The following is a 72089-nucleotide window of genomic DNA, read 5'->3' as shown; positions in this document are numbered from 1 at the left end:
TCTGCCACGCCAGCCGTGATGAAGCGCACGAGAATGAATCGGAGCAGGTCCGGCATAAGATAGCGGCTGGCTTTGATATCCACCCCCACACATACAGCAGTAACATGTTACACTTGGCTTTTTTTTCCTCAGCAGTTCAGGGTACATGGAAAAAACTTTGAAGGTCTTCAAGAAAGAGCCCTCATGGCCCAAGGTTTCTCAATGATCGGATTGTTTGGGATATGATACACTCCAGTCTCTCTCATGTCATTGGTCTGACTCTAGATGCAGGCGTCTCTAATCTCAGTGAGCATCGATGTCCAAGTCCCTGCCGTGCCACTGCTGTGCAGAAAGAAGGGTAGAAGATACAAACATGGATGACTGCTGTTACTTTAGTGCTGATCTCCCTTCCAAATCCAGATGATATGCAGGCATATCGTCTGCAATTGAGAGATTTTCAGAATCGTTTGTCAACATGCAAACATTGTTTTGCTTAAATAAGTGGACAAAATCAAAAGCAGTGTTGTGGTAGACCAAAGACCAACATTCTTCTGAAATCCTTTTCTAGTGATCAGGAAGCACGCAGCTTTGCGTATCTGGCAATCACCAAAGTCTTATTCTTGTTAATTTCGTGGTCTTCTTATGTGGAGAACTGGAATTTTGTACTGTGCTGGTTTTAAACTCGCACAAAAACTGTCTGAAACCGCTTGTCCTGAGAAGGAACCTAACTTGGCAGCACAGGATGCAAGGCTGAGGGGGGAGGGGACACATGCAGGATGGGTTGCCAGTCTGTCGCAAGGCATCCCAAGCAGGACTCGAAGCCCAGACCTACCAGAGAACGGGACCTGGCCAAGCCCGCAGCGCCACCGCACCCCCCGCGCCCCCCCTTGGGACAAGCAGTTTGTGAAAATGAATGAATGAATGAATGAATGAATGATCATTCATTCTCATGGACCTTCAACTTGTCAGCTGCATTCCATTGACAATGTGCTTTTCATTCAGGCAGTCTAACCCTAACAGAAAACCCAACCCTGATGCAGGGTTTAGGGAAGGTGAGGATGGAAGGATGGAAGAGTGCCTTATCAGACACCACAGGTGGTTCCCAGACTGTAAAAGTGGAAGGTAGGAGAAAAAGGCTTAACCGTTTCATCCAATGTCAAGGGTCACTAAGAGTGAGGAAGAGATCTTTGGCGGTTCATATTTCTTCAGGAAGCGCACAACCCAAAGCCTGAGGTTTATTCATAGCCCAAACGTAAGCTGACAGTGGTAGGGCTGTGCCAGCAGGGATGAAGTCAGAGAAGAAGCACTTGAGACTGACAAATCGATTCTCTCGTTTTTGAGGATGGCATGCCTGAGATGTGTTCAGAAAAAGGTGTGCTGGTCTAAACCAATGGCCCTCCTCAGATTTAAAACTACACCCCTGACTGTGTTGAAATATGGCTGCATATTAAAGCAAAACAGAGGCACAGTTCAAATTCCAGGTGGAGCCTCAACCAATTTTACAAATGTCTTCAGAGACTCTGAAGCATCACATTAATTGTAGGCTAGAGCAAACCTTAAACCTTTGATTTTGATATAATTTTTTGATAGGCGGGAGGATCAAAGCTGTAAGTTGCTTTAAAATCAAAGTCAGAGGAAGCTGAAAGGAAAACAGCTGTATAGCACATCAGTAAATTCAGAAGTTATTTTTCCTGGACAACTGTATGTATGTGTTTATTAGAAAGGTTGAGGTTGGGGTGGGACTGGAAAGTACAGCACTTGTGTTTTTCCTTGGATTCAGATGAAACAAGTGCATCCACAACTGCATGAGGTTGCTGACCTGTTGTTATAGGTCACTTCATGCACGGATGCAGGTTGTATAGTGCTAAAGCTGCTGCCTCTGGGCTCAGAGTGTTAGATATTAAAATCCAGCTTCCTGCTGCAATAACTGTGATCAAGGTATTTCTCCTGGTTAGCTCCAGTAAAGTGTGCATGGCCGCGTACACATGATTTGTTGTAGGTTAGTCTGGCTGATGACAGGTAGGCTTAAAAATCCATTTCTCGCAAGCTTTCTTCTAGTATTATGGCTCTTTTGCTTCCTGCCTTCGTATAGATTTCTGTGTAGTTTTCTGATTTCTTCCTGTGGTCCACAGAGATGCTTTAGGAGATTGTATGCAGTGTCTGTTAGTGTCAGAGACTGGTTCATTTCTGTGGGATCCTGACTGAATGAGCAGGCCCTGTTAATGGGTTGATAGAGAAGAAAGAAGGACTTAGGTAAATCACCTTGTCTTTTTGCAGCACTTAGCCTGGATTGAAATCCACAGCTTGGATCCAGAATCCAGAGTTACCTCTGACCATATGGCCCCTTTTCCCCAGACTCACAAATTTTGCAAGAGCCAGTACTGGAAAAAAGAGCTGACACTCATGGCCCTCTGCAATTGCTGAGATGAAGCGAAATGCTTTAATTCGACATACCTCAGATGTCGATTTAGCTTCATCCAGAAACTAAGCATAGTTCCATCCATCAGAGAAATTTCACTGCGGGAAGACAATATCCTGCTTTCTGCGGGCTGCTAGACCTTTGGCAAGAATAATGCTGTTCAACCCATAATTCTCCACCTTTCATCAGGATTTGAAGCTGTGCCCTGATTGCATCTTTATGTTTGATTGTAGCCACAAAGCAATCCATAAGGGCTACTTACCTGTGGGCTAGAGATCCATAATCTTTCATGTGACAATTGCGTGATGACCTTACTGATCCTGTCGGTGGGGTGAATTCTACTGTAATTAATTATGTGATACATAAGAAGGTTTCAGACTTTTAAATGTCCATTTAGAACAACCTATTTTAGGGTGTTTTGTACAGCTGAGTATTTTTTCCTTAAACGTGAGAACTTTATTCCATTTACCCAATGCACTTTCACATTACACTCCAACTCAAATTTCTGTTCTCACTCTATTCTATTCCTCTTCTATCCTCCTTTGCCACCTAATGTGCAAGAGGAGCAGTATTAATACACACACACACACTGGCCAAAACCGCTTTTCCTGAGTGGGGTTGCGGCTCAAACCCCAGACCCACCACACAGCGGGCACCAGCTGAACCCTCCGCACCACCACACCCGCCTCCCAACAGGCTCATAAGGGCAAATTTAAATGTCCTTCCCGTGCATCATCAGTCCGCATCAAGTGACACTGAAAAAGAATGAAATAATCACTGGAAAAGTAGAGAGCAGACTGTCTCTTTTGTTTGCCTCTACCTTGGTTTGATACTGATGATCCAACGGGTGAGGTCTGGCAAGGGAGCTGTGAGAGCAGAAAACTTGAGAAGAAACCAGCAGTAATAATTCTCCAATTCCAAGAAGGTCCTCATTTGTTTTTTCACGTTGGTGGTCGGACAGGCTGTGATGGCAGAGGTTTGGTTAGTCTGGGACCAGAATTTGCTTGTTTCCCAAGAGGAACCCCGGATACTGTTCCTCACATATCCCAATGGCAGACTTCACTGGACTTTCAGTGAGGCCCCCTTGCCAGAGGGGCTGCAGGACTGCCTGAAGGTGGGTCAGGTCCAGTCCATGTTTTGTCTGCTTTTTGCATTCCTGGAGTACTCATAGGACTAGTTTAATCCAATTCACAATAATTCAGAACAGATCTTTGCTGTAATAATCACTCTCATACTGAACTGGAGACTGAGGCATTGGGTGAGAGACAGTGCAACACTATGAACACATATTGCATTGCGCACACCACGCACTTATGCCACATACGAGTTCCCTTCTCATGACAACGATATAGCTGATGGGAGCCTAACCAAATCCAAAAATCCTGACATGGTGTCCTCTTTTAAAGAGAACCAGACAACTGCCACAGAGATGTCTGCAAATAGTTTTGGGCACAGGTGCAACTCAACTTTCTCAGGAGTATTTGACATTCAGTTTTTTGCAATAATGCCTAGTGGCTCAACGCTAATACAAATTAAATCTGCTTTGAGGACTAAAAATGGAAAACTATTAGTGTCCCCCAGTGGATGGACAGTGATCAGTTGCAACATGTGTCCTCTGTGGACCAGTACCATTCATCTTTGGCTGGTAAACTCTTTAGATGTGGTAAATGATCCTTTTCACTTTCTTATGTATGTGTTGTTCATATTTTTTAATGAATATTGGAGGCCACATTGCTATTAATAAGTGAACACTCCATTGCTAATCCATTGTGTTCTCTTTGAAAATATAGAGCTTTAATAGTTTCAGCCAAGTTAAAGCAAGTATTTGTACCTCTTATAACAGAGCATTGCTCATATTAAATGCTGTTAGTTGTTGACTGGGGCCATTGAGTGTGAAGGTTAGTCTATAACCACTGGGAGCGACAGTGAAAAATTAGTTTGAACACCATAAGTGTTAAAAGAAATCCCAGAGTCTTAGACAGATCTCAATTTTTGTGCTCTCCAGGCATTACTTTAGTGTGTCGTTATTCTCGCCATGGACACAGGACGGATTGAGAGTAGTGCAAAATTGTAAGAAATTATAAGAATTTCAGAGGAAACCGATATCTCTGTGAGAGTATCCCTGTGGGAACATGTGAATGAAACTCATGTAAGATTGAAGGCCGTCAGCAGAATGTAACATATAATTTAACCATTCCGGCTGACAAGCCCAGGCCTGTTGTCACCAACAGGTGTTGTGTTGGTGGGACATGTCACAATGATAAATGTGATTTATTTTTGCAAGACCATTTTAACCAAGCATATATAATGTGCCAGTTAGCAAAAGTTAATGTTCTGTTCCCCATCTGGCTCTGCAGTGCAAGTAAAATAAAATGATGATTCGCTGTATATCTGTTGAGTGATATTATAATTGGGAAGATGGAGGCAAGAGCCCTTCGTGTATGAGGAACTGAAAGATATGGTCTGAACAAGAGAAATTAAAATCATTAAGGAGTCATGTAAGCTCATCAGCATGGCTAATTCGTAGTTTTCTACTTATACCTTCTCATTTTCCCTGTTAGCATATTGACTGTCCTTCCCGATCTCCTGCATTTCTGCTTACCCCCCATTTGCTCTGTTTTTCATTCCTTATTTTTACTTCTGCAGTGGCTATGAGGTATAATTTACATTTCCCACAATTCCCGTCATTCACAACTATTTACAATAAACATCTGTTCCCACTCAAACCGGATGCTCTTCATTAACACGGGGTCGTTACGATATCAGTTAGTTCAACTCAAAGCAGAGGTCATCCAAGCATACTCTGCATGGAGACTGGAAACAGTCAAAATTTTCAAGTAAAAAAACAGTCCAATTGATTTTAAAGGCTGCACAGACTGGGTATGGGTTTTAAGCAGCTTTAATAAGTGTTTGGCGTTCCGGAGTGTCCCCAGGGTCTGTCTGCCATCTGTTTTAGAGTTAGTGTGCCCCACACACCTGGATGGAGTAAAGCAGTTGATGTATGTTGTAGGGGGGTGGTCATTCCTAAGCCAAGCATTGATGGTGCAATATTCACTGTGCCAAATCTCGTCGGCATGCCCACTCAGCACTTAGGCCATTCCCTGGCCAGTGCACACTCAGGACTGCAAAATGTGGGGGTGGTCCCATCTTTCACAGGCAGCGGTCTAGGACCAGACATGTAATACAGATGTGGTGGCCTGCATCTGTGTGCATGTGGAAAGTTGCAAGGATTAAACGTTAAAGGGATAAGAATGTGTTTCATTGTAGTTACATTAAAACAGGAACATTTTTAAGAAAACAACAGTATCCTTCATGTGGGATATTTTAGGCAACTGCACACCCCTATCCAGTCTTTTAATACACCGGCCTGTATATTACTGACCATGACTGTTATTTCGCTGTTACACTTTGCCATCACATTTTAGATTGTTGTGTTTTGTGTATTAGTGTGGATCCTTCAGCATCATGTATATTACCTTTTACATTTCATACAACTTGAAAGTGCATGAAATGTTCACTTTTCAAGTTCATTTTCATCACATTTAAACTAAACCTATACATTAAAAAAGCCTTGCATTTCTCACCAGATTTGTAAATGGAGGTGACTTTTTAAGGAAGCTACTTACACTAGCTCACCAGGTGTGTCCGTTTAAAGCTTGGAGGTGGCAGGAGTGAATTGTGATGTGATAAAATGGCCCTGTCTGCAGGGGCTGCTTTTAGAGGGGATATAAGCCCAGATTGTTTCCAGACAGCAGATCCCACCTTGGCTTGTGGAAGGGACTGTGGGAAGTAGGGTATTTAATTTGCCCCTTGACCGGAGTGGCAGGTGAAGCAGTGAGCTGAGATAGGTTAGTTCTATATATGCTACTGTGTATAGGATACTGTTGGTCCTCATTTCCAGCCCCAGGTGGTAGCAGATGCTTCCACAGATGTATAACATGGGCACTATAGTATCATTATACTGGAGCTTGGCACTCTTGTATATTATCTCCCCATAACAAAGACAGAAGAGTTGCTCTTAAAAGATAAACCAGGTTTGAGTTAAAATTTAGTTATGTCTTTTTTTTAACACTAGCAAAACTGGGTCACATCACCATAAGAGCAGCATAAAAACGCCAAACTTGTATTCATAAATGTGTAGCTGGTTTAAGTAAGTGGTTTAAAATCTGAATTTTAACTATTTGTTGAAAATGACTCTGTGCTATGAGCGCCTAAGAAAAAAGATCTGTCAGCTCTAAACTCAAACTTATCACCCTGGATCATTGCCATTGTCACCCTTGAAAAAAATGTACTTTTTTCACTTTAAGAAAGAAGACCTGCATGGCAAGCATAAACTAAGATATGAGTGACAGAGTGGAAATCTCAGCAAGTTTGTGGCTCATGTATATTGTTTCTAATTGCTTTTTGTGACCACAAAGGCGGAGAATGTAATATTTCACCTTTCCCACTGTAACGTATACATAGGATAGTGCTCACAGTTGTGGCTGTGTTTATTAGATTATAGCATGCGGACTCATAAAATTTAAACATGACTTTTAGTTGTGGTTTTGGTTTAAGTTTAGTTATATTACCTGTTTTAGAAGTTTATTGATGAAACTATTAAGCCAGTCAGAATCATTGTCATTATTACATTTTCCAGAGACATCTTTTCACATGGAAAAATGGGAAACATGATAATAATGTCTTTCCAGGCCTTCCAAAAACCGCAAACATCAAACACTGTAAAACACCTATACAACATCCAAGCCTTGATTTCGGCAGGACATAAAATACATTTACCTGATGCTTTCTCCAAAGCAACTTACAATGTTAAAGTTACAATTATTTACCCATTTATACAACTAGGTAATTTTACTAGAGCAATTGAGGGTACCTTGCTCAAGGGGCCTACAGCCAAAAGTGTGGCTTAAACCTGCAACCTTTGGGCCTAAATGCACTTGTTCTAACCACTACACTGTAGGCCACCTGTTAGGTTTATGTTTTTAATTTAGTAGACTTTTTTCTCCAAAGCAACATGTATCTCAGAATATGATACAGAAGTGCATGGAGAGATCTGATGTAAATATTTGAATCACTTCATGATTATTAAGTACTTAATGAGGTCGTGGCCAGGAGGGGTGGGCAGCCACTCCTACTTGGACCCTCTGAGGTTTTTCTCAGTTGCCTTTCAGTAGGGTTTTTTTTGTTCTTTACTTTGGTAGTCAGTATGCTTACTTACAGCTTTACTAATTCCATGGGTATTGTAGTAATTTAATATATGACCAACTATCTATTTGTCTTGTGCCTTTGTTCAGCACTCTGTGTCACTGCATGTGAAGAGTGCTTCATAAAAAAAATGAACTGAACTGAATTGAACTGAAATGAATTTAATTCAATTGAATGGTATGTTTCTAGGTAGTACAATTCAGAAATTGTGTTATTCTTATATCCAGTAGATATTAGCAAACATTCAATAATGAATTTTATGTTAAAAAAACAAATCCAGACAACAGTTAAATATAAATCACGATTTACTGTAATGAGCTGTTACTGTTCTCAGTGAATGAATAGAACAACAGTGAGTCGTGGCATATGGAGGAAGGAGGTGACTTGGCAGTCATTCTTGCAGTAATTCTTGCACTGTCACTGTACCATCAAACATGATATAGGAAACCAACAGGAAACTTTCATATCCACGCCTGCATCTCAGTCAACAGCACCTGACAATCATCAAGCACCTGACTCACCACACACCCTTTAAAAGACCCTCCTCAGCTCCCATTCCTTAGCGGAATCTCGTCAGAGACAACCGTTCTCCTTCGCGGCGTCTCGTTCACAGACAACCCTTGTTTCTCGTGTCCATCCTCCTGTTTTCAACCTCTTGCTTCGTCCCCTGACCACGTCCACGGATCCTCGTTCCAACTCCAACCGCCGATCAACTGACCTTTCGCCTGCCCCTGACACCGAGAACTGGCCCGAGCCCTTGAGTTCAGACGAACGACTCTGCACTTGGGTCCAGCCGTTCCGGCTCCTCCGGTTCTGCATGACAGAAACAGCCGATTGTAAACTAGCACCAACTACAATACATTTTTGTCCCTCTGCTTCACTTGTACAACATGCGACTTTGAAATATTTTTATGGACACACTTCAGATGAATTTTATTATACTGATTTTTTGTCTGAAATTTTGTCTGGGGGCACGGTGGTGCAGCAGGTTTGGCCAAGTTGAAAATTGGATTTTAAAAGGCAAGACATATTATACCAAAATTTTGCATAAAGACATAATGTTGCTTCGATTAACCTCAGAAATGTTCCTTGCATAATATGCTGGTGCATTACGTTATCTGTTCTGTCGACTGAAGACCATTCGGTCTGTCCGAGAAGCAATGCATACATTCTATGAAGTACTATGAGATGCCCAGATTTTACGACACATCTTTGGTATGACCCTGACTGAGCCTCCTGGTGCAATGAAATACCCCACTGTAAAATCAGGCTGATGCTATGGAAGCCAGCAGCATTTTTGAGCTACCAGTGATGCTTTTGCTGTTTTAATCAAGTGGCCTGAGAACAGTTGTTGTCTGTGGCACTCGGACACAGAGCTGAAAGGGAGAAGAGCAGCCATGACCCATGTGTCTGGCAAGTATGAATCAGATGACATCACTGCAGTTGTAACTCTGTGCCTCATTGCTAATTAAGACCAGAGCGGGGCAGAAGAGTCTTATTATAGCCTCAGCTTGTTAGCATCAGGGCACTGTCCCCTGCTGGAGGCCTCCGCCGACATGTGCCTGGATGGACCAAAAAGATGTTTATGTCCTTCACAGGTTTTTTTTTCGTTTTTAACTGTAGAGGAATGTCTACTGTAACAAACACAGTGACAGGAAACTACAGACTGTTAGCAACTTGATTGTATGCAAGGTACCATCCATTGATATACTGGTGAACTCCGACTGTGACACTTTCAAATGTACATGAGCTGATTTGTAAATGCACCGTAACGAACATCTTTGTCTTTCTCTTCACCTCATTCATGGCAATAGAACTGTGATCCTGTTACTGGAACTTCTAAAGCCTTGAATACCTACGGTCAAAACCCTCTGATTGGCTTATTGGAAATTATATTCAAAAAAGGAAATAACTTTGACCTAACCATGTAAAATCATGAATGCAGCACTCTAAGGCATAGCATTTTGTTTTTATGGTACTCATGCAATTGTAGAAGCAAAACACCTTTATCAGTGCAATTGACTTAAGGGAAGCAAAACTGCATGTTTGAAATGATCCTCCAAATTCGCATGGGAATAAAGGAATGTGTTTCATTTTTAGAAAGCCTCACGCAAAAGCTGACTGAAAGTTCTACATCATGCTTGGAACATTAATTGAAGTAGATTACTGACATTTACATTTATTCATTTTGCTGATGTTTTTCTCCAAAGTGACGTGCATCTCCAAGAAAATATATAAAGAGTGAATTACATCAACAGAAGGAAACATTTCTGACGTTGTTTCTGACGTTCAAATTCACGTGCTTTTTGGAATTTTGCAGGGGAGTGAGAGTGTTTTGGAAAAAAAGGCATTCCAGCATGGCTACATTACTGCTATTTCCCAACAGTCTGTTACATGAAGGAACTAGGTACTTTGAAGGGGGAGGCTGGTGGGTTAGAGGGTGGATTGGGGTTCTAACATGGAATAATCACATGTTGGGCATTTTTAAGGTTTTGTCTATGGCTATCTCCATTAAAGTTCTTGATGTCCTAATAATGATTTACATTAAGATTGAAAAGACTGAACAAATGTCAGTAGATACACTACTTTATACTTACTCATGCTTTGGAGTTGAATGATTAACGGTACTGCAGCAAGTAACACTGCTGCCTCACAGCATGTGGGTGGTGCGAGGGAATGTCGGTTAGAGCCCCGATCATTCTGTATAGAGTTGGCATGTTCTACTTGTGTCTGTGTGGATTTCCTCACATTGTTCAAAGCCATGCAGTTCAGGTGGATTGCTGATGCTAAATTGCTCTTTGTGTTAGTGTGGGACTGCGCTGCAATAGACTTGCATCCCATCCATGGTGTACCCTCTCAGCAGTGTCCAATGCTTCCAGGTTAGACTCTGAAGTCATTGAAGGTGGGTGGATATTGCCCTTTGTCAGAAATAACAGAGGCCATCAGCTGCATAAGAAGCTCTCCTCATGCCCATAAATCTTGAGTAAAGAAGCATTAAAATCAGGTGTGTATTTTGCATGACCATGGTATCTTGCAGTGTTTCTCTTCTTCATATAAAAAACTCTCTGCACATGTAAACTACTTACCACTACTTATTAATATTTTTCAGGGTTTATTGTTTTTGGAGTTTGTTAACATGAAATGTTCTCCCATCCAAAACCTACATGCTTTAATTATGAACAACTCACGGAAGGGTTGTGATCACATTAGTTGTTTGTTTTTTGCAGTATTGTTAGTCTACCTCAAATTGCAGAGCTATCATACACCTAACGGCATTTTCATGGAATCATCGAGGAGAGCTGGGCTGATTTCAGTTCATGGCCCAAAGTGGAAAAATTCTGCAAAAGATTAGTGTGAAATGAACGCTAATGCTGAATTTTCAGAGAACCACCTCAATGCATCTGCAAAACCAAATGAACATCTAGACCACTGTGGAGTTCATTGAGTTGGGCTATGTAAAGTTTAAAATTGCAGCTTATTTGCAGCTCTTTTCCCTTTGCTTTTGTCTTTTTAAAGGCTCACCTGCCTTCTGGTTTGGGTTTATCAGACTGCTTAATGTCAGTATAAAGAACCCATCCCATGCGTGGCAGCACACCAAGGGCAAGGCCCATTGTTTGACGTATGATAAGTGAACCAGAACTTGTGCAGGTCTGGAGGGATTCAATAGCGTGAGAGGGTTCTTTCTTGGGAAACTTGCCCCCAGACAGTGACATTGCACACATGCTGGGTGCTTCAGCCTTCTGACTGCTGCCACATGTGCATTGCAAGGTTACAGGCTGGTGGCATCAGAGTCTTGCTTATTTAATTGTTTAACAAGGGAGGCTCCCAACACAACAAACCAAAACAAATGGGGATTTCATCTTTAATAACTGTTTTCATTTTTTCTATCTTGACCTCAGAAAACTAATGGCATTCTGAACTGATGAAAGCTGGAATTACAAGAAACATTTGGAACCACCCACTAGTCATGAACTGTAAAGGGTGGATTATACTCTATTCTAAAATCACTCAAAGTGTTAGCATGTTGTTCAAAGTTTTTTAAATCTTAGTCCAAAATCTAACACCTTCCAATCATTAAAGTGCAATGAGGGGTTCAACTTGAAATATTTAGCTACTTTTTAAGGACTAAGTAAGAAAACATCCAGTGTATATTTAAAATATAGGTAGTGTAGCTGGCATTTGCAACTTTATAGCCTAATTTTTATGCATGGTCTGATTCTGCAATATTTTACTGAACTTGGGTCAAGAGGTTTAAGCTACAGTTTGTCTCTTAACAAGTTCTTCTCAGGTTTGCCCCCACATTTGATTCTCAGACAGGCACAAGTGTAGGCAGCTATTCCTCAGATTTCTCAGAGAAAATCCAGAACTGGAGTCACACTGACTTTGTATATTCTTATGGAATGCACAGCTGGGAGGCTCATAGCCATGCCCTGCAATACAGGCCAAAATTAGGGCTGTAGCGATGAAAGCCTGTCATAGAAAATAGTTGTGCTCAGTGTATTATCCACCCCAGCACCACACCTGCCCCACCAAAAAGGAATGCTGGGCAGACATTAAGGGTGATGTCATCTGACGTCAGATTTATGGAACTGGGCCGGTTGTAGTTCAACACTCACAAGGACTGTTTTCGAAAGTGGTCACAGAAATCAACCCATAGTTGTGTACACTGTAATCAAACTGAAAGCCTCTCAATCCAGAGCTTTGGACTCTTCTGGCTTTTCATAACTATGCATTCCCAAATCCTGAGATCTAAAGTGAGGTGCAGTCACTTCCATTGACTGTTACAGAGACTGTGCCCTCACTATGGAGACTCAGTCACTTGCAGCTCTTTAACTGAGGCTGCTGCCAGATGATAGTAAGAAAATTGCAGTAGATGGAAAGCACAGTTGTGGGCAGTGTCCCATGACATAAATACAAAAAAATGATAAAACGTAGGGGGAAAAAAGGCTGCTGTGGATTGGCGTTGCATCCTGGGTGTACCTCACGTCACACCCTTTACTGCCTGGGACTCATTCTAGTGTACTTTGTCCTTGACTGAAAAACGAGATGGATTTAAGGAAGTAGTTTAAAACATGTTCCATCAAGAAAACTGTGAAAAAAAGCAAGTTGTGTGTTGATTTTTCACAGTTAATGCGGTGTTCAGATCTCAGCCAGGTTCAGTCTGTGTGGAATTTGGATGTCCTCCCCATGTTCTGTTGTCCGCTGGGTGCTCTTCTTCTATTCCTTCTATTCCTTCCTTGCTTCCTGGGATTGGTTCTGAATTTCTAGAATGAAATGAAAGAATACATTTCTTATGTGGTGTGTGACCCTTGAACTACCAACACAGACAGGCTGTTACCCTGAAACTGATATAAGCCTCCACATGTTTGAAAAACAACTAAAGCCTCCTCCGTAAATTCAACTGTTACTGTGTTGAATTTAAAGCATGAACAGACTTGTTGAACAATTCCAGTGTAATCTGTGGAACCTAGTTTCCCATTTTTATTCAGAGCAGAAGTGGAACATCCTCCTCGATGAGCAATGATAGGTGTGACAAATAACAAAGTAGCATGGTACTGCAATATTTTTACTTTTTCACTAGGAATATCTAATTTTTTCTTGAGCTGGTAATAATATAAAAGATATTTTTCACATGTTTTCCATCTCACATGTAACATATTTGTAGGATGAGCTTTGAATATGTGCCATGGCACCATGTCTCAACCAAAGGTTGATTCCATGTAAATTATCTATTAAATAATGATGCATAAAAAGAAAACAAGAAAACAAATTAACATTAATGAAAAATTTACTCATTGCCCATTTTAATTTCTGATATCCTTAACCATAAAATACAAGGAGAATCTTAGTTCTTTTTCTCATTTTCTCTAGAAAATTTGGACCAAATTTTGAGCACTGGGTTCTGTCACCTTGTCAACCCGTCATTTTTCAAGGACATAAGAGCCTTTTTGCTTTTGACATGAGCATGAATCCATTCGGAACTATCAAAACTGAGTGTCTCTCAATGTAATTAACACCCTTTCTCCAAACAGATAATTCAATGTTCACTATTTTATGTCAGGGAATCTTCACTGCTGTGCATCATATTGACCTTTGCTGTCATCATCATCGTCATTGACAATGGTTGGAAGACCTTTGATGTCTGTTATTTATTTGTATGTTTTACTAATGTTAAGACACCTGTACTGATAAGATACTGAAATGTATGGGGCACTAGGTAAGACTGTCCATCTGTTTTTTTAGCAAACAAAATAATATTCTATAAAACAGAGCACTGAAACAGTAGTATGGATGTGCAGTGGTGTAGCAGGCTTGGCTGTAGCCGCCTGTGTGGTAGGTCTGGGGTTCAAGTCCTGCTTGGGGTGTCTTGCAGCAGACTGGCATCCTGTCCGGGGTGTGTCCCCTCCCCCACAGTCTTGCATCCTGTGCTGCTGGGTTAGGCTCTGGTTTGTCATGACCCTGTTTGAGATTGTAGGTTGTAGACATTGTGTGTGTGAAGTAGTATTCATGTCAGGCATCAAGTACAGCACTGATTACAGACTGGTGCCCTGCTGGATCACCATCCAGCAGTACAGGCTCTACAAAAATAATAACTTTTTTTTTCTCAATTTCAGATGGTAAAACACTTGTTTCAATCAAATTGTTTTATTAGTTGAAGAAATTTCAATTACTGTGGTGCTGTTTTCTAAAAACCTCAAAGAGGTGGTCGAAAGGACCTACTGGACATTTTTTTGCATTTTTTCATTTAGCTGACACTCCAAAACAACTTATAATGTTACGTGACCCACAATTATTCACCCATTTATACAATGAGGTGATTTTTTTTTTTTTTTTTTAAACTGAAGCAATCTAGAGTAAGTACCTTGCTCAAGAGTACTACATCTAGAGGTGGGATTGAAGCAGTGACTTTTGGGTCTGAAGACCACAGCATTAATCATTGCACTATCAGCTCCAAATGCTGATACCAGGCTTTCACACTTGAGGTATCACAAATAATACTACCAAAAGTCAAAAAGCACCCAGAGTGGAGGGAGAATAAAACATTTAATTTCCCATCTTCCTGCCATTCAGTGATCCAGGCTGGTGCACACAAAAAGCCTCTATATATCAAGGTTTACGCACCAGAGGAGGTAACCAAGGCGGCCCAGTCGTGAAGCTGCTTTGAAGAAACCTAGCAAAGCACTTGATCTGTAAACAATGCATCACTATATCACGTTCCTCAGTACAGCCAGTGCTTTCAAGGGAGAATGCTGGTTGCTTTCAGTTTGTGTGTGTTGGTGTAAGTTTTTTCCCTTTGTAACTCGACATAATGTGACAGTTTAGAAGTGTATATATAGGGCGTGTCTGTTCCATAATTCCTCTCTGATCAAAGGGAGCAGTAGAGATTTATGGTAATGGAAGCCAGTGGCTGTATCATTACAGTTGTCTTCCTTGCCTACCCCCACATGGAAACACTCTTGGGAAACGGGAGAAACCTTTCAGAATCCTGAGACATTCCAGAAGTTTGTCATCTTTTTAAAAAGGGGTTCTAACACAGTGCACATTTCAGCACATGTCCTGAGTGCAGAAGTATAGCGGAAAAATGGTGATCACTTTTAAGCATGGCTTATAGGTCACAATCTCTGAAATCCTTTTGCTGTGCCATGTTTTACAGAGGTGATTCAAGTGCAGTTCTCTCCCAGTGGACAAAGACATCTCAGAACAAAGATCCATGACCTATTCCGATACACTCAAATGCTGTCGATCAAATAAATATGATTAATGCCATGTACTGTTTCGTATTTTAGAACTTCCGCTAAAAAAACAGTAAAGCTCTCCAGGTGTGTTAAAGAACTGAAGTGGGTTTTTTTGGCACAGCACTCTGATTGAGAGTGAATCCTGATCTCGAGAGCATACGTGCACTCCACAGGGAAGGGAGTTTCCAGATGCAGAAATAGAGCAACAGGTTTGTGGCCAGGAAGGTTCCATGAGATGATTGCTTTATATTTATTTTGCATAATTTTAAAACTTCTTCCTTAAATGTAATCCAAGGCCACATGTAGAAAAGTCAAATCTAGCAACATCACTTGCTCTTTTCTTAGAGAGAAAGTGCAGTCATTATACTGAATTAGTTCTTTGACAAAGGGCAGGCAGCATAAACATTATGGAGCCCATAACTTAATAGTTGTTGGTTCCAGTCCCACACTGAGCCCTGCTCTTTTACTATTGAGAAAGATTACCAAATTGCTTCTTGTATATCAGAGGACACACTCATCTCCGGGATTATCATTCTGCACCTGGCTGATGAGTGTCCGGTGCAGTGATGCTATTTTAATGAAGACTGGAGTGTTTGCACTGTGCTGTTTGTATTTGTGTAAATATAGATACTGCCTAACACTCCTGTTTTGTATTTAATTTCTATTCTTGTTGCACTGTTTATTTTATGTTTCTGAATAAAAACTCCGTAATTCCACCTTATATCGATTCATGCCTGATCACTCTCTGAACTGGACATGCATGTCCAGCCACACTCCCCAAAAATATCCAGTTATTATTATTAGTGATAGATAGATAGATAGATAGATAGATAGAAACTGTACAAACCCCAAAAGAAATTGCTAAAAGCATATACAGTTATATATTGTGTTTAATTAAAGTTAAAAAAAACCAGCAGTTTAGACATTGCATCTTTTTTAAGCAAACTTCAGGATTGGCTTGTTCTGTCTCCCACATACCTTCAGTATGCCCAAAAAATTGCAAGTTTAACATCTATTCCACATTGCCCCATTAACTTCATCTTTCAGTCATCCTTATCAAAATATTTTGTTTCAACTTTCATCAAAATATTTCAGTAACCTTGGAATCCATCAAAACATTTGGATGACTGGAATTTGCTTAATGGCAGTTTATTCCCTTTTAACTGGTTAGACTTGAACTTTCAGTGCCGAATTCCAAAAAAATTGGACTGCAGCAAAGCCTTTTACTCAGCCCTTGAGTTATACAAGGTCACGTGTGTTCTGATGACATCAGTGATGTAACCTGGTATCATTTGGGGTTTCTTTTAACATCAGAATGTGCTCTCCACACCCCCAGCAACAACGTTCATAGCCTTTCTCCACTGATTGCTTTTGATACACAATATACTATAGGCCTTATACAAAGACTTCCATACAGACCCCCTGTAGGTTACTTTCATTAGCACACACCTTGTCTGCCTCCGATGTTGCACTTTTTCCAACATAATTTGCATGATGGAGAATCCAATGTTCAGTAGGTCAGATGTTCTAGGCAGCACATCATAAACATTATAAATTGCCAGGATGTCGATAGTACATGTGATAAATAAAATTTCAGTAAGAAGCCTTTAGCTATAGAGAACTAAAACTTTGGAGCAGTTCACCAGATGTTGTAAGGAGCACGCCGGTCGGTCTGAGCTTTTAAATCCAGGCTTAAAACTCATCGTTTTGCCTTGGTGTATCCATCATAACTGATGGGCAGAGATGTTTGCTGCATCTCTATGTGTTGTCTTTTAGTGTAAAACACTGCACTGTCATCAGTTACTAACCCTTTCTTACATTTACTGATGCTTTTCTGTAAAGCAACTTAGAGTGTTAAGGTTCTGACAATTATTTCCGTATTTACACAGCTGGATAATTTTTTACTACAGCAATTTGAGGGTAAGGACCTTGCTCAAAGGTACAACAGCTATAGGTGAGGCTCAACCCTGCAACCTTTGGGTCCAAAGGCATCAACTCTAACTCCTACACTACACTTTCCCTATCAGACAACCTTTCTTGGTTTGTTGAGCATTGCTTACCCCTCTGACAATAAGGAAGAAGACCAGCTGCACCACTCCTTTCCAACACATTTTTAACAGTGTACCTAGACACTGACCCCATTGACTTCAAAGAAGGCTTTTCTGGGGTTGTGCATGTCAGCTGTCTGGAAGTATTCTGATGAATTTGATTAGATCTCTCCTGGAATATAACCATCACCAAAAGAGCTAGCATGGCCTTCTGAAAAATCTGATCATAGGACACTTTAACTCATTTGAAGCTTACTTCATCATGGACATCTCCTTGTCTCTTCATCTTATTGCACTAGGATTCTTTTGGGACTGAATAAACACTGGTGCATTTGCATTTTGACAGCAATGAAAACATCTCTGTGCTGTAAAAACATTACATCACAGATTTTAAGCTTTCCCTGGCATTATTCCACATATTTTAGTAACTCTCCTGTATACAGGGAGCATTGAGGTAAGTCTTACCTTTCTTCACATACACTGAGCTTTGATCCTAAAAAGCTGAGACCCCAAGGAGTGAAAGGAAATCACACAGTCCATGAAGCATGATAAGTCATTGTTTCTAGTGGTTTTGTGCTCATGTGGCACTTTTAACTTACAGACCACAGTTCTGTGTGCATGCTGAAATAAATGTTTTATGGCTCATGGTTTGCCTGGTTAAGGGTAGAAAGATAGCATACGTTTCAATAATTTCTACAACTAACAGCAAGTCTTTCCTTTTTCCTGTGATTTTCAGTATCCAACCTCTGGCCATCCTCAAACCAGTGGCATGGGAACAGTTGTCAACCTAGGTGGTTGGGACAGCAGATGAGTTGTTGCACTAGATGGCCCATGTGAGGCATTGAACTTTCTCTTAGACAGTGGGAATGTATGTTAAATGCTTCAAACATGATTGGTCCAGTTCACACTGTCATAATATTATACGCTCAGAAAAGTTCTAAAAGGACCAATAGTATAAAAAAAACTTTTGGGCTTCAGGTTATTGTTCGTTTACTGCTAGGTTTTTATTGCTGTCTATCTCATCATCAGGTCATCCATCAATGAAATGAAGAACGAAAGCTGAGTGAATGGAACAAAGTAGCATTTGTGTGCGGCATACACATGTACACAGTAGTTTTTGTGTCTGACACACCATCTTTGCGTCTTGTCTAGGTGTAAGAGACGTGATAATGTTCTTTTGAAGTCTGGTTTTCCAGAAGCTCAACAAGATTCTTTCAGTCTGGCAGGTAAAGACCTGTGCAGGTCATCCTTTGTCTTCGAACAGAAAAAAGATTTGAAAAGATTGTTGCACGTTCATTATGCATTGTTATACTGGTTACATAAGCAGCTGTACCTCTGAAACACTACAAAAAGCTCAACTATTAAACGGAATATGATCGAAACATACTGGCCATAATTTTGACCTCTCCTAACAAAGGGCAAAGCACCAGAGACAACGCAACTAATTTTCCTTCACATAAAATGAAGAGGCTCAAAGGAAGAGTGCACTGCTGAAGTCAGAAAGCTAGGTTACTGAAGTAAAAGGGTGAATGAATATGGTCACCGAGGCAGTAGTCACAGATGTTCCAGAGCCTACCCTGGAAACAGAAGGCATGAGGCACAGAACACCCTAAAGGGGATGTCAGTCCACTTCTTTTTTTAATGAAATTCACAGTGATATCAATGATACCCCTTTGATTTTGAAATAAGAAAAATCTTATTTTTTTAACTTCAAAGTACAATAATATGAAATTAAAATGCATTAGAAATTAACAAAAATTAAATTTATGGTATCTCCATATCCTACTATTCAGTTTGAATTGCAGAACAAAAAAGCATATAAATATGTGTACCCTTTGCCAGCTTCTGGCCATTTCCAATTTTAATATCTACACTAATAAAAGGTTAATCATACATTTACCTTAAACTTTTCTCCAGAGCAGCTTACAGTGTTAAACTACTTACAATTACTTACCCATTTATAGAGTTGTGTAATTTTTTTTTTTCACTGGAGTGTTTTCAGGGTAAGTACCTTGCTCGAGGGTTTTACAGCTGGAGATGCGACTTAAACCAGCAATCTTTGGTGCTAAGGCAGCAGCTCTAAACACTAGGCTACCAGCTGCCTACTCACAATGTGTCATCAGCCCTTTAATAAGGCTGAGAATTGGTTAGCTGGTCAATGGAGTTCAGGTGTCTTAGCGTTTGCATTTATTCATTTTGCCCGGTTAACACAGCTATCACAGTTACGGGGTCTAGAGTGGCACCTCTGGTGTACATTCGTGATTTCACCCCCTGGGGTTGTAATAGTAATCAAAGCATTAGCAATTTCAATAACAATCCAAATAAAAATATTTAAAAACATTGCATTTATAACGAATAAAGTCATACATAAATATAGGATATAACCTTTGACAAAAGGGAGCATAGCTTGAACATAAGGCTAACTATTTTATGCCAGTTACCCAAATGATATCACATTTCATTTTGTTCGAAACACTTTATAACATCATGCTGTTAAAGCTTTTCTTTTGCACTCACCACCTGAAAATTCATTACCAGCGTGTTTCTTGGGCATACTTTTGCAACTTTGCTTACTCATCTTTAATAAGAAAAAAAGGTTTTGTGAAAATAGCAGGGTCTAATGAAAATAAAATAAACTTAAACAAAACAACTATTTCTTAAAGTAAATTTACCCTGGCGGGGGCCCTAGGGCACGGTGGTGCAGTGGGTTGGACCAGGTCCTGCTCTCTAGTGGGTCTGGGGTTCGAGTCCTGCTTGGGGTACCTTGCAATGGACTGGCGTCCCATCCTGGGTGTGTCCCCTCCCCCTCCGGCCTTACGCCCTGAGTTGCCAGGTAGGCTCCAGTTCCCTCCGACCCTGTATGGGACATGCAGTTTGCAAAATGTGTGTGTGTAAATTTACCCTGACAGTGATACGGGGTCCACGTAAGTACTCAAGCAAAATTTTAGAATGCAAGAACCCAGCTACATGGTACCCACAATGCAGTGCATCTCATAGTGTTTCTCACAAAGCACGTTGGTCCAATATTCAAATGCAGTCTCAGTTATGTTGGTCTGAATGTCACAAGCCCAGACCAGATTTGACAAATCTGAAAAATACAAATCTAGAGAGATTAATAATAAATGGTATTAATAATCTCAGACTAAACTTGTGAAAAGCTATATATTGAGATGCTGCATAACAAAGGATGAATGGCTTTCGTATTATTATGATGAAAAAAAATTTATTAGAACAATCTTTCAGCATGTAGGCAGATTAACTAAACGCACAATGTTTCAAACACATCAGCTAAACAAAATTTAACCCTAACAGATATTATGGTTATTTTTTGAATATTTCCCCAGATTTCTACAACAATGAACAAAAACGCACTCTTACCAACATGTAGAGAATGTGTATTCATTGCTACACTAACTAATCTTATAGAATATGACATAGCCACATCTGCAATAAAGTACTGACCTGCTAAACTGTGAAAATCTTGCTTTAGGGAAGACAATTAATCACACAGATATGACATCAGGTGATTGCTGACTGTCTGATTAATGACTGGGGTGAGGTTGGAAAGTCCCTACCAGTAGTTTAAGGAAATACATCACCCAGGACCCTCACATTTCCAAATCATCCCTAAAGATTCTCTTATTACTACAATAACTAAAGGTGTCGAATGTGCCACATGTTTATAGTTATATGTTCACAGTTATTGAAAAGGTTATGAGACTGATATGTTATGTTTCTTAGCAGTACAAGTATTACAATGGCTAAATGAAGTGTTTCAGGGAATTGCCATTTTACACTTGGGTACTTAGCCCAATGTACCTTTTCAAGTACCTAACTGAATATATTTAATAAGGTTTTGTAATAATGATCTGCTAAATAATTTCCACTGCCAGTCAGAAGAAAACAACCAACCAAGCTACATCCTAAACCGTTTGTCCTGAGCTGGGTTGCAGCAAACCGGAGCCTACCCTGCAACAAAGGGCGCAAGGCTGAAGGGGGAGGGGGTACACCCCAGATGGGACGCCAGTCCGCAACAGGGCACCCCAAGCAGGCCTCAAATCCCTGATCTGCCGCACAACGTGCATGGGCCAACCCCACTGTGCCCCCCAGGAGAAAACATCAGAACTGTATTACTATTGTTAAAGAGTGTGCGTTGAGTTTACACCATCTTACTCTTAAAACTCTTTCAACATCTTAGGATCTGCCATGAAACAAAAACACTGTATTCTTAAAATGTTGATGTACACCTCTGTTGTCCTCACTTTCAACAGAACCAGCGAAGCTCCTTTCAGGTGGTCATTTCCCCAACAGTAAATCCCTTCCAAAAAGTCAATGTTGGTTTAACCAGAAATATGTAATATTGTACTGCAGGTAATGGACACACTTGCATATGTCTTCAATCTTAATCATCTCTTCAAACTTCCTACCCACTGAAGGAAGGCACATCCAAATAGCCAAGAATTGAGTACATGTTACTATCAGCATGAAAATATAGCTGATTTTTGTTAAAACAGTTATTGCTATGCTGATATCCCACACTATTCACCCGTTTTTTTCTAAATAACACAACAAAAGCACATCTTTTACACATACCATTCGGCTGGAAAGAACCTCTCGCTTCAAAAAGATTTTTCAAGATGGCATGTTGATTTGCAGCTGAAGGCCATCGGGGATTTAAAAAGCCAGGGACTGAAAAGTCTTGCATTTGGATGTGATTAGAGAAAAATGGTTTTTCTACCATATCACACTGTCAAGCTGTGACCCCACTAAAAATCACAGAAGTGAGAAGACAAACCATGAAAGACTAAATGTCAGTAGCAGGTAAAGGTGAGGAGGACAGGAGCACGTAGACACCTTTGAATCTATCTGCACGCCTCCTTACAGCGGCTGCAAACAGAGAAAGGACTGTTAATGGTACTCAAACACGAAACTAAATATTCCAAGAAATATGTAGCCTACTGCTGCAAACAAAACACCCTCTGTAGAGGCACATGTACCTGTCTGTGTTGTATAGACCTGCATTTTGATGGGTTCCTGTAAAACTTTGACATTAAATCATGGGGAAGAACTGGTGGTGTTCCAGCTAAGTGTACTTATTTATCAAAAGTCATTAGATACCTCATAATGGACTTTTGATGGCTCTTTAACTACACACACACATTGACTGAAACCACTTGTCCCAAGTGTGGTCATGGTGAGCCAGAACCTAACCCAGCAGCACAGGGCACAAGGCTGGAGAGGGAGGGGACACACCCCATGCAGGACTCAAACCCCAGACCCACCAACTTGCAGGTACAGGGCAAACCTGCTGCACCACCACACCCCCCATTGCTCTTTAGCTAGTAAAGTTAAATTTTGGCTGGCACATTGCACAAATTCAGCCAGATTCCAATCAGAGTTGTGTCATTCCAAGCTTGTGACCATCACTCCCAGCAGCAAAACAAATACTGTTCCATTGGGGAGGGTAGCATGAATGAGCAGCTAACCCTAACTCAGGTTTATCACAATTGCTGGTGCTGATGAACTCATCGCTCCTCTACTTGGTTCGTAGCTATTAACCATGATGTCACTTGGCTGGAAAGAAGAGGTAGAAATAAATGCCCTTAGCTTCTTGGTCATGGAATGTGGGTGAGAAACCAGCGTGTGAGAAACGTAAAATGCAGGTATGTGTGGATTGTTTTTAACACTCAGTGGCTGCATTTGCTAGCTATTTTGTCAACTCACAATCTATGTACAACTCACAATGCATGTTCATTTCAACTGGAGGGACATTAAATTGCAGCAGATAACTGCTGGCAGTAGGCTTTTTGTTCTTCTCAAGTTTACAGTCGGTAAAGACAATGTATGTTGAAAAGTCAACACTCAGACTTTAGATGTTATCAAGGTAAATTTTATACACCTCTTTCCAGAAAGTAAAAATAATCTCAGAGGCATTTTCATTTTCAGGTCAGTAGTGATCTCTGAATCCATTAAAAACTTTGTATGTATTCAATCAATTTTCTTTTTTCCATTCTGCATTTCAAGTGCACCTTGTCGTTGTAAATACAGACTATACCACTGTTTTTTCTTCAATCTGTCAAAGCATTTGTGTCACACTAACATATTAAGGAAAACGTAAAGACCAAAATGTCCCAGTATAAAAATATTTGGTTTGATCAGACCTTTTTTTTTGACTGAGAGAAACCTCTCGGCATGAAAACGGAGATTATTTTGTATGCAAACGTGTCAAGACAATTTCTTTTTTTAAAAAATCATTTAAAGTTGCCCAGAAAACGGTAATTGAATAAACATGAGAAAGACAGAAGTTGTTGTCTACGTGTGGTGACTTCAGTGTGCTTCCATCAGGGCACAGCTTCCCAGAATTAAAGCAGGTGTCAAAAAGTAACCTGCTTCAAAAAGAGAGAACTTTCCTGTCACTTCACTGTCTATAATAGGATTCTATATGAGACCCTTGTGCCGAAACCCTACCCTCTGATACCTCATTTGTTGGGTCTTGCTAGTGACTGCAGAGCTTTCTAAGACACGGAAAGCGTAAAGTCGGGAACATTGTTGTATTTTCTGGCCAGCTGAGAGGGATTTCCCCCGAGCACGTGAAAGGCACGTCTTCGAATAGTACGCCCTTGGACCCTCGGGAGAACAAAGTGCAGATTCTGAAAGTTTGCGAGAGCACTTTCTTGATCATTCTGTTTTGGCAGGCTCTGAGGGTGAGCCGCAGATGTGGTGATGCTGCAAGGAGTCGGGGGGAAGGACTGCCAATTGCCCAAGAGCTAGGAAATTCCCCGGTGGAAATTAAGGACATGGGCTGAGTTACAGTGAAGGTTATGTATGTCTGAGCCATAGAATTAAACAGGAGGATCAGGATATTCAGCATTAGCAGTATTAAAACTCTCCTATTTATTTGCATAGCACTTTGTAATTACCCGAATTTTGTATCTTTTGTAAAATATTATTTTTTAACTATAGTCTATATTATTTTGAAGAATAAAAATAAAGTGTAGGTAAATGCTTTCAAAAAGCAGACAGGTAAATATTAACGGTGTTGCTCAAAAACCATTGAATTGGTGAAACTGAGAGACTGGGACAGAGGTCATATTTTGCCTTCATGTGAAGCATTTGTGATGATTGCAGCTGTAGGCCATTCTGAGAGATTTTCATAAATCAAAGTAAAAAAAAAAAATCCAGGACTGTTTGATGTCACTGTGTACAATTTTACTGCATCGAATTTCATCACATTTACAATGGCAGTTAGGCAGTTAGAGACATGAGCATTGTGCTGCTTTTGATAAACACAATATTACAGAAGATGGATTTATAACTGACATAATTTTTCTATGTGGGTGTCACATAAAAAAGACTCAGATGACTGCTTCTATATGGCCTGGACTTGCTTTATTTCATAATGTCACATAGGAATACACTGCCTCCACTACATTAGGAGACCCACTGAACATCATCTGTTGGCTTGATATGGGGCATCAAAAGGAAGAACCCTAGACAAAATACACCACTTTTGCCCAGCTGTCTAACATAAGCATGCATGTACTAATGTGATTTATTTTAATGTCACTTTTGCCATTCATTTTGTCTTTGTGCACTTTGAGACATCCTGTTTGACAAGGGGGGTGCGCAGGGGTGCGGTGGTGCAGCGGGTTTGGCTGGGGCCTGCTGTGTGACGGGTCTGGAACTCAAGTCCTGCTTGGGGTGCCTTGTGATGGACTGGTGTCCCGTCCTGGGTGTGTCCCCTCTCCCTCCAGCCTTGCGCCCTGTGTTGCCGGGTTAGGCTCCAGCTGGCCGCGACCCTGCTCGGGACAAGTGACTGTTGGCGATGGATGGATGAATTGAATTGACAAAACTCATGATTTTGTCAGAGTGTCAGCCGGCAGCACCTTTTACAAGCAACCACTTACACGTTGACACCCTCTAGCTCCCACAATAACGGATCCAAGCAAATTCCTGCAGCACAAATAAAACATCCTTGTCACAGTGCCAACCTCATACATCTTCATTCACAGCAGGTCGTGACGGGCGTTGTCGAATTTACCACACACTTTCTTAAAGTGGACATGTTTGCTTTAATGATTATTGACTGTGAGACATCAGTCAGGAACAATATTTTGCAGCCTAAGCCATTTTGTAAAGGATTCTCATAACCCATTAAGGTTACTGTCAGTCTAGAGAAATGGTCCTTTCCTCCCCAGTCAAAGGGTTCTGGTTTGACCATGGAGACAAGGCATGCCGAGGGCTCACTGTTTCCCCCTAATGGTGACTGTCTGAGGAATTCCTTGGGAGATTCTCTGAAATGTGCTCAAGCGTTTTGTTGTTTGCTACTTTCTCTAGGGTTTTTACATTTTTTTTTTAACATGGTGTTGAAAAATTAGTGGTCTGAACTCATATAATGAAGGAAATCGATGACTTTTAACCTGAAAACCTCCCATTCTTAATCTTTTACTCTAGGGAGAATTCATTCAGAATGTTTACATTTATTTACTTAGCAGACGCTTTTCTCCAAAGCGACCTCCAACGAACTCTATGTAGTGTTATCAGCCCACACACCTTATTCACCATGTTAACTTACACTGCTAGATACACTACTTACAATGGGTCACTCATCCATACATCAGTGGAGCACACTCTCTCTGTTACTCACACAATATGAGGGAACCTGAACAGCATATCTTTGGAGTGTGGGAGGAAACCAGAGCACCAGGAGGAAACCAACACAGACATGGGGAGAACATGCAAACGCCACACAGACTGATCAGGGATGGAACCCACGTCCTCTCGCACCACCCAGGAGCTGTGAGACAGCAGCGCTACTCAACAGCGGACTACCTACCAGCGTGCGGAGGGCTACTCAACATTTAGAATGTTGACTTTGATGTCCTTTCCTTGTTCCTCATCTAAATCACTACCAGAAAGGAAGATGACTTTATTTCCATATTTCATTTATGGGAACATTCATATTAGTATGCAAACATTAAGATTAGAAAAAAGAGAGTATTTTTGGTGAGGAATGACTGACTGACTGAAACCGCTTGTCCCGAGCGGGGTCGCGAGGAGCCGGAGCCTAACCCGGAAACACAGGGCGTAAGGTTGGAGGGGGAGGGGACACACCCAGGATGGGATGCCAGTCCATGGCAGGGCACCCCAAGTGGGACTTGAACCCCAGATCCTTGGTGAGGAATGGAGTGCTTTTATAATGCATTTCTGCAAATCTTAGAGGAATGCTTTATTGTTTAACATATTGTACTTAACAGTTATTGTACTTACAGGATAGGTAGACATAGTTAAGCCAGCAGGGAACATAGCCTTTAGGTCTATTGCCTTACTGTTTCATAATCTGAAGGTCCTTGGTCCGAGTCCATGTGTCTGCTGTAGAATCACTGAGTGGGGTACTTACCCTGAATTACCGATGTAAGGAAACCCTGCTGTACAAATGGGCAAATAATGAAGAAGTTATTCATCTATGTAGCGCTTAGGATAAGTATATGAACGAAAAGTAAGATTGTAATTTTTTCATTGTATTTGGCCATGTTATGTACTGAAATATTGATTATAATGCCTAAGGAAAAAAGTCATTATTACTCAAATCTGGACTTTGCATCTTGCTATCATTGCTCTACAGTACTGACTGATTTTGATTTAGAATGTTTATTGGGTTCACTTTCCTTATTTGCCAGGAAAGACATTGTGTATAATTTACTGTGTATATACGTTGTGTGAGTATTTTACTGTGTATAGGTATGCCCAGTTTTGGATTAGAGGTTGTTTTACTGATGTCTTCCTGATTTGCCATATCTGAGTTCTTCTTCAACAATCAAACTTTGTACCATGCAGCCACACATGTCTATTTTGCTGCTCCCTCTGCCTGCAGGTAAAAAGGAAAATAAACTGGAATGCAAACAGGAAGCAAAAGATCTACAGGATTAAACAATACTGCAGCTTTGAACTTGTTCTGTGGCAAAATCTGATGTTAAATAAACTTTATCAATTGATTTCTTAATAAATTCATTAATTGATTAAACAAATCAAACATTGCAAAATCATAATTGGCAGCAGGTCATGTAAGGATGAAGACACATAAATACTGGGTCTGTTTTCATTAGCGACTTTTACTGATTGTCTTTGCCCTGTTATATAGTACGTGTGCATTTGAATGTCAGGATTTATATTAATCCAGTTAAGGATTACAGCCTTAATTTAATCAGAGGTGTGTTTCAGTTTCTTTTCAAATCTGAAATTTTTCAGGTCCTGACCACAGTCAGGCAGCAAATATAATTTCTGATATCGAAGTCTGCCCTACGATGAGTTTAGGCAATACAACCAATGGGTTGCATTTGTTTTAATAAAATTGTTTCCATTTCTTAAATACCATTCCAGGGATGATGCAAGAGGGTGGTAGCTGCCAGTTCTGCTGAAACAGATAGTTCACTAGTACTGCTTCATAAACTGTGTGTAATACTTGTCTGTGAAATGGCATCGCTATGTAGACCCGGCAATTGTTCTCTCTCCATCCAAAGCACACACAACAAGGCACTTTGACACCTTCAACGTTGTACAGCTTCACTGTTAAATAAGGTCACAACTTTATTAGGAAAGATAAAAATTTCAACAGGTTTTATTTACAAACAAGACAATAAATATTTTAGGAGAGCAATAAAAATATTTTCGGATAGAATTTTCAACAAATAATGGTTTGTAGTATCAAATATATTTATACAAGTGTCTCTGGGTAAATATATATTTAACCATCTATCTACATAGCATGAGGGGGTGCGGTGGTGCGGCGGGCTTGGCTGGGTCCCGCTCTCTGCTGGGTCTTGGGTTTGAGTCCTGCTTGGGGTGCCTTGCGATAGGATGGTGTCCCATCCTGTGTGTGTCCCCTCCCCCTTTGGCCTTGCACCCTGTGTTGCCAGATTAGGCTCGGGACAAGCGGTTTCAGACAGTGTGTGTGTGTGTGTGTGTGTGTGTGTGTGTCTCTACCTAGGCAAGTAATGGCCATTGATAGTGGGCAGAAGCTGCGCAGACTTGTCTTTAACAGGCCCTTGTTCAAATTGGCAGAATGTACTTGCCACATCAGCACAGCACAGCGTGGGGAGGAATGTAAAATTGTAAATTCAGGTCTTCATTGCTCAGGAACAACTCTCAGGCCTAAGATGTTGTTAAACTAATCAAGAGTGCCAGCAGAGACACAAAAAGTATTACAGACTTTGTTCCGGTAAAATATCTATCAGTTAATCACTGCCACACGGAGCAATTGTGCATAGTGTATAACAGGGTACAATTACACAGCGCTCTACCCAGCTCTTTGTCCAAGCAATGGTGATGTCTCACCGGAGGGACTGCAATGCCCTCCTATCTGCTCTTTTGGCCTCTGCCATCAGGTCTCTTCAGCTGTTACAGAACACTTCAATACGAGTTCGGTTTGATGCACCAAAGTGTTCCTGTGCATCTCCCCTTACCATCTCTCTATTGGCTTACTGTAGCTGCCTAAATCAAGTTCAAGATACCTACAGAACCTGATCCATCCCTAAACCCCAGCAAGAATGCTCTCCTCCTCCATCCCTGGCCACTTGGTGGTCCCACTCTCGTGAAGCCCAAAATCTAAAGCCCTGTCAGAGTTCAGTCTTGGCCTTCATGTAGTAAAATTAATTCCCTCTGTCCCCAGAACTGCTAAATCTCTTCCATTGTTCAAGAAGCATCTCAAAACAAATTTTTCAGATCCATTTCCCTCTCGGGCTGCTGAGCCCTTTGTAAGTTATTCCTTCACCCCCTGCTCCTGCTTATAGCTACTGCTGGAAGGTAGCTCCTGTAATACGTGTACTATGAAAATGGTTGTATTTAGCAAGCAGCATTTCTATCATTGCGTGTATGTATTTTTTAGCTGAACTACCACTTGAACCTGTGTTATACGGTAACAGTTTTCTGGTTAAAGGTTGGGTTTCCCTTTTCTTGAATAAAGCAATGATAATTCTGGGTGAAAATGAAAAGTGTATAAAACGGAGGTACAAAACTACCACATACCTAAAATAAATTATTTTTACTTCATGATTAAATTACGAGGGATGCGATCATTTCGGCGATTAAGCTTTCCTGATTAAGGCACACAGTCCTTGGTGGCTGGTTAGTGTAAGAAATGCATGTGTACTTGCGAGCAGCATCAAGTGTTCCAGTCTCAGGAGCAAAGTGGGCTTTTCAGTCTGTTTAACTACATTGTGTTTACATGAAAGGTACCATCGGGCCAGTCAAAGCACGTTGTGTCAGGCTGGATCATAGGGCGCACAAAAATTCCAATAAAAAAAATAATAATCATGCAGTCCTTGGAGAGTGCAGCACATTCCTCCAGTTATTTTGCAGGTTAAGAGTCCTCTGAAAGAACGTGGCACAGAGCTCATAAACCTTACATATATTGCACTTGAACATTAAGGAGATACCCAGAGTCCGAATATAATAGCACTACAGCACTGTCCGCATTTGTCTTGCTTGCATTGAAACCCAGTGCAATATATGACACATCAGATCGTATTAACAAATGGGGATTTCCAACAGAGCAAACTCCCCTTCTCTTCGCCAAGGGATTGGAATTTGACTGTCATATTGCCTCTCTTATAAATTCGTACTACCAGCAGAAAGACATTGACATGTTTGTTTACTTTGAAAGTCGAGACAAAATAAATAACATGATAGAATTTTTTAAAAAAAAAAAAAAAAGACAAAGATCCAGCAGTACAAAAATAGAACATATCTGGAGTTTTAAATGTTTTCAGTTGGAAATTTCCATAGAAGGACCCTATCCTGTCTGTCAGCCCGCGTGGGGGCTGGCCTTCAGGCGCCGTGCTCTGCGCAGTCGCTTGGTCACAGGGGTAAAGCGGAAATCCTCAGACCATTCTGCCGCACCCTTGGGACTGCGCTTCATGAAGTGCACCTCCTGCTGTGTCTGGGCAGTCCGAGAGCCTTTCTTTGGCCGCCCCTTCCTGCTGAAACCCAGGTACCAGCCCTTGTACTTGGCCGACACCAGGGCTGTGTAATTGTTCTCCAAGAACTCCTCAATGAAAATACACTCCTCGCTCTTCCCACTGGGCTGTCAATGACAGGAGAAAAGCCTTGTCAGGTGGCCACCGCCAAAATCGAGGTAATCAGGAAGGCTGAAACACCAGGAGTCTGGCACTTACTGCCGAGAAACACTCGGACAACTGCAGATAGCATGCATGGAGCTGCAAGCTAACTTACGCAAGGGTCCTACAGCTCACTTCTTCAACAAGCACTTAGAAAAAAACCCAGAAAAAAATTATGCAGTTGGCACAGGATAAATGTCAAACCATTTCCCACAAAACCAGAGAAATGAGGGGTTAACCTTATGAGAAGACAAATTTTAATATGATTGCTTTTATGTGAAGTTACCTTTTTTCTTTTTTTTAATCACAAGTGAGTTAGCTTGCAAAATTTGATATTTTATCAGTCTATACAGTGGTTTCACAGTTGCAAAAAAAAGTTTATGAACCCTCTGGAATGACTAGAATTTCTGCATTAATTACTCATAAAATATGGTCCGATCTTCCAAAAAAAAAAAAAAAAAGTATGGAAAAGGAAAGTATGGAAAAAGTATGTTAACCTATAAGCTAAAGACTTCTACAGATATTACAGAGGACCTTAGAAGAAGAACTGTAGAGATGCATGAAGCTAGAAAAGGCTACAAAAGCATTTCGAAAGGCCCGGGTGTTCAGCAATCTATAGTAAGACGAAATGTCTCCAAAAGTACTGCTGTTACTCTCTCGAGGAGTGGGTGCCCTGCAAAGATCGCTGCAAGAGTGCGACATGCAGTGCTGAAGGAGGTGAAAAAGAACCCTAGGATAACAGCAAAAGACCTGCAGAAATCTCTTGAACTTTCCATACGAAGAACGCTGAACAGGAAAGTTGGTCATGGAAGGACACCACAGGAGGAACCACCGCTCTTAAAAAAGACTAAAACATTGCTAGACACGTCAAGTTTACAAAAGACCACCTGGATGTTCCACAGCACTTCTGGGACAATGTTCTGTGCGCGGATGCGACAAAAGTTTAACAGTTCGCCAGAAAAAACACAGAAACACCGTGTTTGGAAGAAGAAACAGTGCACACCAACATAAGAAAAAAAAAAAAAAAACTTATCCCAGCTGTCCAGCATACGAATTCAATATTCAATACTGCGAGGCCTGGATGGCTTGATACTGGAACAATGAATTCAAAATTGTTATGGAATTTTATCTTTAAAATTTTCACTCTATCACCAGAAGCTTTAGAAAAGTTGGGCATCGCAATGGAAATGAAACAATGACCCAAAACACAGGAGCAAATCCACAGAAATGCTTAAACATAAGAAAATTTGCGATGTGGAACAGCCAAGTCAGAGTCCAGACCTCAATCCGAAGGAGATGCTGGAGCATGACCTGAGGAGAGCTATTTACTAAAGGAATCCAAGAAATATCAATGACCTGAAACAGTTTTGTAAAGAAGAATGGTCTAAGATTCCTCCTCACCGCTATGAAAGTCTGATCGGCAGTCAGAGGAAATGTTTGGTGGAGGGTACTGCTGCTAAAGGAGGTTCTACTGGTCATTAAACAAAAGGATTCACATCCTTTTTCTAGCCTGGATCATCAATGTTTAAATGATGTATTCAGCATTCAAAAGACGTACAACTGCTTGTGTGTTAGTTCAAGTCGGCTGTGTTTGCCTATTATTATGACAGCTGAAGATCAGACCACATTTTAACAATAATTTTATGCAGAAATCCAGGGAATTCCATAGGATTGATTTTTATTTCTTGGAACTGTAAGTAATTCAAATTAAGCACGTTGCTGAAAGAGAACAATAAGACCCAGTTACAGTGCAAGTTCTTCACCAATAAAGTAGTTTTTTACATAAAAGATATGTTTCCTTTGAATGCAAACTTGTTTCTCCTTTTCAAGAGGCTTTCAAATATAGATGCCTCTAAAACTAGCATTAAGCTAGTTAAAAATTAAGTAAATGAGCTTTCCCCCCAAAAAATGCTGGGTAACTTTCAAAAGTTAAAAAGGCATATTTTCCACTTGTTTTAAGGAATATCTTTTCAAACACAATCACTCTCAAAAGGTCTCCTCTCCATTTTATTTCAGCTGCTTAAATTTAATTCCTTTGAGTCAACATATTCGTGTCGATTTTTTACATTGAAACAGGCCCAAGATGAGAAAACTACCTTCCCAATGACCTTCCCACTCTTGTTCATGCAGATGTAGTGATTGCTTTCCTTCCCTCTGATCCGGATACGGCTTCCAAACGTCTCAGTCTCCACCACCAACAGAGCTGAAAAGGTAGAGAAATACTACACTTAATCCTCTCAGTGCCCTTGGACAAAAAATCAAAACTGCATGTTCCTACATTAATTAATTTAGCTGACAATTTTGTCCAAAGCAACTTGCAACGTTAAGGTACCTACAGTTATTTACCCATTTATACAGTTGGGTAATTTTACTGGAGGACTTTATTGTGAGTACCTTGGTCAAGGGTGCTACAGCTGGAGATGGTCCATAGGCAGCAGCTCTAATAACTACGCTATCAGCTGTCCTACAAAACTTCCTCTAACAGCACATAAAAGAACGTATTATCATTATTGCAAAATAATGACAATACAAATGTCCAGGAGTATGAACAGCAATAGTGCCAATAGCAGTGGTAATAATAGAAACAGCAGCAAAGAGTAAATGTAAATTCTACAGATTGTCTATAGGTATACATTGTGTCAAACTGCATTCAGGAGCAAACCTACTAATTTTTAATATACAAACTGGCTGGTTTAGAAGAGACTATAAGGAAAACACCAAACAAGTATACATAATAGAAATTTCACACATCTCTTCTACATCAAGAAAAACACATACTACTAAGTTTTCATAAACCATACCTAATTGTAAAAATCAAAATCTTTCAGACTGTGACTGTATCAGCATTTTGAATATTTGCAAACTGGTTATCTGGTGCCCACATCTAATGCATTTGCTTTAAGTGTGACTGGAAAATTGACTAGTTACTGGGCTCAGAAACAAAGGAACTTTCTCCTTCGAATTATGACTTGATCAACACTACGGTATTTTAAAAGTATAGATTTTAAAGACAAACAAATTTCAATGAAGCTGTTTTACTCCACACACATTCAAGCACTTGGCACACACAAAACTATTCGAGGAAACTTTATTTAAACACAAGAAAAAAAATCCAACTTGCATAATTTAACTGAGAAAGTGGCGGAAAGAGGAAGAAAAAACATGGTCAGGACGTGAACCAACAACATGCTTTCATACTAATCCAGAAAGGTGATGTAAAAATCATGCCATGAAAAGCTCCGGTTCCAAACTAATACCAAGCTAGTAACAGCTGCTTGCCAAGCTCTGTTCTGTGGTTTTTTGCGGGAATTCTGCCCTTGCTCTTGACGGAATTCGGACATTACCGTACCATACTTGCCCCCATCCTCCCCGTTGGCGTTGATCTTCTTCCCCAAGATCTGCACGTGCCTGCCTGTTGTGCGGCTATACAGCTGATAGATGCGGACCTGCTTCCGGCTCAGGTCCTCCGAGTTCCGGGTGTGGTTTTCGATGTAGCGCCGGAAATCTGCCACGGTCTGCTGAGACTCCTGGAGCAAAACGAATATATTTCTTTTTTAGCTTGTTTCTGACAGTTTAACTCAGAATCAAATTAAAATCGCTTAATAAAAACAACATACATTTTCCTGGCATCCCAAATATAAATTGAAATCCCTCTGTACCAAATCAATTCATAAATGACAAAAGGTTGAAAAGCAAATCCCTTGCAAGCAAAGCCACAAATACGTCGACAAGACAGATTTTGGTGTCAGCTCCGTTATTTTCACTTCCGTGCTCGCAGAAGTCGAAAAGTTGAACGTTTGTAAAACTTCTCAACGGACGTAAGCAGTCTCAAGCATGATACTTCTTACTTCTTGCTTTGTGCAGGTGTAATTTACAGGAAAGGGCACAGTAACAGAGTTCCCCCACAGCACATCTACCACGATGCCTCAGCGAAGCCTTGAATACAGTGCTTCTATTTTGCGGAATGAATTCCTGCCGAATTCCTTAAGGCCAGCTGCTGAACTTGGCATTTTTCTAAGGCAGTAATGATAACATACAGCAACATGCAGAAATTACCACAGGTTTGCTGCTTTTCCTCCATTATTTTTATTACAGTCACACGAAGTCAATGTGCCTCAAGCCAGGTAGAGACAGCGGGCTGAGTTGAGACAAATACACGTGTGAAACCTGGCTTATGGCACTATCGCTAAACACACAGCAGCTGGAGGTTCCGCTCAAACACAATACACATGTCAGTATGTAACCAATACAAGAGCACAGAGCTGTGAACACATCACTGTGCAGAAGAACACAGTCGGAAAGAAAATATCCTAGATTAACAGGATCCTTGCATATACTTTTGTGCCTTTTATGCCCTTTTCACCCATTAGTTGTTCTTTTTGGTTCGGAATCAGGCCAAAAAAGAGTCTGCCATCTCACTGAGTGGTGCATGACAGGGTGGCCATGATGACAGAGCGAGTAGTGTTGCTGTCTCACAGTGCTTGGGTGGTGTGAGAGGACATGGGTTCAATCCCCACTCAGCCTGTGTGGTGTTTGCATGTTCTCTCCATGTCTGTGTGGGTTTCCACTGGGTGCTCTGGTTTCCTCCCACAGTCCAAAGACAAGCTTTTCAGGTTCCCCCATAATGTGTGAGGGAGAGAGTGTGTGTGTGTTCCACTGATTTATGGATGAGTGACCCAGTGTAAGTAGTGTATCTAGCACTGTAAGTGACTATGGTGAATAAGGTGTGTGGGCTGATAACACTACATAGAGTTCACTGGAAGTTGCTTTGGAGAAAAGCGGCTGCTAAATAAATGTAATGTAAACACGAAGTGGGAAAAGTGTGGTTTTCACCCTGCAGACTCTGGGCCATACCCAGACCTGATCTGTGCCACTTTCAAGAGGACATTTATATATCTCTCATGCAGGGGCAGCAAGTAGCACTGTGGCTGGACCAATCACCTTGAGCTGAAAGAACTCAGGTTCAAATCTCACCTCTGTTATAGCACCTAGCACCCTTCAGTAAGTTCCTTACCCTGACTTGCTCAAATAAAAATCACCAAGCAGCACGAAAAGGCATCTACAGTTAACAGTAATATGGTTTAACAGCTGGTCATTCTTGCCACAGCAACTGAAATAAACAATATTAAAAAAAAAACCTTATTACACTGTGTTGCTGCAGAAATACCTGATCACATATTCATTTGACCACACGATCATAAAACAGCTGAAGTGAGCAATATCAGTATAATGATACGGATATTTTCTAAAAGATAACGGAAAACAATTCAGAAAAGAGAATAGGAAAAATGCCTTGTCTCCATTAACTTTAAGTTGGCTATAGGCACCAGGAACAAAATATTTGTAAAATACTCATTTTTATAGTAGTTTAGACCTGGAAATATTGCTTTTTAAAGTGGTTTTTTTTTGTGGAATGGGTCCTGTATTTTGCCCTGTATTTCCATGAGTATAAACAAACATGAATGGAGATAAACACGTATAGTCTTAAAAATTGTGCGTAAAACACAAATCTGTGATAAGACATCTTTCTAGCATATGCTCATTACAGGATGAAAAACAGCACTACCATCAGGGCAGTACATACTGATTAATACATTTTCTTGGAGCACATTAGCATGCAAGTCATCTTCTCTTCACCAGACTGAAAATCTACAAAGTTTGGTGGAGAATTCTCACATAAAATGTGCCTTAGAACACTGTCCATTACAACTGCATAAAATCTTTGCTCATGATATATCTTGATCTCACTCTATTAATCTGTTTGTGGTAAAATATAAGTAAAATATATAAGTGCGGAACACAAATAAACTTGGGAGCTCCGCAGATAAAAACTGCAATTGATTATCGCAACTTACCAAATTTAATTATTAATTAATGTATAAGATTCTTTGAGCAGGCCATCAGTAACCCTGAAGCCAAGTGAATGTCTTCTATAACTTTTGCCACTAACAAACAAAAAATAAAGATGAAGCATTTTACTGGAGAGACTTGTCAGGTTAATTACCGCTATGCAGAATGTATGAAGAAACTTATTAGAGGGAACAATTGGACAGTTACTAGTTTTAAAGCCCTTTAAACACCAGATTTGACTATTGAGACTTTCAAGGTGGTTCTTTGGGTGTGATGAACTAAAATAAGAGGATTTCTCTCTGACATGAGTAACACCAAGCTCCAAGATGCAAAGACAGTGGATGGGATCAGTACAATAACAAACACTTCATTTTTGAAATACTAAAACAATGTAGTTTCTCTATCTAGGAAAGAGCTGAAAATGATTATGGAACCAGTGTTTTATCCATTGACCCAATACATTTACATTTATTCATTTAGCAGACACTTTTCTCCAAAGTGATGTACGTCTCAGCGACATACATCTACATCTCAATACACCATTAAGTTCCCAACAATTATTTACCCATTTGTACATCTGGGCAATCTGCTGGAGCACAGCCTACAGTACATTATCTGTCTATAATAAAAATTTACTCATTTAACTGAAGCTTTTCTCCAAAGCAACTTACACCTGTTTACCCATTCATACAGCTGAGTGATTTTAGTGGAACAATTCATGGTAATTACCTTGTTCAAGTGTACTACAGCTGGAGGTGGGAATCGAGCCTATGACCTTTGGGTCGAAAGGCAGCAGCTTTCACCAATACACCATCCTTTACAGGATATATATACACACATTAAATGAAATGTATACCTATACAAACATCTACATCTAGAATTGTATAGGCCTTTGAGCTAAAAAAGGGATCTGAGCTACACACTGTCTTACTTCGGTTTAGCAGGATACCCAATTATTGAATGGATCATTGTCATGAGCACTGCAAATCCCTGTAATTCACTCATTTCCGGATAAACAGAACAACTTACATCAGATCACTATGCCAAACCGATATTGAATAACACTTGAAATTAAATGCACTCCAGAACAACTTTAAAACAACCTGACAAATATGAAAATGGGCACAAACTGAATGAAAAAATATCCGCATTACTTGCAAAGCATCGAGGTGGAAAAAGTAAAATCCTCGTAATACGTGTGGTAAGCCTAAGGGGGTGTGTGTGTGTGTGTGTGTGTGTGTGTGTGAGGGGGGGTAATGACAGTAAATGACAACTGTAGCAAAAATCCTACCTGTAGCTGGAAATAGAGAACTAGGACATGTAAACATCTGGGGGAAAGAAAAAGAAGAAGAAAATAAATCAAGGATAATTACTAAATTACACAAAATACATACGTGGGGCGCAAATAAAATGTAGTTTTTAGCGACTTCTATTGGCAAGAATGCACGCGCTTCAGAAGCAGGCATATAAAGATGGAAGCCTTACACGCAGATGGAGCGCGGAGGGAGAAGAGACATGGTGGGTCGCTCGGGTACACCTGTACACCTGCACGCGTGCACACCTGTCTCTCCCGCGTGCGAACCGTGTCCTCAGAGCGAGCGGCCCGGACGAGGCGCGCGGCGCCGGCGCGCGGACCAGTGGGCGACGGAGCGGCGCGCCACTGGCACCGCGTGCAACATTGGCTGCTCCCCTTCTTCCTTCTCCTTTTTTGAGTTCTTTCAAACGGAGCAGAGTTGGAGTTCGGCGGCGCTCTTCCCTTCGACGGGCAGTCGGAGTCGCCTAAATCCCCAGCCCGAGGTGCCGGCGGCGAGGAGGAAGGAGCAGCGCGCGCCGACCCGCCGGACTCCGAGCGCTCCCTACTGCGCAGCTTTGGTGGAGGAATCCAGCGCACCTTTTCCGCTCCCCCTCGTACCTCTGAAAAGGACGTGACTGTGATTCATGTGTGCCTCCGTGACAACCGCTCGCAAACGAAAAGATAACACGCTTGCTGTAATTACCCAGTAAAGAGAACGTGCTGGCTGTCCCAGAACATGTGTCAGTGTGACACGTTGAGTAAATGCGCTCCCGGCGGCTCCGGCGCTACATGTGAGTCCTGCCAGTGAAGTTTCTGCGCCTTTCCATTCGGCTGCAGCAGCTTTTTTCTTTTTTTTTCTGCCCTGTTGTCAGTGGGTGGAAACCAGTCCACGATTTGCACCTGATAGGGCAACATGATGATGTGGAAAGCCCGTTGGTTTTGTACAATTTGAGTGATGAAAGTATGGGAAAAGCTTAAGCACAGGACGCGCCTCCTATAATATAATAATAATGAGCCCACCCCCCTTAATATAATTACTTACTCATTTATAGAGCTGAGTAACTTCTAGTGAAGTAACTTAGGGTAAGTATCTCGGTACCGTAAAGCCGGGTGCCGTACCAGTTTGGGATCCGGAAAGCGGCGGATAAGAACGCAGTAGGCCTAAGCGCTACAACATCAGTTGCCCGTTGGGGAAAAGACACGACCCCCACATTCCTTCTTTGGACGTGCATATGAAAAAGGAAAGAAATGGAACTAAAACGTCTAGTTTTTATATTTAATGTTATTTTTTTTACCTTTTTGGGATTTATTTTTGATTGATTTCACATTAACTCCAAAGAAAGTGGTCTCAGAGTTTGTGCTGGTTATCGAGGAGATTACATGTTGTTCTCCTCGTGTCGGCAAACTTTTCCTCCAGGTGCTCTGGTTTCCTCCCACAGTCCACATACATGCAGTTCAGGTAAATTAGCCACTGTAAATTGCCCTTAGTCTCTGTGTGTGTGTGTGGAGGGGGGGGTACCCTGTGATGTACTAGCCTGCAGTCCAGGTTGTAACCCCCCAGCCTTGAACCTGCTGGGATAGGCTCTAGACTCCCATGACCCTCACCTGGAAAAGCAGTTAAAGTGATAATCCAGACACATCCTGGTGATAATTTATTTAACATAAATCAATGCCTGTGACCCAGAAAAGCAGAATATGGATGTACCATTCTCCTTGCAGACCTTGGGAGACTTTCATAAAGAAATGTAAAACAATCTATCCTAAAGGAAAAAACTAAGTTAATTTACTGATATCCAAAAATGCTGAGCTGTTTTCTGTTTTCTACTAAAGAAATGACTCGGTTTGCTAGCCTTAATCCACTGGCTGTTATTGTTTTATATAATGTGTATAATAATTTCTATGGCAGGTTTAATTTTACAGAACAAGCCACATTGCATTACAATTCACCCGTTTATACAATATTTACTGCACTGTTAAGTGACATTTTACTTACCACAATTTTATTTTACCACAATGCCCACATTCTAAGCTGGAAAAGTTTAGTTTGTAACTAGTGCTTTTCATGTTAACAATAATGAATTATTTTTAAGAAAATGTCCTCACCAGATGTTTCGGGAATATCTTGCCTGTGCTTTAAATGCAAAGCCTCTGTGGGAACTTTGATAAATTTATTCTAGGAATGCGGTAAGATACAAGTTTACTAGACTGAGGTACATTCAATGCTCCAAGAAACCTTTAAGAAAAGAAATCGATTTTTCCCCAGTTACACTCTTGTTAAATCACAACCCAAGATGACGATGTTATGGTACACAGACTGTCTGCTCTGATACAATATATATTTTTTTAAAGAAATGCATATTAATGCTGTGGTCTACATCCAAAATTACCTCCATGAACATGTGGTTGGCTGAGGTGCTGAAATTTCTCCCCATTGAGAAATAGACAATTGATTTACATGACAATCCTAATGAATTGTGGAATATGTGGACACCCTTCTGGACATTATTGGAAAGTGCTACATGATTGTACTTGTGATAAACTGTAGCCTTTTGACACTGAAACCCTCGCTCTTTGTATGTGGACATATTTACTTTTTCCTCGATGTACTATCTATCTGTATGCAGTCTTGACCCTGTACTGTGCAAAAAATCCATTTAAAAAAAATGCTGAGTCATGAAGGAAGAGATGGGCTTGCTGAAACAAAGGCATCATTTCTGCAACCATATGCTGAACATATTACATTTAAAATTCCTTTAAACTAAAACGTAAAATAATCATGTTTCAGGTACCTATTTTACATTTACATGTGATGTAAATGACAGTGTCATTCAGCAGACATTTTTCTCCAAAGCAACATACAGCCATAGTAAGGATAGGACATGACAGGACAGGACAGAACAGGATAATACTTTATTTATCCCTGCAGGGAAATTTACACACAGCAGCTCAACATGACACATAAAAACAGACAAGACATATAACTAAGTGCAGTTATACCAACAAGACAGCAAAAAACAATAGAACAGTTGACAAAATCAACATCTACAAGATACAGATATACTAGAACTGAAGTGAGAATGGTTAAACCAGTGCAATAACTCCTAATGCACTCCCTGCACCCCCTCTCCCCTTGTTGATGAGTTAACAGACCCTTGACTGGTGTTATGGAGGAAAGTATCTGTTGGTAAGAAGGACCCCCAGGATCATCTCTTCGCCCACCTTAACTAAATGGTCCAATGATTAAAACAAAGCACATTTCACATGATGCAAAGTACTTTAGATAGACACTCCACTGCTGAAGCACAATTTGTCTGATATCACCATTTTTGCCTGTGTACATTACACAAGATGCAAGATGCTCCCTGTAGAATTGAGTCTGCTAGAAAATATTAAGGTGATTGTGACAGATGGTGTGACGCACTTATGGAGCTGTCTGGAGTTCAGAAGTGAACTAGGTCTTAAAGAGTTGGGTTTTCAGACCCTTGCTGAATGCTTAAAGGGATTCAGCAGTTCTGAAGGACAGAGGGAGCTCATTCTACCACACTGCAGCCAAAACCAAGACCCTGCCGAATTTAATTTTTTAAATCTTTTGTGAGTGGGACAACCAATATGTCAGATGTGGAGGAGCATAGTATTCTTCCTGGGGTAATGGGAGTTATCATGTTTATCAGGGGGCAGATCCTTTGACCATCTTGTAGGCCATAACTAGGGTTTTGAATTTGCTACTGCAAGAAGTCAATGGAGAGAGACAAGAAGGAGAGATATGGGAACTCCTTGGCAAATCAAATCCAACCATGCTGCAGCATTCCAAAGCAACTGAAGGAGCTTGATGACAGAGGTGCAATAGTCCCCGGTGGGGTGTCATCATGGATCCGAGAGGAAAGTGGATAGATTTTATTGTGAGTTAAGAGATGAGCCTGCAGATGTTTACAGATAGCATCTATAGTGTCAGGGCTTCATTGAGCTCTGGGGTCCAGAGAAAAGTTGACTTCAGAGGATGTTGACCGATGAAGAGGATGGAATAAGCAAATTGTCCAGTTTCATAGAGATTATCCATTACATTTATTCATTTAGCTGACAGTTTTCTTTAAAATTACTAACAATGTTAAAGTACCTACTGTATTTACCCATTTGTACAGCTGGGTAACTTTTACTAGAGTAATATAGAGAAAGTTCCACTCTCAAGGAGACTACAGCAATAAGTCAGTTTGAAACTGGCAACCTTTGGATTCATGGTAACAGCTGTAACCACTATGATATCAGTTGCTACCCTTGGCATTTATTCATTTTCTTCAAAGTGACGCACATCTTGCTGACGGGTATATGGCTCTGTTGTCAGTCTTGGAAAGGTTAAGTTGTACATGGTGGCCACCTCCCCAAAGGATCAGTGGAGAGTTTACTAGGGCAGCTGGTAGCATAGTGTTTGGAGCACTAGACCCAAAGGTTGAAGGTCTGAGTCTCACCTCCAGCTGTAGTATGGCTGAGTAAGGTGCTATAATTGCTCTAGTAGAAGGTACCCAGCTGCATATATGGACAAGCAATTTTAAGTTGCTTAGGAAAAAAAAAGTGTAATTTAAATGGAAAAAAATGTAGATATATATAATATAATGTTAAGTAAATTAAGATGAGTTTATTCTTGGTACAGATTGGTACAGATTAGTGACAATGGGAAATTAAAGGATGAAAGAAATGCAACACATACATTTAAAAACATGAATGAGTCATATGAGTGACTGACATCTTTCCTGTGAAGCATAAGTTAGACATTGCTGCTACCCAGTGGTGATTGGTCAAAATATGTTTCACATGAAAATCAAGAATCTTTTGATCATGCTATGGTTACTTATCTGTCCATGGGGAAAACCAGAGGACTTACACACACACAAACTGTCTGAAGCTGCTTGCCCCAAGTGGGGTCGCGGCGAGTCAGAGTATAACCCAGCAACAGGGCGTGGGGCTGGAGGGGACACACCCTGGAAGGGATGCCAGTCCATCACAAGGCACCCCGAGCAGGACTGGAACCCCAGACCCGCCAGAGAGCAGGACCCGGCCAAGCCCGCTGCACCACTGTGCCACCACACCAGCCCTGCCCCCCAAGAGGCCTTAGGATGAATCAAATGGATTTTACCAGCAAATAAACCCAAGCTATGTTGTGCACGTACCTTCAGCTAAAATGTGAACTTACTGCACCCATAAAAAAGATACAAATATCAGTGAGTTGCAATGAAGTGTATTCATGTTATTTGTTGCTGGTGTACTAAGATAAAATGTACAAATGGGCATCTGGGATGGGGGCTATCCTGTTCAGGGGCGTTCTGCTCTTGGAAACTGGACCCTCTTGAATTCAGTGAAGTGGTAAGCAAACCAAAGGGTAACAATGAAACTTCACTAGAGCACAACAGTCAGTTTTTCTTCATTTCATACCTCATTAGAGCGTATCTACACATGACAAAGAACGGTTTTTATTATTTTGTTTCTCCTCTGTAAAAAGTTTTATAAATCCTTGGTCTTTTGATAGAGGACAAGGGAAAAACAAAAAAAAGAAAACCTAATCTGACAGTTTTAATGACTAGTTACATACTGTAGCTGTGACGCATGACTCGGGCTTCCTACAATCTTTGGTATTACATCTTGGCATAGAAACAATAACTGCAGATTGGAGGTGGGATGGGACGGAAAGGGGGCGTAACCCTTCCCTTCCTGCACCTCGCATGACAGAAATGCTTCCGACATATCTCAGCTTGACCTTCGAGCTCCAGAGCACTGCACAGATATAACTGCTTATTTCCATCAAAATAAACATTGTCCCTGCAAGGGAAAAGGTGGTTAGAGGAGCATAACAGGGATATTCATGCATGTTTTATCAATGAAAACTGCTTGCGAAATGCTTGTGAACAGGGGCGTTTAAACAGGATACCTCTTACAGTGAATAAAAGAGTGATGATGGAGTGCTCTAATGAAAAGAAGTGTAATTAGCATATTATTGTATGAATTTCCTAATGTGTTTTTAGACCTAGAGTTTTCTGGAGCAGTTGTGGTTAGGTCTGTCTCTACTACAACATTTGCCCTCCTTGTCTACATACTTGTGACCCTACTACCTTGGTCAGGTGACCACCTGCTGTCCCATTTGGTAAAAATGGGAATACATACATATATGCATGCATGCATTTATTTCACATGTTGGCTGATCTTTGGATAGTGGAATTGACACCTTTAAAAATCATTGCCTGGCAGAAACAGCATAGAAGGACTTGTCCCCGTTATTTTCTAATTTGATACAAAATTTCTCGTTACAAGTAATATTATCAGCAGAACAATTTGAGTGAAAAGCTGAATGTCTGAAAAAATTTACATGAATTTCAGAATTTGGTATGTCCCCCTTTTGCTTTAATGACAGCATGTATTCCAGCTGGCATGGACTCGACAAGTTTGTGGAAAACCTAATGATCCATACTATCCCAGTTTGAGTTGAGAATGTTCCAAAGAGCATGTTGCGATGTTCCTGAACGCTTGGTTTTCTCGGCCTTCAAGGGCTTCAATAAATGTTTGATGGGGTTGGGGTTAGGTGATTATGGAGGAAAGTCCATGACAGTTAGTATTCTTTGCTCTTCTTTACTCTTCAAGTAGTTCTTGCGAAGCTTGGAGGTACGTTTTGGTCATTATCTTGCTGCAGTACAAATCCTTCTCCCCAAAGACAAACCAGATAGCATGATCCAAAGTATAGTATGTCTAAAAAATAGAGCGTCATTTTTACTTTAACTCTGCTTTATCTGTTACTGAAGCGTGTCTAACTTATTTGTTAAACATCACCGTGTGAGATGAGTTACTTGTAGAATTGAATTGAATTTAACTGAACTGAGGAGTGCAGAAAAACTTATGGATCAGAAATCAAATTATAGACTCTAAATATAATTATCTGGAATTGAAACAAGGGCCAGCTATTTGAAATAATTTCCAAATAAAGCAGTACTGAAAGACTGTGACTTGGTCCTCTATGAGGCCAAACTGATACAGTCTATTAAAGATTTAATCAGGTTTTTACAAGGCATTAAATGAGAGAGAACACAAATTTTCAGGTAATAGGTGTTATGTTTTGCTTTCCCAGTTTTAGTGACATGGATGCATGCCAAGGACACAGATCTCTCCAGTGGTATTTATTCAAAACATTTTTGAGTATTCTTGCATACCTTCTAAGCAGGAAGGGGCAGGCCTGTGGTTTGAGTTGAGCAACACTGAATAAGACCATTTTCCCAGAGGTGATAAACTAAATGTGTCATAATGTAGGTGTCTGGTTCTCAGTTCCAAATTGTGCAAGTGAAGCTCACTGGTTTAATTTTGGTGCAAAATAAAATACATCTTATTCATGTTCTGCTGCCTTGGCAAAATGTGGACGCCTTACAACTTCAGTCATCTCTGTAACATCCTATTTAGTATTTTGTCCTTCTACTAGTACGGCAAAATATCAGAATTCATATACACCCACATTTGGGTAATATTTTGCTTCCTTGTTTTGAATTGTCGAACTTGATCTTTTTCAGTGCACATATTTTAATGTTCCCATTATCTTTAACGGTTTAATTGTTTAAGCTTTGTAAGGAACCATGGTAAAGCTTTCTCATGGCATGACCAATGCTCAAGTGAATGCCTGGCTGTCTAGTGGTTAGATCTGCTGTTTTTGGATCCCAAGGTCATAGGTTCAGCTCTCACCTCTGGCATTAGCACCGTTGTCCAAGTCATTTATCCTGAATTTCCCAGCTGTAGAAATGGGTAAATAACTAGGCATCTTAACATCGTATGTTGTTTTGGAGAAATGTGTTGGCTACAGAGGGGGTGCGGTGGCGCAGTGGGTTGAACCACGGTCCTGCTTTCCGGTGGGTCTGGGGTTCGAGTCCCGCTTGGGGTGCCTTGCGACGGACTGGCGTCCCGTCCTGGGTGTGTTCCCTCCCCCTCTGGCCTTACGCCCTGTGTTACCGGGTAGGCTCCGTGACCCCGTATGGGACAAGCGGTTCTGAAAATGTGTGTGTGTGTGTGTGTTGGCTACATGATTATTAATGTCATCAATTTTGTATAATATAAAAATTTGATATTGCATTTTATCACATTTTCCAAAGAAGTGTTCATGTAGGTCTTTTTAAAAATTCTGCATTAAGACATTCTGGCACTCGCACACACACACAAACAAAACAAACACACCAGTCCAAAACACATCACCCTGGCACTTGACATGGATGCCTGAGCTGTATTCCCTCGTGGTGCTCCTACCCCAGGAGAGGCAGCTGCAGCCGACTTTTTGTTTCATCTGTGGCCAGGCACTGACTGCAGAGGCCAAGGACGCTGCGAACCCTTGCACCTTATCATTTGAAGCCCATTACCTGCTCCCTGTCTTTTTCCTTTTTTTTAATTTTTTTAAACTTACACCAGGCAGGGCAAGGCACGCAGCAGTGTCACATCACTGTTGGTGTTTTTTGTCTAAACTGAGTCCAATGCATGCAAGAAATCAAAAACTATACACCTTTACAGTATGTATTTAACCTCATAGTCAAGGCTTTGAAACAGGTTACCACAGGTACTATACTGCAGGAGTGCACAGTGCCAATGTCCTCTGCTACTGATGAACATGTCTGGCACATCTGCAGCTGGACATTCCCATGAAAACTCTATGGTAAGCTGATGAGGAGTCTGGCAACAGCGGTGTTTTTCCAGCAGAAAGCCCAAGAACAAGGCTCCCATTTATTGCAAAGGGGAGCAATATTGCAGAAATAAGACAACTATACAGCAGAAATCATATTTGCATCTATTTGCTTAGTGCATAATATTTAATGTAATTTGATCTTTAAAAACTAACCTTGGTACATCCAACTGTACATATATGCATACAATTATACATACTATATGAGTGTGAGTGGTAGTAGTCGAATGGAATCTGTGTACAAACCAAACATTTATATGTGAAAGAAAATATAGTCTAAAATCACTATTTTAATGCATAAAACATTTTTCAAAGGCATATCAAACATCCATTGTCTTTAAAATGTACATCTTTCAAATAAATAATGTTGTCTTTTGTAAAAAGCATATTTACACTAGTTTCACTGTCTGAGAAACACACATTTGGTTCTTCACTGAATAAAAATTCCTCTTACCTCTCATAGCCTTGAACCTGTAGCTCTCTTGTCGGGTCTAGGAGCCACATTAACTACGAAGAATATTGTTATATGTAGTAAGGAAAATAAACATTTAGCTAACACAAATGTGCCCTTTCTCAAAGTGTACCTATTATATTATTGATTTGTTTCATCAAATGAAAAATATTTAGTAATACTTTAAGTAAATCTGCTGCAGAGAGAAGAGACACAGTTGGGATATTTTTTTTCAATATCTGTATGGCCTCTGTCATGTATCTCCTGATGATTTAGCATTTCGTTCCTCTTTTATTTGTGAAAGCTTAGTGTTTTAAAGCCCATTCTGTAAGTTGCATTTTTGACTACATGATTGACAACGTTTGACATGTTGGCATAGAGCTAAGCTATACAATTCTCATCCTTAAACTTAAACATTTCATAGGCTGATTGCCCTGGCAACTCAAGTAAGTAATGCCTGTCTGTGTAATGGTTGTGACTGAAAAGAAAGGATCCATAACCTTGACAGCAAATACTCAAGTGCATCGGCACTGATATCCTCCATGTCTACCATTTAAGCAGCCATCATTAGGATACGTGGAATACAGTGGGTAATCTAAAATATACAGAAATTGTATCCATAAGTTTCCAACATTCATCACTCTCCATGAAAAGAAAGCTGAAGAGTAAATATATAATTGGGTTTGTTTATTAGAGTGATGGTGGAAGGAAAAGACCATTGTAACCATAAGAGCAGTATAGATCATCTCCATTTCAAGCTCACAGTCATTGAACAGTAATGCTTTGACCTTTATTTCCATTGGCCACCATCACCAGGGGGTTCCACAGACCTGTGTCATTCCCTACAGGTCAGGTAAATTTTATGCCCGTGTAAAAGGTGGGTATGAGCATAGAAAGAAAGCAAGATCGTACCACTGCTACGCTATGATACCCAGCTCTTCCTCTCCTTTCCACCTGGAGCATCAGACATTTACACACACATCGTTGCCTACCTGTCGTACTTCTCTGCATGGATGTCTGATCACCACCTATAGCTCAACCTCTCCAAAACAGATCCTACACCTCCCAGCTGGCCTGTCTTCCTGTCACGATCCCTCAATCAAACTGGACAACTGAACCATTTTGCCTACTTACTCGGCTAAGAGTCTGGGAGAGATGATTGACTCAGGTCTATTTTTCTCTCAGCACATCGAAGCCACAACCCAGACTTGCAGATACATCCTGCATAACATCCACAGCATAGATCCTTACCTCACAACTGACTCTGCCCAACTACTTGTCCAGGCCATGGTGACATCCCATCTGGACTACTGCAATTCTCTCTTGTGTGGCCTTCCCTCTGCTGCCATCAAACCTCTACAGCTGATACAGAACGCTGGTGCCCAAGATGTGTTTGACTTGCCGAAGGGTTTCCATGTATCTCCTCTACTCGTTTCTCTGCGCTGGCTCCCTATATCTGCCAGAATCAAATTCAAGACCCCAGATATTGTCTACAAATGTGTCAGTAGAACTGATCCCAGCTATTTACAGGACTTGATCAACTGCTACACCCCAACCAGACCACTTCGCTCATCTACTTCTGCCCGCTTGGGGGTCCCGCTCACGAAAGGTTAAGCACGGAGGTTCTCGGTTCTGGCTCCGTTGTGGTAGAATGATCTTCCCCTCTCACTCAGAACTGCTGAAACTCTGTCCACATTTAAAAAGGGTCTGAAAACTCACCTCTTCCAGACTCACTTCGCCCATGGTCTCTTAAGCTCATGTAAGGTGTAAATGTTCATGCACTGTAACTTTATGATCATGCCCAGATAAGCCCTTACACAGCCGCTACTCCTGTATTGTACATCTGCTAAATGAATAAATGTAAATGTAGATTTAAGATGCCAGGAGCAGGAGTGGGGGCTTGGGATATCATTTCAGCCCTGGGCAAGAGCTGATGCTCCACAAGAAAGTATGCTTTGATCTCTCCTTGGCAAGGCTTTCACTAAGATGCTGTCAGTCACATATACGCATATTAACACACTTTTTCTCACACATGTACACTCCTACACACTCCAACAGGGAATGGAATTTAATTGTATATAAGTGGACTGCAGTGGAAGGAATCTCGAAGAGCAGACACAGCCAGACAAATAAAGGACAAGGTGGGAGAGGGGAAAGGGAACATTCTATATGCTTTTTTTTCTATTTACCTCTTTCATTCAGTTGCAGCAGAGTAACTAAGGTGCTGCACAAAATAAGAAATAGTGAAATTACACAGAAACACATTTTCCTCACTTCTTTGTGTGTAAACAGTGCAATGGTGATGAATTAAGACTGAACAAATGTAGAAAAACAGACATACTGGTGCATCACATTCACGATTTATGAAAAATCACATTTATAAAATCACATTTATAAAAAATAAAAATAAAAACACACACACACACACACATTTTCAGAACCGCTTGTCCCATACGGGGTCACGGGGAACCGGAGCCTACCCGGTAACACAGGGCGTAAGGCCGGAGGGGGAGGGGACACACCCAGGACGGGACGCCAGTCCGTCGCAAGGCACCCCAAGCGGGACTCGAACCCCAGACCCACCGGACAGCAGGACCGTGGTCCAACCCACTGCGCCACCGCACCCCCTCAAAATAAAAAACATGTAAATAAAATGTAAACAACATATGCAATATATACAGAGAGATATTTGACTGTTCCAAATAATGGCAGTGGTCAGTCATTACTTGACCAGACCACCTTGTTAAACTGTTTGAAAGCCTCCAGTTCAAGAACAACATAACAAAGCTTCAAATTTCTCTGTACTTTGACATAAACAAAAAAATCTGTGTATCATTAAGTTAATTTTGAAAATTCATTAAAACTTCTGTATAAAGGTGATTATTCAAATGAGAGTGAGGCTTGTAGTCCACTGGCAAATTTACCCGTAACCTGATGACTCCCTGAACCTGACGTCCTGGGTGTTCTGTTCTAATCCCACAGATGGCAGCACAGCATCATAGGCCCCTCAGTCCTCACACATGCCAAATGTCTGAGCATGCGCTTCCTCTTCTGCTGAGGGAGAGTATTGTTGCACATTACATTACATGTACACATTACAACACATGGTAAAATTTGTCAGTTAGAAGTTGCACAGTGACTCATCTGAAACATCCTTGAAAGGATAAAATGTAGCAAGAATATGTCTAAAAAAGCACTAAGTACTAATCCTGAAATGTGAGAAAATTGTTTATTTATTTAGTAGGGGTGTCGTTGCGCAGCAGGTTTGGCCAAGGCCTGCTCTCCGGTGGGTCTGGGGTTCAGGTCCTGCTTAGGGTGCCTTGCGATGGACGGGTGTCCCGCCCTGGGTGTGTCCCCTCCCCCTCCAGCCTTGCAACCTGTGACAAGCAGTTTCAGACTCTGTGTGTGTGTGTGTGTGTGTGTGTGTGTGTGTGTGATTTATTTATTTATTTAGAAAAACTGGCAATCACTTGAAGAACTAAGCTGTGGAAAATATTTGGTCAGTTTTATTTGGTACACTGATATTTGATCTTTAGTATAATTAAATATAGCTTTTTCAAAGAGTTGAAAAAGTGTTATAATTTTGTACTGCAAGGGTCAGCCTCATATTAACCTGTGCTACCTGACAAAAAAACTCTGAAAATATATATTCTGTTGTTGTTGTTATGGTGTCCCTTCCGTATGGGACGGACAGTAGTTTAGTGGTTAGAGGTACTGTCTTTGGATCCACAGGTCATGGGTCTGACCCCCATCTCTGGTTGTAGTACCCTTGAGGAAGGTACTTACCCTTAATTGCTCCAGTAAAATTATCAAGCTGTATGAAGAGGTAAATGATTGTAACCTTAACACTATAAGCTCCTTTTTGGAGAAAAGTGTCAGCTGAATTAGCAAATGTAATTATTATGACTAAAATAATTGATTATTGTTTTTGGTTGGTTGGTTGGTTGTGGAGTATAAATTTAAAAACCTGCACTAGGTACAGTGACGAGATGAGATATTTAATCTGTTAAAAGAATAGAATGATGCAAGTTTTACACCTAAATTTTTTTACTGTTAGATTTGAAAAACATCTTAAATTGTTCAAATCTCTTTTGATTGATTGTTAACGCCTGTGCCCGATAGAAGCCACACTGCTAACTTCCAGACTGAGAGATTCAACTGTGGAGCCCTTGTTTTTAGGAAACAAGCACCGGTTGTGACCAATTATACGAGTTAAAACCTCTATATGGTCAGTTTTGGCTTGAGGATTGAGTTGCGGTCTGCAATTCTTTGAGTTGCGAATGATGTTCATTGTGGTATCAGTTGTGGTTTGTTTATTTATTTAGAAATTGTGGTCAATATAAGGGCTCAGACTATATTGTCTATACTGTCAACCACCTTTCTGTACACACCTGTGATCAGACTGTGCGTACAGTTATGGAGCTCGTATTGAAACACCTTTCGGTTCCCTCAGCAGATTTTAAACGATCAAGGACTCACCTTCAAATCTGACAGCAGCTGTGTGATGTGTATAGTTCTGGTTAGAGACAGACCACTCCTTACCATCCCCAAGGTAACAGGGCCAATGAGATGTTTAATCAGGCCTTGTTAGGGTTTCTGGACACACCGGTCCCTGAGGCCCAGGATCAGCAGGTGAAACATAAAAATACCACCCACAGCAGAAATAGACTTATTCCATTTTTCATTCTTTTTGACAGGCATGTCCAGCCTCAAGTGGATTTGAGGAGTGGGGCTGGCCTCCTTCAGGTACATGGAAGCATGCATGAATGGGAGGGAAGACACTAGCAAGTACTGATGCAAGCCTATTAGCGAGTTCAAAACTGGTGCTAGGCAACAACGATAGGATCAACACTGCGTCTTTGGCTGCACTCATGCAAGGGGAGCGAGTGCTGAATTTCAGGTGGAGGGCATAGGGCTCTTACTGGCTGCCCAAGACCTTTGCAGTTAAGCAAACCCATGTATGTGATAGGAACTAAAGGAGGGGTTGATAGTGGGAAAATTGGAGGATATTTAAACGGACAGAGCATTTACTGAGCGCTGCGTTGTGGCAACTACAGACTGAAAATCAGAGCAGTCGGACCACGCCTGGAGAGGGAGGAAGATGTACAGATAAGGTGAAATGTGAGAAGAGGCAAAATTCAGACTGCATCCTTCCTCACACACAGCTGGAGTGTGCATGAAGGATTTGCGAGACTGGAGCGGGTGCTGACAACCATGCTGTCTTTCCATCATTGACAGGCAGGAAACTTGACCCTTGGACCCCACTGGAGGAAGAAGCTGGTGATTGCTTGGAACCAGCGGACGTCAGCAACCGAGAGCCGCACAGCGGAGCACATTTCTCTACCAAACACAGCTGAGATACTGAGGTATGATTGCAGTTTGCTTCTTTTACCAGTCAGTGGGAGGACGGCTGACTAACACAGACTATTTTCTTTTTGTTCTTATCTGGAGTGCTGTTGCAGGACTTGTAGGACCTGTAGGCTGGAGAATGCAGACCTGCATTAACTAGGTGGTTTTGTGAACAGGCCTGCTGCGGCACATGTGAGTTTATCTGAAGGTTTTGCATGTAATTGTTAATTGGCTGACGTCTTTCGTTTTATTGCCTTTCAAAAATGATGTCACGCATGTTTTTCCCAATCAGGCGTTGATACAGGTGCAGGACATATAATAACAATATATAAATATTATTGCGGGTCCTGCAACAATAAGAATGGGCCAGTGCAGTTGTGTGAAAGTTCATAAAGTTCCCAGAATTCTCTGGTGAGGGAAACCAGGTAATTCAAACCAAAAATCTAATTTCTTTAATGTGACTACCTCTAGCCTGGATGCACCATTAATAAATCAACTTTTCATCAGAGTAATTACAAACACTTCTTATATCTCGGTAAAAAAATTATTATTGCTTTAATTCTTACTGCTGATATTCATGTCATCCATTTCTTTTCCCAAAAATGAGAAAAATTCTTGGTTAAAAGACCCATTAAGACTGAAGTAAAGCTGCTTAAGAACCTTGCTCAGGGGTACTGCAGCTAGAGGCGGGATTCAAACCTTTGACTTCCGAGTCCGAAGGAAGCAGCTGTAATGCAGCTCTATGCTACTAGCTGCCCCTGCCGTTTTCTGTTGAAGACAAGCAGCTGGGAAGCCTTCATAGTTCTGTCATCACTTTGCAGAACACTCTTTCCAGATTGCATGTTATCACCGGTCCTGGAGAGGCTGCCCGGTGTTTTGGTGCTCTTAACGGGCTTGGACACGAGGTAGAGGATGAGGGGGATGTGACAGCAGATTGAGTCAGAAAACTGAGTTCTGTGTGAAGTGGAGGAGATGTTGGAGCTTCTTGTTCCTGTCAAGAGTATAGGGCCATCCTGGGAGGAATTCATAATGTTTGGTAAAGTTGTCAGTAACATTCATATGTCCTCCTGCTGCACTACTGGCAGCTGGCTATCAACAGTGCCCAGGGTAGATTGCATTACTTTTAGTCCCTACAATTCCATATTGGGGTATATTTTTTGCTTGCATTACTCCTGCCTGTCCAAAATCACCTTATAGTTAATGTCTCCAACTTATGTGAGTACAAAGGGTCCTTGTAACTATATGGGCAAGTTATATTAGGCTGTTTGAGAAGGGAATAATTCTGAACTGTCGTTGCTGGGCCCCCCGTTGTATAAATGTGCTGAATGTTCGTAAGATTACGGCAAATGTTACAGTTGCAAGAAGGTAAAGGGTTGACAGAGGTCTCCATAGCAGAAACCCTGCAACTTACTCTTGCGCACCTCCATTATCAATCTTACCCTTGCCATGATTTCTATATTGGCCAGAGGACCCAGTCCTACACTGACTGTGGGAACTAGCAGCTATTTAATGGAACCAGTGTTCTGGTTGGAGATGATCTGTTTTTGCTCCATTTCTGCATTGAAGTGACCTTGTGCATGAAGCAGACCAGAGGGAAGGGTTGACGACACAACTCACAAGTTTTGACACCACTGTAACACTCTCTGGAGCTTTGTACACAATGATGTTTGGACTTAGGCTAATGTTGGGTGCTTGGGTTTGTTACTGTACATCACAAAAGGGGGTTGTGATATGGGTCAAGAGTGGGAATGTTTGATTTATAAAAGGGAAACAGCAATTAAAAAGGTTATTAAAAAGACCTTTGAAGGTTTTGTGTTTTTTTTTTTTTTACAGAGGTCTTTAAGTCTTCACTGTGAATGGTCTTAGGTAGGTGATCAACTAATCGTGAGTGATTTTGAAGGTGCGTTCCCTCTCCTTTGCACAGAAACAGTGTGTGGCACATCCCTGTGTCCACTTGGGGCTGTACCTCCGGATTCTGTTTCCCCTGGGCTTAATAACTGTCCATTATATGGAGTGTCATTGGCCTGCTTACGTCTCTTTGCTTACACAAGACTGCAGCTGGCAAACTCATGCCATATCCAAGCACTGTTCAGCAACTGGAGATACAATGATCTAGATCTCCATATACATATATTTTATTCACCTCTGCACTTATTCCGGCACGCTCCTCGTTGACAAGACTTTTATATCTCTCTCACTCAACATTACTTGTAGTCAGGGGAACTGCAATACATCAGAACTGTTGTATCAAGAATTGCAGAAATCCACATACATAATTCTACTAATCTATTTTTTTCTGTGCCTACAAAAGTATGGTGCAGTAATCCTTGCAGTGATGCCTTGCGTGAGACTCCTTGTATATCATTCAGTGAAAAAGAAGGAAATGCTGAGCAGCAAGACAAGAGTGAGAGGTGTGAAAAACTACGTTTCTATTGAAAGATGATCCTATATGGGGATGCACGTTCTTGATAGGTAGGACCCAGGGTCTGTGAGGAATTCAGTGGATAAGATGGGCTAGGACATGTCTGCTGGCATGGGTGGATCAAAGAGGCCAGCTTGGTTGGAAGGAAATAGGGGTGGGGGGGGGGGCTGTGCCTGCCTTTGACAAGATCCCATCCAGCCATGAAGTTGTCACTGCTGACAGAAACAACCCGTGCCAACAAAAATTTTTAAACCAGCTCCTGAGCAAAATGCCGTTGAACACTTTTAGACAAGGCACAAAAACAGTCCATTGTTTCAAATTCTCCATAAAACTGTATGGTACATGCACACAAATAAAACATATCAATAATAGTATTGACCCTTCCTATCTAAGCCCTCTTTTTTTTTTACTCATTGTTCATTTTGATTTGCTCTTTCCTCCACTAAATGGTCAGAGCCAAATGAAAACCATTTACAGTAATGGTGTAGAATCAATACAGTAGAAGGTCCACTAAAAAGAAACATATCAGGAAGCAGGAAAATGAAGTTTTCCACAGAAATAAAGGAAGATAACCTTTGGAGTGAAGTGTGTATCAACCTTTCAGAGACCTGCACTGTAAATTATAAAAAAAAAGTTAAAAAAGTTATAGTGAAATAACATCAAGCATGTTGTTACCTTGTCAAGCTGATGATTAATAAACATTTGTGGTATCAATAACAGCTGAGGTTAGGCTTAAATATAAATGGTGAATTTTAATCACTTGCGATGCATTTTCATCACACTAATGAGACATCACAACAGAACATTACATCATGATATGTATACTGTTGACTTTCTTGCCCCCCTTCCAACTGGACATTGCCAACGGTGGACGTTGTATGGTCTAGTTACTGTGCCCATGTTTCTCTGACACACATCAACTAGATCAAAACAAACGTTTGTCGGGCTTATTAGAATTACAATTGTAATTTGAATTTTACCTTTTCTCAGTGATGTTTGCTCTTCTGCTAAATAAAACACAACTGACTTTGCAGTAACTGCCATAAAATGTATAAATATTGATTATGTGGTTTCGAGTAATGATCCCAATATAGACCCTGAAAAAAATGTTCCACCGGAGCATAAACCACACATCACAAATTGTCAGTGTGGTCACTTTTAATCACATAAATGTGTCTACTGAAACTTTGTGCAACAATTTTTACAAAAATTTTTTTTTTCATACTTCTGGTGGTATAAAATAAACAGATAACATCACTATCTTAAAATTCATCATATCAGTCATCCATATGCATAACTGTTCTATTTGTTATGACAAAGAATAGAAGAAAGCAACCAATATAAAACCTTTTAGGGAGAACTGGATTTAATCCACATTGTAGTAGGCAGGCCAGCAGTGTTTTGGGAGTTACCCAAAACCTACAGCCTTCAGTGCATATTGTAACGTACAAGAAGATGGTGAAGAAGCATTACAAATATGTGCATTACACAATTTTTCCTGTTTTTTACATGTTTGCAGTCCTCTCACATCATACCATACTCTGTCAGCCAACAATGACATCTGTCTCTGAGCACCTAAATCAGTTTGAGTGTCTTGCAGAGACATTTGCGACTGGGGGGTTAGAGCCTGGCCAGCTGATACCGGACCAGCAGGGACAGATGGTGTCAGACAACAGATGCTACAGAGGTGACAGATGTCACCTTGTTGTCCTCTGCCCAGGGCTGCAGGTTCTGCAGGGCATACAGGGAGGAGTTGTGCAGGCAGAGTGGATCTGACTGTAGGGGCTGTGCCAGGGTCTTCTGGAAGGCTTCCTGTTGGAGCTGCAGCATCAGTCGATTGGCCTGCTGCCTCTCTGACTCACGCTCCTCTGCAGTCTGCCTCCTAGTAGTGCAAGAGTTGTGAAACAAGAAACATTAACCCGAGGCTTTTCACCAAAGTGACACAATGTCAAGCTACATACAGCTATTTTCCCATTTATACAACTGGGTAATTATTTACTAGAGCAATGTAGGGCAAGTGCTACAGCATTAATGGCATTTGAACCTGTGTATCCAAAGGCAGTAGCTTTATTCACTACAATAAAACCACAATTAGATAAAAATTTGGGTTATTTAAGCTTTTTCTCCCTCTAATAACGTATTGGTTTTGCTGATAAAACTCTCTGGCATGTTTTTCACAATACAAGAAATTTTTTTTTTTTTTTATGTCTAACAGCTGCAGGGGTTTAAAATACAGTGGAGATGCTTACAATTAACAAGTCTTCTTGCTCGCTATACAGTTCACCAGCCTTCTGGTGAGCATTTTATAACACATTCAAGAATATGATTTGGGTGCTGCCAAGTTGACATAGACATGCCAGTACTTCATCCCTTAATCACCTTTCACTGCAAAGAATGTTGCTTAACAGTTCGTTGGAAGACAAGCCCATGTTGAAAACAATTCTATTGAACCATGAACACCAGGTGTCCGTACTAATTGCTTTTTTCTCACAAAATCAGCCATAGTTTTCATGGGTCGAGTGTTATACCCTGCATACTCCTCTGAACAAACACCAGGAATCAGCACCATTATTGTACAGAATTTCCAAAGAAGAGGAATGAAATGTGTTCACAATTATTGTTTCATTTGTTTGCTTATGCACACTGAGAATTCACAGTGCTTATAAATAAATATGAGAATTACACAGAACCTTATCTCACCTTTAATGAAAATACTGGCAAAGCCAAGTTTACATTTATTCATTTAGCTGACGCTTTTCTCCAAAGTGACTTCCCGTGTTTAGCTACCTACAATTATTTACCCATTTATAGAGGTGGGTAATTCTACTGGAACACTTACGGGAAGTATTTCACTCAAAGATACAACATCTGGAGATCAAACCTGCAACCTTTAGGTCCAAAGGCAGTAGCGCTAACCACTACGCTACCAGCTGTCCCTAATTGAAGCACATTTACTGATTTTATATTTTCAAATATTTATGATGATTAAGTCATATTCAGCTGACACCTTTATCCATAAACTAACAAAAATCATTTACCTATATCTATATTAGGGCAATATAGCAGTTACGCATTCTCAAACTATGGAAAATTTTACAGTCACCAATCCACTTCAAAGGCATAAATTTCGATTGTTGGAAGAGACCTATGCGAACATGGGAAGAACATGCAAATTCAGACAACAGAGAATGAATATATGCTCAGCACTACCCACTGTACCTCCATGCTGGATCTTTATCAGTACGCAATCGTTAAAGTTGACTGCCATCTTCTGTGAACCTCACAAGTAAACTACATTAATGAATGTGAAGCTTACTGCAATAAATAATGTGAAATGTTATAAATAATGCCACACATCATTTGCATTAGCAACTGAAATGCAGGGGCTCTTTTTCCCCCTTTCTGCAAAGACATTTACCGAGCTTTTATCGAATTACACACTCTTTTCGTTACAGAAAACATTTGTCAACTGTGTATCAGATGTCTGAATCTCAAAGAGCAGCTGAATAAAAATCACTGTAATGAGCCTTACAGCCATATTAACTACATGCAACTCAGGCTTCTAGTCTGTAGCACATCAAACAAGGAAATCTTTCCAGCTTCTTATTCCTGTCTAAAGTATGTAATCAATTTCAATGAGTTATGAGTTGCTGTCAACAGCGTTAGATGGCTCTCAGCAAAAAACATTTTAATGTACTCATTCCTCACATAGTGTCCCATACAATGTAAAACCCATAGAATAGCTTGTGAAAATATACTGATTTTTTGTAGTGGGCTTAGATATTCGGTACAGTGGCATTTTTCCATTATAGGTCACATTGCTTCCATAAATGTATCACACATAAAATACCTTTTGTTTCGGTTTTCTGTTTAGGTGACACATTTTTTGTCATCGAACAGAATGTTTTTTCCATAATTACTCTTAACTTGATCTCATGGAACAAATTAACCCCATACGCACATTGACTGAAACTGCTTGTCCCAAGCAGGGTTGCGGCAAACCAGGGCCTAACCCAGCAACACAGGGCGCAAGGGACACACGCAGAACAGGACATCAGTCCATCACAAGACACCCCAAGCAGGACTTGAACCCCAGACCCACCAGAGAGCAAGACCTGGCCAAAACTGCTGCGCCACTGCACCCCTTTCTATTAAGCCCATAATTTTCTTATTTTGTCTCATAGTGGATCCGTTCCTCAAAGTTAAAAACTTAGTATTATACATTATCTTTTGTAGCACAGTGACATCAGATCTTAGTTTATTCACAATGTTTATGTATTGATAAGACCCTGGAATTATTTTCAAACTGCTAAATTTCCACCTTGGCTTAATATACAAATCAGAAGGAAAATGGAGAAAAACAACCTTGTCCAGTCACTTCTGTGGTACCAAGGAACATTTATTCCAAGGACAGTTTGAGCAGGTATTTGTATAGCTGTAGGTAGCGTCAAGCTATTGAAATATTTTTTTCCAATTCTTATGACCTTTAAAAGTTTTTTTTTAATTACCAGTCCTCTGCTGTCTTTGGGTCTTTTTCCACACAAGTTATTCCAGTTTCACAGGATAAATTCTGTCTTTCTATGATGTTCATACAAATTTCTGTTTATTCATAGATCACCATGTTTTTGTAATGTACCATAACAAGATTTAAAGTTAAGTAGTTTGCCATATCTCTTTTGAGAAGGATACTACATAAAAATAAATTTAAACAATATTGAACTAGGAATGGTAAAGAAGATCGATGGTGTTCGTAGCTCGGGTTGTTGATGCAGATGTTCAGGTGTTCGCTGAGCTTGGCATTCAGACTGGAAACATTTCATCACCAGTCGAGGTGACATCATCAGTGCTTAATTACTGCTTAATTACATGCTTGTAATGGTTTGAATGTCAGTCTTTAAAAAGGCTCGGCAAACACCTGAACATCTAAAAATATTGTACTAATTTGTAACTTAACCCGAAGAACCCTATAAGAAAACACACTAACATTTTCTAGGGGAAAAAATGCCAGTTGTGTTAAAAGGTGCAATACCCTTGTGCTGCATAAAGTGTTCCATTGCATCATGTGTAGTGCCTACCGCCACTTTGTCCTCCGGTTCTGGAACCAGGTCTTCACCTGGGCATCAGTCATCTTCAGGGCTTTGGCCAGGGTGGCACGCTCAGCCGATGCCAGGTACTTCTGCCGGTGGAAGCGTTTTTCCAACTCGCAGATCTGCACACGGCTGAAGGAGGTGCGAGGTTTTTTCCGTTTTGGTGGCGTTCGGTTCTGGTATGGATGGCCAATACGCCGGGTCACTGAGAATGGTGACAGGGCCGCTAGTGGGAGGACAGTACATGTATATATTAAGCCCCTCATACCACAAACATTTATACTGATTAAATTAAATGATTAAATTCCTGATAATTTCACCTAATTTATTATCTTATGTTTATTAATGAGGTTTCATTGCTATTATGGTATGCTATGATGCTTCCTGGATGGACTCTGGACCTCCACAATCCTGCACTGGACAATCAATCGGTTATTGATGAAAATGGCAAGCTAGAAGTAATCCTTTTTTGTTACTATTATAATGCCGGTATGTTCATTATCATACATTAAAAAAATAATTTTGGTATGTAAGTTCATTTTAATTATATACTGTATGCATTAATTTAATTTGGGAACACATATGAAATAATGGACTTTTGTCTAATGGGGAGATTTCATGAAACAAATTGTCCGTTAAGTAAAACTTACTCTGCTGTATAAATGTGTTAATCTGGTAAGTATCTGAGGATTGTAAATTGCTTTAGATCAATAATAGTACAAAATCAATACTAAACCAAAGGACTCCAAAGAGGACAGATGGTAGCACAATGGTTAGAATTGCTGCCTTTGGACCTAGAGGTTTGAATCTCACTTCCAGCTGTGGTACCCTTGAGCATGATACTTACCTTAAAAATTGCTCCAGTAAAGCTTCCCAGTTATATAACTAATAATTGTAGGTAACTGAAATGTGTAAACAGTTGTGGGTAACTTACTGGAGAAAAGTGTCAGATAAATGAAAAGGGAATCCAAACACTGCCATTCAAACTGTACTTGTGCACTATTGGTCATCATTTCCAGGCTAATGTAAATTTAATACTATAGCGTTCATCAGAAAATGTTAAGACTGGTCCCACTGTTGTACGACCACCGTTTGTATTTGAGACACTAAGTCCACATCACTATCCTAAAATCTCTGACCAGATGTCATTGAGCAAAAGAAAACGCTCGTTACTTAATTTAACTGTGTGAAAAAGTGTGCATATTTTTCTAAGCCATTTTAATAGTTTTCTTTTGTATGGAACCCAGCTATATAAAGACAATTTTACGGAATCTTTGTCATATAGCTAGCACAGGTGAAGAATGGTATACTGCAAACTGCACCTTACAAAGAATGGTCATCCTTATTTTTACTAAAAATACCATATGACTTGCTCACATTTATTTTTTCAAAATATGGACTTGTTGAAGATACAGTATCTTTTGAAATCAGTGCTAATATGGTAGCTATAAAGCACATTTTAAGTTGTCCCATTCTCTCACTAAGTACAGTAATTTAATAATATTGAATGCAGTGATGTTTCCTAGTTCTTATTCAAGGTAAAATTTGATTTAAACCTTTAATAACAGTGCTCAAATTGCAAAGTATGTGTGGACACATTAAGCCTTCTGCACCATGAAACACTGAAAGAACATTGCATTTCTGTACACGTGAAACTGGTGCAGACTGATCTTATGATGCAAGTTATTTATAGTTTAAAAGTGCGTCAAGATATAAAACACAGTGCATTCAGCCACCTTCACTTTTTTATATTTATGTTGAAGGCTTATGATAAAATTGATGAGGGAAACAATCTACACTCAAAATTCCATAATGACAAAGTTGAAACAGGATTTTAGAAAATTTTTTGCAAATTTATTAAAAATAAAAATAAATAAAAAAAAAAAACATATCACATAGATGTAAGCATTCAGACCCGTGTTGAGTACTTAGTTCATGCACCTTTGGCGACAAACTTTGCACACCTGGATTTGGAGATTTTCTGCCATTCTTCTCTGCAGATCCACTGAAGCTCTGTCAAGTTGGATGGGGACCATCCATGAACAGCTACTCCAGGTCAGCATTCTAGGTCTCTCCAGAGCTGTCTGACTGGGTTCAAATCCAGGCTCTGGCAAGGCCACTCAAGGACATTCACAGAGCTGTCCCTAAGCCACTCCTGTGTTGTCTTTGCTTTGTGCCAGTTGCTGATGCTGAAAAACAACCCCACACATGATGCTGCCACCACCATGCTTCACTGTTGGGATGGTGATGAGGAGTGCTTGGTTTCCTCCAGACATAACACTTAAAACTAAGGCCAAACAGTTCAATCTTGATTTCATCAGACCACAGAATCTTGTTTCTTTACAGTCAGAGTCCTTTAGGTGCCTTTTTGCAAACTCCAAGTTGGCTTTCATGCATCTTTTACTGTAGAGAGGTTTTTGTCTGGCCACTCTGCCATAAAGCCCAGCTCTCTGGAGCGTTGCAGTGATGGTTGCCCTTCTGACAGTTTCTCCCATCTCCATACAGGATCTCTGAACTTCACCCAGAGTGACCATTGGGTTCTTGGTCACCTCTCTTACCAAGGTCCTTCTCCCCGATTGCTCAGTTTGGCAAGGCAGCCACCTCCAGGAAGAGTCATGATTGTTCCAAACTTCTTCCATTTAAAAATTATGGACGCCACTATACTCTTGAGAACCTTCTATGGTGCAGAATTTTGTGGCTTTCCACAGATCTGTACTTCAACACAACCCAATCTCTAAGCTCTACAGGCAATTCCTTTCACCTCATGGCTTGGCCTTTGGTTTGATACACATCAACTGCAGGACCTTATATAGACAGGTATTTGCCTTTCCAAATCACACGCACACAAGTCCGAAACCACTTTTCCCAAGTGAGGTTGCAGTGAACTGGAGCTTAACCTGGCAACACAGGGCACAGGGCCAAAGGGGGAGGAGACACTCCCAGGAGGGGACACCAGGCCATCACAAGGCATCCCAAGCAGGACTTGAACACCAGACCCACCAGAGAGCAGTACCCAGCCAAACCCACTGCACCACTGAACCCACACTTTCTAAGTCATGTCCAATCAATTGATTTACACAGGTGGACTCCAAACAAGGTTTCAAAACATTTCAAAGATGATCAATAGTAATGGGATACATCTGAGCTAAATTTCAAGTGTAACAACAAAGGGTCTGATTGCTTACATGATATTGTTATTTTTAATAAATTTACAAAAATTTCTAAAATCCTGTTTTCTCCTCATGATAAGAGTAAATTGATGAGGGAAAAATTAATTTAAATGATTTGAGCCTAAGACCGTAACATAAAAAATGTGAAAAAAGTGAAGGGGTCAATGCTTTTGGAATGCACTGTAATTACTTACGCACAGTCAAAATTAATGTTAAATTATAATAAGCTTGTAATAGGTAAAGCCTTACAACCCATGCAAGAGTGAAAACCATGACTCTTTAAACCTGTTTGCCCTTCACTCGTTACAGCGCAATTTATAACTGCCATCAAATTCCATTGAACAATCTTCCACCTTAGAGGCTGATAAAATTTTGAATTTCGATTTTCCAACTACCCTGTCACTGAGATATTGCTCATTAGAAATCAATCTGCCACTATTAACTTATTTCCCATCAAAATAAACATACACATTGTTACAGAAGACCTCTAACAAAAATAACACACTTTGCTCGGCTTCAAAGCGGCCGACGTTACAGAAATCTCAAATGTCCTGACATGTGAGCAATGATATAAAGCTTCATGTGAAAAATAGGCTGCCTTGGAGAAACATAAACTCATAAAAAATCATTTAATCTTAACTATATCCTAAGAGTGTTATTCTTTCCCATGGTGAATATCAGTGCTTCTGCAACAGCATTCACTGCACTATAAGATGTAGTTGTACAGTTACACTTGTAAGATTTACAAGGACATTAAGTAACATTACTAGAGTACAGTATCTAATCATAAAACAGTTGCTTAAATCCATCATTGACTCCAAAGAAAATTTGCTGCACTGTCTCGTGCTTGTCTGTGAAACATCTTTTGTAAAGATACAAAATACTATTATTTGGCTGATACTGGAACTGGGATTATTTGACAGAAAGTTCAAAATGCCACTCTGCAGTCTTCATATTAAAGATAAAATTATGATTTCATATCTGGGAATAATTGTCAAACAATGTTAAGAAGAGCAGAATGCTCAAATTGGGCAAGTCAAATGGTACTGTGAATTATGTGAAAGCTGTGCAACCCACACACACACACACACACACACACACACACACACACACACACACACACACACACACACACACACTGAATGAAACCGCTTGTCCTGAGTGGGCTCGCGGCAAGCCGAAGCCTAACCTGGCAACACAGGGTGCAAGGCTGGAGGGGAGGGGGACACACCCAGGATGAGACGCCAGTCCGTCACAAGGCACCCCAAGTGGGACTCAAACCCCAGACCCACCAGAGAGCAGGCACTACCCTATGTAGTCTTATCAGCCCACACCTTATTCACCCAAGGTGACTTACACTGCTAGATACACTACTTACAATGGGTCACTCATCCATACATCAGTGGAACAGACACTCTCCCTGTCACTCACACTCTATGGGGGAACCTGAACAGAAAGTCTTTGGACTGTGGGAGGAAACCCACGCAGACATGGGGAGAACATGCAAACTCCACACATACTGAGCAGGGATCAAACCACATTCTCTCACACCACCCAGGCACTGTGAGACATCAACTCTGACTGACACCAAATAGTTACTGTGCGCTTTCAGCTAATTTCTCTCTCTCATAGCAGTATGTATATACAGAATATCATACATTTTCCATAAAAAAACAATACTATGCAGAATATATACTGTAATATTAATTATATGCAATACTTCTGTATTGTGCATTTCTCAGAAATATTAGAGCATCCCCCTAGGTTCAAAGTTCTAAGTTTTTCTCCAGCTCTTCAGAATTAATCATATTTTAGTGAAATTTCCAAAGTGTGACATACAGTAAATCCAGTAATCAGTTCCCAAAATCCAATCAAGTTACCTTAGGAAAAAAAAATATGCACACACACGGGAAGTCACGCATTTCATTTTGTTATGCATTTTTAATATATATTTGTTTCTATAAAAAAAAAAAGAATATAACGGCTTAAACAAGAACCTCTTTATAATTGGGAGCATTGCTGGTGTATTGAAAAGCACACATTTTAAAATGAATAATTCATGGGAAAGTCTATCTCTTTAATATTTCATGTGGAAATATCCATACTGCCTTAGCTGCATTAGCTTTAGAGTAACATATGGGTGAAAGTATCTGCAAACTCTTCATAACTGAATGACCAACAGTGTAAATAACTTATTAGCCTGTTGCATTAATGCGTACAATTGCCAATTAAAAAAAAAAAAAAAAAAAAATGTATTACTCTAAAAAAAATTCATTAGAACGAATTTAACAATATTTTGAGCCATTTTCAATATACTGTAACGAACCGCGTTACGAAGAGCGGGAAAATGGGTTTGGTGTAAATAGTTGGATTGTGGGTAAAATGGAATTGTGTTCAACCGCTGCCGGAACACACGGGGAATATAACGGGGTCAGTGTGTTGGCGAGGGGAAAAGGAAGGAGAAGCTTGAACAAGGCTGAGAAGACTTATGTCAGAAAGGGGTTTTGGGATAGAGAGCGTTATTTCTTTGTGCTTGCACCTATATTTCTCGCTGTGTGTCGGTGTTTTTAAAAAAAAATGTTCGTAATGATTGTTGTCCGTGAGTCCTTCTTCGCCCCATCCGAACACCGCTGTAAAACATGGTTGTGCGCGCCCTTTACTCGGTCTGTATGGCCGAACCGCCTGCACTTGAACCTGAACACGCGTGGGAATGATGAAAGCGGAACAGGTGTGGGGTTTGAAGAGGGCAGGGAGGACACTTTGGCTTTAAAGTGCTTTGCTGTGGGGTGCGATCGTCACCTCCTGTCTGAAAGGGTTTAATAGCATCACATTCTCTTAGTCCCCGTAAATTATTTATTCCATCATCGTAACATCTTGCGCTCTTCTGAGATCCTTTTATTTTCATCCGGACCTGTTCCTTCTGGGAAAACTCACATTTCCAATACGACGTGTTTTGCGTCTTGTGTTCATTTTTTTGGTGCAGTGTGATGATTTTGCGAATCATGTTATTTGTGTGCGCCGCACTGCACAATCATATTCTGCCAGAGTAAAATAGAAAAATGGAAACAAAACTACAATACTTGGAATTTTTACCTGTACGTCTTCAGAAACCTTGCCCAGTGTCACAAAACCCCAATAAACAGCGAAAATGTATTAATTATAACAACTCATTTGCTTGCGAAACAATGGAAAATAAATAAAGGAAAAATATTTCTGCGAATGTGGTCAAGTGTTCCGAAGGACATTCACAGGAGAAGTGTGCACCTTTTGTGTAAAAATAAAAGAATTCAGATTTCTGGAATGATGTAAACGTAAAGATTTTAGAAGGGGCTCCGCAAGTACAACAAATCCCAAAATAAATGTAGCAGTTTAGGCCCGTGTGTTACACCTGAGTGTTACTAGGTGGCTGTATTTAATACATTTGTGTCAAGTTAATGGAAAAAGTGTTTTCCTTTTAAGCAACACTGGAAGAACGACAAAACACGGCCTGATTTTTTTAATATATATCTAAGTAATGTGTTTATTTAAAAACGATTAAGATAGAGACACTACACACCGATAAAACAAAACGACTATGACACACACATAATAATGTGTATCACTGTACAGTATAACTGTTATCATGCATTCTTGGTCTCTCCAGTGCCTGAAAGGTCCACTACTGCTTCCGAACGTATGTTTGTTGCTATAAATGTTTTCTATAACATTATTAAAATCACAAACAGATTACTGCTTTTTTTTTTAAAAAAAAAAAACTTTTGCGTTACATCGCTTTAAAATTAGTTCTGGTGGAAATGGAAATGTTTCATTTTATATGTATTAACCGCAGTGTGACTGAAGATATTCCATGCTCGTTGGAAAAAAAAAAAAAAAAAGCTGCAAAAGTAAACATGTCACATGACATGTTCCGAATTTATTACCGGCAAGGTTTTGGTCCGTCCTTTTTTTTCCCCCCTTAAGTAAAATTCCTTTTCAATTAAATTTCAATTTAATTTTCAATTAAAATGTGTTTATTTCAACCGTTTATTAATATTATTATATAGAAATGACCTTAAGTTAAGCGTTTATGTCTGTAAAAATCAGTTGATTATTTACAACCTTGGCTATCTATTTCAGAATTAAATCGAATAATAATCTGAAGTTGGCAAATATGGAAATGCATATATTGAAGTAGGACACAACAATACAGCAACTAATATCCGATGGCAATGGATAATTTAGTTCAATGATATGTTTTTTTTTTTTTTTTTTTTTTTCCCCCCAGTTACAGTAGGAAGGCATTAACCTTACCGGTTAGTCTGTCTTTGGCCAACCTCCTGCTGTTCTCCATCCAGGGGAACGTGAAGTTGCCCACGTGTCCGAGAGCGGACATGGCTGGGACCGTGGACATGCCGGTGGCGATGCCCGCGTGATGAGCAGCCGCCGCAGGATGGGGCGCAGGCGGCAAGGGCCTATGGGCCGGGACCCGGATCACCCCTCCGGCAGTGCCCGAGTGTACGTTCACGTTCATATTCATATTCATGCTCACGTTCATATTCATGTTCATATTGTAGGAGCCCGCAAGCCCGACTGCCAGAGAGCATTCTTGGTTACACACGCCGCCGTAGCCGCCGCCGTACATAGCGGAGGGCAGCTGGCAGTCCTGCTGCTCCCCGGTTCGGTTCGGCAGCATGCAGCCGCCCGCTTGATCAGTGCTGTTCAGAATCTGATCGATTCCGAAGCTGATGGGCTCGTGCTGTGGATGAGTCTCACTTGCATCTTCAATCCCGGTGTGCTCTATGCGCGTGTCCATGATGATGATGATGATTTCTCCGTCCCGCCGGCACTCCCCTGCACTTCGACCTTATTATAACTCTTTAAAAGTAACAATATTCATAAATGACAATCCCAGACGAAGGCCACGAAAATGTTTGCGTTCATTTGCGCAAATTTTCAACCATTAATTAAACTGTCTTCCGCCGGTATAACTATTAACCTGAGGAAATTTCGCGCGTGAAACCAGAGAAAAGCACATGACCTGATACACCGAGTAAATATCCACGCACTGCCATAAACTACTTGGACGTAGAAAAAGAGAAACCACAATGACGAGCAGCAGGTATGTCATGTGCGAACTTCTCGATGGAAACGCGAAAAGGCGACCCTCTCCCCCACGCAGCAGCAGGTAAGTTCCCGAAAAAAGCCGACCCGCTACGTCGATGCCAGACGTCTGTGTTCCGCAGCGCAGTTCGCCGTGTTCACGCGAGTTGCAGCGCGTGCAGGCGGCATCTGCGTGGCTTCATCTCATCTAACCGTGGAACGCGGATCACCCTCCATGAGCAGTAATTAAAAAAAAGGCTGCGATCGCTCTTCCGCACTGTGTCCGCAAATTATTTTGAGCAGGTATAAACCCTCGGCGCTAAAGTCGTGGGACTCGTCAATTTCATTGGCTGAGCTCAGCGAATAGGCCGGGATCCGAGCCGTCGCCCTTTCCTTAAAGAGACACGCACGAAATTTCGAGGTACTTATATTAACACGTAGGTACGTTCTGTTACGAATTCACTAAGGCGGATGTAACATGAAACGTGATTCCTCCTGTCTATCAGGTAAGAGCATCAGTAAGGAACGGTGATGATGATGATGATGATGTTGATGACGATGATGATGACGAGTCTTATTATTATTATTGTTGTTGTTGTTGTTATTATTGTCATCATATTCATCATCGTGTTATATTATCATCTCTTAAACTATTAACTTTGGGGATTAGCAAGAGGGAACAGTAAGAATAGTGCAACAACAGATTAAAAGAGACTATTACAGCAACAAAGATGCACTTCAAAATAATTTAAATGTGTTTATAGAATTCTTAATTTTGATTTATGTGTGCATTTTAAATTACATAGCAATAACTCTGATGTAGCTGAAAAGGGTATTAGCACTGTTGATGACGGTTGCATAAAATCTATTGAGATAACTGTTAAGCAGATGTTTTGAAGTGTAGCGAGTTAGTCAGTGAACGGGTAAGAAGTGGTATTCAGCAGTGGTAAACTCCTTTACTGTGCCGATATATGTGCTTGATGCGGTGTATACTGACTCTTCAAACTTGACTAAAATGTATTTTATAATTGGCCGGGGGGAGATATACACTTTTATTATCGTTCAACGTCTAAAAAGGATCTGTAATATAAGAAAAATAACACTACGAAAACCATATTAAAAATTTACTTTGTAGAAGTAGTAGTATTTTGTAAATTTTTGAATGATAGTGTACACAATCTTTTTGGAAGTGTTATTACAGCTTATTACCATCATTTGTAACGTTGGGAGGAAATTAAAAATGCATACAAAATATTTCATTATGTGAAAGCATATCACTTACTTGTTTTTTCTTTTAATGGTTGATACTGAAATTTGATTCTTACCATAACAGAAAAAGGAATAACAGCGTTAGCTCCGACGCAGACACCAGCTGTCCCAAAATAAAAGCGTTAATTAATATCCGAAATGTGGGGTCCCGTCACAACAAACAACACGCATCCGATCGATCTGTTACTTGAATGTGGAGCTTATAAAATATGAATCAAGCTTCCCTAACATAATGAAGTGGACTAATAATAAAACACAATTTACATGGTTACATTTTTTTTCCAGTCTGCGCCGTTGCATTTTATTAAATTCGATCCCGTTTTGTTTCTCTTCCACCGTTTTCTAACTTCTTCGCACGAATCGTTGTTCGCAACAATGTGCATTATTTCTGGTTTCGTTGAATACATTGATTGCTTCTCGACAAGTCTAATTTTACGGCGATCATTGCTCGAATATTTTTGATATTTCTCTAATGGTATGATGCAGATTGCAACCCGACAATTTCAATCACGTTTAAAAAAATTAAATGCGATCCATCCTTTAATTAATGGTACCCTGCACATCCGCCATACTATTTACATTTACATTTATAAATTTAGCAGACACTTTTCTCCAGAGTGACGTACATCTCATAGAAAATACAATGTTTACAGTATGATTAGGAGAAAGAGACATAGTTGCAGACGTGATTCTTAAGTACAGTTAATTCCTTTCCACTTATTCGCCGATATATTCAGCGCACGAGAAGGTGCATTTTTCTCATATAATTTGGGCAGATAAATGAGGTTCGTCGCTCCCGCTTAGAGACGGCTCACTTTTAGACGAATTACTTCAGACAAACGACATTTTATGAATACCAAAAATGTATAAACACCGTGTGTTAGAATTTGGTGCCGAACTGCAGCAGGTTCGTTTTCCGAAGACTTGTAAGAAGATGGAAAGGAGAAGAAAAAACGCTCAAGTCAAGATGCGCCTCAAACATCGTCACCAGCAGCACAGAGACCCTTCGCGATTTTATAAACTAAATTAATATCAGGATAACGCGCCTCGTTGAATGCTCATTGAGCTGTGCGTGCCAAAATTACAGTATTTTACGGCTTAATAACTTAATGTTTGTCCTTATAACCTTTCCTGAGCAAATGATCGCCAATTGATTTGCGTTGCTCTCCGCTAATCTGCGCACTTTCGCCCCTTTAGCTGGTTGCCCGGAGGCGCCGAACGCCTCCGTTCGCTACGTGATTAATGGGCGCCTCGCGGCTGCGCGCTCCGCGGTGTAATAACGCGGTACGCGACTGCCGCTCGGAATTTGTCACAGTTATTCGGCAATTTATTGGCCGTCTGCCGCGTTGCGCCCACCGACATCATCCTTTCGTAAAACAACCTCTGTATGTTTAAAACGGCAATCCGCAAAAGGATTGCAAATAAAATGTTGGGTCTGCTCTTCAGTGTGTATTTTAGTAGAATTATCGCTATTTCAGTGGCACTTTTTTTATCACTTCCTAATAATTAATCCCTAATCATAACCGCTTGCTTGTCCTAATACGCTTTGTTTGTGCCACAAGAACTGGCGCGAGGCCGCGTGTATACCCTGGATGGGACTCGAGCGCAGCGCCGGCATCACATATACGCACACATCGTGCACACACTGGAAAAAGAACATGCAGAGAACATGCAAGATGAACAGCCGACACACTGACTGAGCTGGACCCGACCCCACGCCCAAAAATGACGGTACAGATGTTGTGAGGTTGCGCCGCTCCTTCCCTTATTCACAAATTCATAAGGTTGAACTGAATAAAACGAGGAAACATGCTGTAGTTGTTCAGTTTCTGCACGTAAAATCACGTCTTGTTTATATAAATGAAAACAAACTGAAAATAGTAATGAAAATGCTAAAATATTTATAATTTATGAGGCTTTTTTCTTTAAATCAGAAATGGTCATTAAAAGTTTTTCCGTTAACAAATGAAAAATGAAAAGCAGCATACATTTTCATGTTAAAGGACAAATATTACAAAGTTCTATGAAGAACTGAATTCGACGTATATGAAGCCTGGTGTTGTTTCATTAAAAGTATTAAGAAAATGTGAAGACTTTTTTTTTTTTTAATGCACCTTTGCTTTATATTTAGTGACACAATGTATGTCTGAAAAATATACCAGAAATTTATTTATTTTTTTAACAACATGTATGTAATTGTTTACATTTACAATTTTTTATTCCAAAAAAAGCCTTTAGGAAATTACTTTTCCAACTGTAATTAAGTTGAGGCAGGGTGCGCCACAATTGTGCCAGCGAGCGCAGGCCAAAGTGGCGCCAAGGGGGGTCGGAGCGCACAGCTGCTGCAGGTTCTCCATCAGCTTCACTTCAGTCTTAATGGGTGTCTTAACCAAGCATTTTCCCTTGGTTTGGAAAAAGAAGTGTATGACATAAACATCCGCAGTAAGAATCAATGCAATAATAATTTATTGTTTATTTGTGGCATAAGAACAATGTTTCTAATTACAGCAATAAAAAGTTGATTCAGAGTCTATTAATGGTTCATCCTGGCTAGAGGTAGTCACATGAGTTAAAGAAATTCGATTTTTGGTTTGTATTACCTGGCCTCCCTCACCAGAGAATTCTGGGAACTTTATGAACTTTCACACAGCTACATTCTTATTTTTGCAGGACCCACAATAATATTCATATATTGTTATTATATGTCCTGTACCAACAGCAACATATTCTCATGAGAGGAATTGTGCATGAATTGGCATTTTTAAACAATGACAGAAGTTCACTTGATTATGTACGCACTAAGATAGTGGTTAAGATAAGCTAATGTCACTATCTTTTCCCAGCTCCGTGTCGTAAGTAAATATTCATGTGTAGCAAATTTCTGATGTCATTATGGCATAATTGTAAATAGCTTCTGTTGTACCTAT

General features: G+C 40.5%; 2 protein-coding genes across 3 annotated transcripts; both read right to left on the bottom strand.

The window, feature by feature from the left end:
- Nucleotides 1–30138: 30138 nt before the first annotated feature.
- LOC108918868 (fibroblast growth factor 18-like) lies at nucleotides 30139–38571 on the bottom strand. 2 transcript variants are annotated; one of them, XM_029248627.1, is made up of 6 exons: nucleotides 38350–38571; nucleotides 37838–38266; nucleotides 37644–37680; nucleotides 33852–34029; nucleotides 32599–32705; nucleotides 30139–30468 (listed from the first exon to the last, which is right to left on the bottom strand). In XM_029248627.1, the coding sequence occupies exons 2-6, from the start codon at nucleotides 37867–37869 to the stop codon at nucleotides 30190–30192; spliced, it is 633 nt and encodes a 210-aa protein (XP_029104460.1). In that variant the 5' UTR covers nucleotides 37870–38266; nucleotides 38350–38571; the 3' UTR covers nucleotides 30139–30189. The 2 variants fall into 2 exon arrangements, with proteins under 2 accessions (XP_029104460.1, XP_018581992.1); XM_018726476.2 differs by having other exon boundaries at nucleotides 37838–38571.
- Nucleotides 38572–56147: 17576 nt separating this feature from the next.
- On the bottom strand, nucleotides 56148–68139 carry LOC108918874 (T-cell leukemia homeobox protein 2-like). Its single transcript, XM_018726479.2, has 3 exons — nucleotides 67105–68139; nucleotides 59633–59870; nucleotides 56148–56439 (listed from the first exon to the last, which is right to left on the bottom strand). Exons 1-3 carry the CDS (start codon nucleotides 67604–67606, stop codon nucleotides 56223–56225), a joined length of 957 nt encoding a protein of 318 aa, XP_018581995.2. The 5' UTR covers nucleotides 67607–68139; the 3' UTR covers nucleotides 56148–56222.
- Between the last annotated feature and the right edge of the window lie 3950 nt (nucleotides 68140–72089).

This window comes from Scleropages formosus, chromosome 24 (genome assembly GCF_900964775.1).
Source record: "Scleropages formosus chromosome 24, fSclFor1.1, whole genome shotgun sequence".
NCBI classification, from domain to species: Eukaryota; Metazoa; Chordata; class Actinopteri; order Osteoglossiformes; family Osteoglossidae; genus Scleropages; species Scleropages formosus.
The sequence above is the reverse complement of the archived record's forward strand: the minus strand, read 5'-3'. Positions and strand labels throughout refer to the sequence as shown.

Bases quoted from the DNA above. Each gene is read 5' to 3' on its own strand.
- LOC108918874 (XM_018726479.2), bottom strand. From the start codon at position 67,606: ATGGACACGCGCATAGAGCACACCGGGATTGAAGATGCAAGTGAGACT. The intron at 59,871-67,104 runs GTAAGGTTAATG...TCCTCCCACTAG, and splicing joins GGCCAAAGACAGACTAACCG to CGGCCCTGTCACCATTCTCA. The intron at 56,440-59,632 runs GTAGGCACTACA...TTGCACTACTAG, and splicing joins AACCGGAGGACAAAGTGGCG to GAGGCAGACTGCAGAGGAGC.
- LOC108918868 (XM_018726476.2), bottom strand. From the start codon at position 37,869: ATGTCTCTTCTCCCTCCGCGCTCCATCTGCGT. The intron at 34,030-37,643 runs GTAGGATTTTTG...GTTTTGCTCCAG, and splicing joins TTCTCTATTTCCAGCTACAG to GAGTCTCAGCAGACCGTGGC. The intron at 30,469-32,598 runs GTAGTTTTCTCA...TGTCATTGACAG, and splicing joins GTGGGAAGGTCATTGGGAAG to CCCAGTGGGAAGAGCGAGGA.